The sequence below is a fragment of the Phaseolus vulgaris genome, chromosome 6, assembly GCF_000499845.2.
Source record: "Phaseolus vulgaris cultivar G19833 chromosome 6, P. vulgaris v2.0, whole genome shotgun sequence".
Taxonomy (NCBI): domain Eukaryota; kingdom Viridiplantae; phylum Streptophyta; class Magnoliopsida; order Fabales; family Fabaceae; genus Phaseolus; species Phaseolus vulgaris.
Window position 1 is genome coordinate 5,595,450 of NC_023754.2, and position 72,089 is coordinate 5,667,538.

Sequence of the window (72,089 nt, forward strand, 5' to 3'; positions counted from 1 at the left end):
ATTCGTAATATAAATGGGAAACATTATATAGAACACAAAGTTAATCAAAAGTAAACCACGATTAAGGCACTAGATATCAAGATATACATCAGCTAAAGTGTTGGAATGTTTATGATGTTCTGAAAAATGGTTAAAATCTATTCCTTTTGGTTAAAGTGTTGGAATGTTGGACTTTTATTCTAATACCAACACCTCCCTAACATAGTCGTACATAGGATATATTTCACTAATAAACGATTTTAAGATAGAATTTTGAATAATTCAAGACATCAAATTTATCCTGTTAAATTCACCTAGATAAAACCTACAACTGATGTTGAAACAAAAATCACCATATACACAATGAAATTCACCCGAATAACTGAAAGATCTAATATTGCATTTTTCAATTTTTTTGCTGTTTGTGGGACTCATTTCACCGTGTCTATGACCCTTTTTGTTTTGAAGAAATGTCGATTTCTATAATTTCCATGTAAGTGAATTTAGTAGAACAAGTATGACGTTTTGAATCAGAAAAAATTTGGTTTAAAAAATCCTATCCTAAAATTGCCAATGGTAACTATTTTAGAAAGAACAAATTGCCTCAAGTTTTAAATGATGTTTTTAAAAGATATATGACCATACTACAACTTATAAATAAGATAAAGGAGCAAAAATAAAATTTAGCCTATTTTTTAGAAGACTCATTACTATAGGAAGAAAGTGAACATGCAGAAATATGCAAACATCCGATATCAATTTAGATTATTTGTAAATGACACAAACATTTCTATGCGTACAGTGTGTTAATTATTATTTTGGGAATGGTTTTGTTCTTGTGTACAAAGCTGGAACATCTGTAGTGTGTTGTTGTAATTTAATTCTTTTAATCCTGGGTTTCTATGTGTTATAAACTCAACATCACCATAAGTCTATAATAGTTGAGAATAGGATTGATTTGAAGGAAACTTTCTTTCCCGAGATGAATTTACAATAATCAATTAGCTTGTACCTCCTACCAAATAAGCACAAAGCATATGTATTTTAACCCGAATTTATTTGAGAAAAGGAAAGTTAGATTCCTAAGCTAAATTTAAATAATAATGTTGCAGTTTCTTTAGCCTGACAGTCAGGGAATCCATTGAAATTTAAATGCACTCACCTCCTTGAAGGTGCTGCTATATGAAGTTTGCACAAATCCCTACACAAAATCCATGAGCTGAGTCAAACTTAGAAAACTTAACAACCCATGGAAGAGAGAGACACGGGAGTACATGAAATCAATCTATTGAATGATCCTATCTCTAAAATTAAAGAATATGTTGAGCAAACTTAAAAATGTTATTGTTCAAAAGCATCATTATCTCACAACCGCTCAAAAATAAGTTATATGTACAATTGTAAGAGGCAACATTCCTTCAATATAAAAGGAAAGATAAAAGAAAAAGTTGCGAACAAACCAATTTTTGGAACAGATCAAGGGATGCTCCATTTGAGTCCCCAATTTTAGTCCGAAAGATATTAATTCCTAACTTCTCGATAGCAAAGGTGATCATCATCAGAACAGACTCCTTCCCAAGTCCCTTCCTACGGCTATGCCAGCAAAGACAAAGTTGACGCAGAGGTTAGAATGAAGAGATTTAATACTTAGGACTTGTTTGGAGAACTTCTCTATAAACACTTGTTGGAGAGAAAAAAAGGAAGAAAAATATAACGAATTTCTGAACAAGCTAAAATTAACTTGTGCACAAGTTAAAAATAAAAATTTAGAGAACTTATATGAGGCAATTTCTACAAATTAACTTATGCATGTTCTTATTTTAACATATGGAGAAACTCATTTCATTTTTTCCTTTTACTTTTTTCTCCCAGAAGTGTGTATAGAAAAACTCGTCCAGACATGCCCAAGCTTCAAAAATCCAAATCATCCCAAAACCTTAGGCTGTTAGATGAAGACAGAGGAACTGTTTTTATCTCTTGTACTTGCATAATCAGGTGAATTGAAAGTCGGAGCATAGATCCCAGAGCAGGGAAGTAAAAATAACATAAACTTCAAGAAGTATGTTCGTGGTCTGAAATTATATATTCTGCTCATAACATGGAAAATTATTGAATAGAGGTATCATTCAAAATTGCAACAGAAACACCAAATTTCACCAGTAAAAAAGGATAGGCATAAGCCAAATACAATTAATTCAGAACAAATTCAAATTTTCTTCAGATGTTTGAGATGAAAATTCACAAAAAGATACGGTTCACAGAACAAAGAGATGAAAATTCAGAAAGGTGATATTCAAGTAACTTGGTTTTGAGTTTGCCTATTCCTACCCACCTTAGACTTTTGTGTAGATAGATACCTATTAAGCCATTGAACAGGGATTATACATAGATAGTGCTAGTGTACTGCTACTAAACAATCTCAACTTATTTCAATTGGCTCTGCCTATGGTCTTAATTTCTGTCTCTCTCCAACACATGTATATCAGCACCCTCATCCACTCCAAAATTTTCTCTTTTCTCAAACAAAGAAAGGAAATCCAGTTGTCATATAAGATAAACAAGTGTACTATGAAGCAGAGGCAGCAACGAGGACTAAGAAGCAGCAGCAGGTAAACCAATTATGATAACCATTATACAGTAAAGAAAAAGAGGAAGATATTGAGGGGCATATGACTATAACAATTGTGCTACATTTTACAATCAGTGGATGAAACGGAAGTCCATTTAGGTACCTCTTTGGTTCTGCTATCATTATTTCAACCTCTGCCACATGAGGATCATCCAAATCATTCATGAATAGATTCACATCACCAACCATGGCTGCAGTTAAAATTTGGTTATATAAAAAAAAAAGTGATCTGAGGAAATAGTAATAGAAAAGGGCAGTGACCTTCAAGGTGGGGTTGTCCGTGCGAGAATTGTCCAACAACCAAGTCCTTGTCCAGTACAATGAAGGTCTCCTCTGCAAGAATTGAAAATGGATGAAGTGACAGTGAAAGAGTTAGGGTTAGGGTAGTTAGATAGAGAGAGAGAGAGAGAGAGAAGTTAACTGGTAGGGTCCTGGAACCAGGAGAGCTGCATGCGGTACTCCTCTTGGAGGGTAAGAGGCTCTGAGGCAGTGGCTTGAAGGAGAGAAGGGTCCTTCATCCATTGGTGATATTTGGGGACATGGTCCTCCATGTAAGGGACCAATATCACCTTCTCTCCCTCCAAGCTCACATTCCCTTTCCCTCTGTCACTCTCCCCCATTGATTCTCAAACGCCACCTTCAATAATCAAATTCTTTATATACCTTCTACTTCTTCAAATCATATACTCCACCCACCCACATTAACAAATTTATATACAATGCTTTGCATCAAACAAATCTTTTTCTAATTGCCTGCTCATATTTTTCACACTACACACCCTAAGAAACATTCATCTAATAAATTATTATTTTAATTCTATTTAATTTATTTTTTATTCAAAATATTATTATATTGTTATAACATAAACATTCATCCTAATCCTAATCCTAATCTTATATAATTGACCTCTTATTTATATTAATAAAATCTACTTTGAATTTCGTCACAGTTTTATACTTGGAGAGTTAACATAAAAAAATATATATATTAAATTATTATTAATATTGACTTTAAATAATTTGAAACTATCTTTGTTAAAATATAAAATATTTAAAAATTATTATCATAATTTAACGTTAGAAGCTATCAGATGAAAGTGGAACATGTAGTATCATGTTTTAGATCATTTTATTAATTTTTTTTATAAAAGTTATATCATAATAGGGATGGCAAAGCGGGGCGAGCCGTGCGGGCCGGCCCGCGTCCCACAAGTAAAAAATGCGGGACGGGATGATCTTTTCAACCGGCATTAGCCCGCCCCGCATTAGCCCGCCCCGCATTAGCCCGCAACCCGCGCGAGCCAGTAGCGGGGCGGGGCGGGCTGGCCCGCAAACCCGCAAGAAAAAAATATTGGCACTTAGTAGCAGCAGGGCAACCTAAACTGGGTCATGCCAATTAAATCGATTTCAAACACGATAAAGGAGCAAGACACCACTTAGAGAAGGAGAAGTAAACAGAGGGTATTTTAGAAGTTACCCATAACCAAGCCTTCAATTGAGCCAAAAGTTATCTTATTTTTATTGTATTATTTTTATGAAAAATTAATTAATTAATTGTCATTATTTTAATATATGCAGATGACGGGGAAGATTATAATTATGAAAAAATGGATGAAGGTTCTACTAAGGTGGCATCCAATGTTATTGAAATGGAAGAATGTCAATAATGTTTATGTTTAATGTTTTTGAATTAATGTTTATGTTTAATGTTTTGGAATTAGGTATTTTTAATGTTTTGGAAGTGGAAGAATAGTGATATTTGATATTTATCTTAATGTTTTGATGTTTGACTATATTTGAAAAGGAAAGAAAAAAAATTAGGTTTGATAATAACAAATATATAGGTTTAATTTGACAATTTTTTAATAACAAAATGTAAAAAAATAAATATTTAATTTTAAAAAAAAAACGCGGGCTGGCCCGCAAACTTGTGGGCCAGCTCTTATGCGGGGCAAGTCGGAAATTCTAGCCCGCAATAACTTTGCGGGGCGGGCCAACCCGTCCCGCATTTTTGCAGGCCAAGCGCGGGGTGGGCTGGCCCGCTTTGCCATCCCTATATCATAAGTTTGTGAAAGAATTCTTTTGACTATTGTTCTTACAACAAAGACCGAGAATACTGAAACTAGGTTGACAAGACTAGGCTTTACACAAATACTTCATTCTTGGGCCGGATTCTCTTAGTTTCTTCTTGGGCTCATGTTCTGGACCCCTCTTGGGCAAATGTGTTAGGCTTCTCCCTAGGCAAGGTGCTCTCTGCTTCTCCCTCAGCAAGGTGCTCTCGGCTTCTCCCTCAGCAAGGTGCTCTAGGCTTCTCCCTCAGCAAGGTGCTCTCGGCTTCTCCCTTCACACAGGTTGGGGGTACCTGCAAGGCGCTGTGATGCCAAAGTCAGATATGATTTCAAAGTATCATCAGACAATATTCACTCTTACCTTTTTCTTACTCTGAACTTCTATTTATAGGGTTTCCTTAATGGGCTTTTCCCCTTTTCTTTTGGACTTTCTCTTTACACCTTTTTATTATTTACACACCCCTTGATGTGAATGTAACTACAAGAACACATGATTCTTGACATTCTTAGGAGCAACTTGAGCTGGATTTGAAAGGCACTTTACTTTAGAATTGGATCAATGTTCTACATTCAAGAACTCACCAAAACTTAGCACCAACCAAGACTCATATGGAAGTCCATGTATTGTCAAATTGAATCAAACACAAGGAATGAAGAACAAGAATTAAAAACTGGACAGAATTGAAAAGCTAGCTACTGAACCGAATAGAATAAATGGAAACCAAGCTGAAAACAGAAATGTAAACGGTAGAAAAATGAAGGAAAACACTAGGAAATTAAGCTACCGAATGGAAATTGAAGAAAAGGAAGAAGAACACTTATAGAAGAAGATGCTTGCTGGATTTTGAGAATTGGAAGAAGCCATTCACGCCACTTGGAACCTTGAACCAAGATAAGTGATGGAGTGCCACCACTTGAAGCTCACCATAGCTCACAAGATAAGGCAAAGAAGAGGAAGACTCAAAACTCACAAATTCTCTCCAAAATTGAGTATAGTCTCTCTACTATAAAATTCCAATCTGAATTGTACAAGCTAAGCACCTTTATTTATAGCCTAGAGGTGCTGAAAATGCAAGCTAAATGGCACACAAATGCAATGAAATTCGGTTTGGCACCCCCTAGGCTCCTATCTACACTCCCCCCTAGACTCCCTTACTACTTACACCTTTTTATTACACTCACACCCCTATTCTACAAAAGAAATAAGAAGAGCCATTTTATTATACTCTTGTCCCAAAGCTCTTGCCATGCTCCTAGTAATTCGTTGGGCTTGGGCCCCTTGTTGGGCTTGGACCCCTTGATGGGCTTGGGCCCCTTGTTGGGCTTGGGCTTCATGGCCTAGAGCATCCTCTACTTGGTTTCCATCACCCCTCATGCAGGTTTTTAATTTAATTGAGTTTCATTTTTATAATAATATTTATGTTTTGTTTTATTCTTTAACGTATATCTTTTCCGCTCTCGGTTTAAACCTCTCGGTTTTAGCCTTATCACCCCTTGGTTACTTAACATGTTGTTCTCGGCCTAAACCTCTCGGTTTTAGCCTACCAATACACTAGCCCCCAAGACAGAAATATTTTATTTAAGTTTAAACAAATATTTGTGTCTCAATATAATATAATAATTTTGACATTTAATTTGATTTGATATGGAACGCTTTGGTTTCCGTGCTTTATTTTGCTGAGTTTAAATGACTTGACATGAACTTGCTATTTTGACCGTTAGATGATATATTTTTGAATGGTTTCACATTGTTTGTAACGTTTGGAATTCTAGGGTTTACTCTGGGCTATAAATAGGTTTGTCATTGAATCTTTTATGATTTTGTGTGAGCTTTGTTGCTGTTGAGAAGGAAGTGTATTGTCGATCTTCATTCAGTTCTTGCGAAGGTAATGTCTCTTTCAAGTTCTTCTGCTACTAATGAATGTTCAAGCGCGGGTGGTGAATCAACTGGCCGAGTGGTTCGAGAAGAAGTTCATCCTGAGTCGAAGTCTTCATCTGCTACTCCATCTTGTATGAATGTTCATCTGTTGATGTTCCTCAAGAATTTGTATTTATTGAGCCCCAGAAAAACTTTCGTCCAGGTTATCAATGGGTTAATTCTAAAGTTTGAGAGTATTTCTCGAAGTATCGTTCTTTGCCTAAGCAGTTCTTTCCCATTCTCAAATTTATTATTCTGATATTGAAAATGATATCATTTCATTTCGGTGTGTTGGAGATGTTGATAATGTGTGTCATGGCCGAGAAGGTGATAGCTATGAATTTTTTTAATTTTATGCTTGCTTTTTCAGAGATCTTCATATTCGATTGCCTTTGAACAATTTTCAAATGGGCGTTCTTAATTTCCTTAATATTGCTCCTACTCAGCTTCATCCTAATGGTTGGGCTGCGATGCAAGCGTTTAGAATCAACTTTTGAACGAAAAGGTATCGGCGTTATCTTCTGCGAATGAATCTGACAAAAACACCATCAAACTTATGGATGAGGAAATTAATCAGCTAAGGACTAATGTTTTTGAAGCCGAAAGTTTTATATTTGAACAGCACAAACTTGGCTTTGAGAAGGCTCTTCAACAAGCAAAATATTTTTATAAGATTCCTATTGATGAAGGTAACTTTGATGTTAAGAAGGATTTTTATAATGGTGAACTCATTCCTGCTAATGAGATTCCGGATAATGATGCTGAAGATATTAACATCGAGAATTAGGTGGATATGGGGTTTTAACTGTTTATAGTTTCTCGGTTAACTCTGGGTTACTTGCTGAGAAGAACAATTGTTTTGGAATGCTGGGTTGTTTAATATTTGCATTCGTGATGTAATTCCTTTTTGGGAACTTCTTAATATAAATATTAAGCTTTTGTGGTTAACATCGTGATTTTATCCTTCACATTATCTTGTCCGATCAAAATTTTCTTTCGGTTATAATCATAGTGAGAATTGTTAGCTTTCGGTTTTCTTTATCTTGAAAACTTTAAGAATTTTTTTTTTTTTAAAAGGTTTCAAAAATTGTCAGTTATAATTATTTTTTATTACAATAATGGACTTTTTAATAGTTATTATGATTATTGGCCTTGTATTCATCGTTTGGTTTCGCTTAAAAGAGTTTCTTATTATTTCATATAAGAAATGTTTGAACTCACCTCTCGGTTTTAATGATCATAAATACTAGATTAAACATAACATTCGGTTTCTAGAGCATGAAAATATTGACTATGTTGTAACCTGGACCTTTCGGTTTTTTAAGCGTGATATTTTTTATTATAATCGAATAGTATTAAAGACCTTTCGGTGTTAACCGAATACTGACCCTTTGGGTTACTTATTTTGAATTTAAAACATTCATTTATTAATAGACTTGGTACCGGGTTCTTTCGATTGGGATTTAAAAAGTATAACATCACGTGACTAGCACATTGGGTTATTTGTTTTCGGTTTTATCTCACAAAAGCAGTTTTTATCTTTGAATTTATCTTTGATAATGATGAGATCAATACTGCTATGGAAAAATGATATTGATTTAAGTTGTGAAGTATAAATTTACTAATCCGAAACCTTTCATTTACTGAGGTTGACTTGTAATTGATACGTGACTGATTGGAATATGCAATTGTCGGTTTAGCAAAGTATTTTTGATGTATAAGTAGCTTTCGGTTTTTTGAATTGTAAAGTTATTGCTTTGGACCTGGCGGTTTTTAAGGTGTAAAAATCGTGCATCTTTTGATTTTGATCTTTCGGTTTTCATTTGAGATTGATAGTTATAAAGAAACATTCTGACGGGAGGGATTTCATCTGGTTTGAAAGCTTTCAAGACCGAAGGAAGTATATTTATGTTTATTTGGGAGGGATTTCACCTGAAATGAAAGCATCCAAGCCCAAAAGAGTTGTGAATATTTTTTCGGGAGGGATTTCACCTGAAGTGAAAGCATCCAAGGCCGAAAGAATCGTGTAATGTTTATTCGGGAGGGATTGCACTTGAAATGAAAGCATCCAAGCCCAAAAGAGTTATGTAAATCTGTTCTCGGGAGGGATTTCACCTTAAGTGAAAGCATCCAAGGCCGAGAAACAAAGAATGAATATGTACACAAAAGAAGATAACAAGATGAATTGTTTCTTGAGAATGCTTCTTCATTGTATGATAAGTATTTACACAAAAAGTCTTCTTTTTACATCTATTTTAACTAAAATAAAATTTTAGATGACTTGCATTCCAGGTTCTCGGTATCACTTTCTCTTCCAAAGTTTCTAATCTATAAGCTCCATTTTGTAAGTTTTCTAGTACTTCAAAAGGACCTTCCCAATTGGTTGCCAACTTTCCATGTCGTGGATCCTTTCGAGCATCAGTTCGCATTCTCCATACCAGATCACCTTCTTTAAAAGTCCTAAATTTTACTTTTGCATTAAATCTCTTCATTGCTCTTCGTTTTACTGCAGTCTCCTTTATTTTTGCTTTTTCTCTAAGTTCTTCAATAAGATCAAGATCGGTCCTCAAACACTCATTGTTGATATTCCAATCTTCCATTTGTCTTCTTAATGTTGGTTCATTGACTTCTACTGGTAACATTGCATCTGTTCCATAAGTGAGATTGAACGGTGTTTCTCCAGTTGATGTTTGTGGTGTGCAACGATATGCCCATAAAATCTCTGGTAGTTTCTCAGCCCATAATCCTTTAGCAGTCCCCAACCTCTTTTTTAATTGTCCAAGAATAACTTTGTTTGCGGCTTCGGCCTGTCCATTCGTTTGCGGATGTTCAACTGAAGTGGTTGTGGACTTGATTCCCAAATCTGCATAAAATTCCATAAGTTTTTTGTCAATGAATTGTCGGCCATTGTCACTTACAATAGTGTGTGGGATTCCGAATCGACATATTATATTTTTCCATACAAACGTTTGGACTTGCTGCGCCGTTATCTTTGTCAATGCCTCTGCTTCTATCCATTTTGTAAAGTAGTCTATAGCTACTATCATGAATTTGGTTTGGCCTCGTCCAAGTGGGAATGGACCAAGTATATCAATTCCCCATTTTGCAAATGGTCATGGAGATATAATTTCTTGCAACTCCTGTGCTGGGATATGATTTAAACTCCCAAACTCTTGACATTTTTTACACGTTTTGACATAAACTTCACAATCCTCTCGGATTGTTGGCCAATAATAACCAGCTCTGCAAACCTTTGTTGTCATTGTTCGAGCTCCGCAATGCAGTCCACAAATTCCTTCATGAAGTTCTTTGACTACATATTCTGCTTGTTCTTTGGTCAAACATTTTAACAGGGGCATAAAATATCCTCTTTTATATAACTCGTCACCTATTAGAATAAAACTAGCTACTTTCTTTGTTGTTTTTGCATCTGGCTCAACACCTTGCTCTTGGTTCTTTATGACTTCGATGTATGTTTTTATCCAGTCGTCTTTGGATGTTACAATATTGAAGCATTCGTCCAGACTAACTGTCGGATGACTGAGGGTTTGTTGTATGACTGAATTGTGTTGCACTTGCCTTTGTTGGCTTGCTAACTTAGATAATGAATCTGCTTTCATATTTAATTCTCTTGGAATATACTTCATCTCGGCTTTGTTAAAACATTGCATAATATTTAAGACTTTATGATAATATTTCATTAATAAAGGGTCTTTTACCTGATACTCCCCGTGCACTTGTCCCACCGACAGCTGTGAATCAGTTTTGCAAACAACATTTTCAACTCCCATGTCTCTGGCCAATAATAACCCTGCAACAAGAGCTTCATATTCGGCCTGGTTGTTGGATGTTTTGAACTCGAATCTTAACGCCATCTCCACTTGGAAATTATCTGGTCCTTCAAGTACTATTCCCGCTCCACTTCCTCTTTTGCTTGACGCGCCATCTACATACAAAGTCCACTGGTCTTGTTGTGCTGATGTTGGCATCTGAATGATAAAATCTGCAAGAGATTGGGCTTTAATTGGTCCTCTTGGTTCGTACTTGATTCCATACTCTGAAAGCTCCATTGACCATGTCACCATTCGACCTGCAAGTTCTAGTTTTTTTTAAATTTTAGATATTGGAAAATCTATCCTCACAATTATTTGATGATTCTGAAAATATGGTCGAAGACGCCTTGCGGCATACACTAGTGTTAGGGCAATTCTCTCAACTTTGGGATACCTGGTTTCGGCATTTTGTAGGGTTCTACTCACAAAATATATCGGTTTTTGCTCTGGGTTTTCTTGGATCAAAGCAGCTCCTATTGCTTCATTTGAAGTGGCTAAGTAAACTATGATGGGTTGAGTTGGCACAGGTTTTACTAAGATTGGGGGTTCAGCCACCATGCTTTTGATTTGAGATAAAGCTTGCTCACATTGTTCACTCCACACAAAGTTTTCAGATTTTTTCAACAGGTTTATAATCGGTTTGGTTTTTTCGGCAAATACTGGCAGAAATCTTGATAATGAATTCAACTTTCCTACCAGCCTTTGTACTTCTTTTAGGTTTTTCGGTCTTCCCATCTGCATTATTGCCTCACATTTATCAGGATTGGCCTCGATTCCTCTGTTTGTCAACATGAATCCCAAGAATTTTCCTCCTCTAACGCCGAAAACGCATTTTTCTGGATTAAGACGAATATTGTACTTTCTTATTTGAGCAAACACTTCTTCAAGATCTTCCAGATGTTTCTGTATCTCACTTGATTTAACAACCATGTCATCAACGTAAACTTCCAGGTTTTTTCCAATCTGTTCTTTAAACACTTTTCCATCAATCTTTGGTATGTTGCTCCAGCATTCTTCAAGCCGAAAGGCATGACTTTATAACAATAGTTTGCAACATCAGTGGTGAAAGCTGTTTTCGGGATATCAGGTGCATACATCTGTATTTGATTATACCCCGAATAAGCATCAAGAAAACTCATCATCTCTTGGCCAGATGCCCCATCAACTAATCGGTCTATATTAGGCAATGGATATGTGTCTTTTGGGCAGGCTTTGTTCAAATCGGTGTAATCTGTACACATTCTCCATTTTCCATTCGGTTTTTTGACAAGTACCACATTAGACAGCCACGTAGTATACTTAGCTTCTCGGATAAAACCAGCTTGTATTAATTTTTCAGTTTCTTCAATTGCTGCCTTTCGTCGTTCTTCTCCTAACTTTCTTCGTTTTTGAGATACCGGCCTTGCTTCTCGGCAAACAGATAACTTGTGACACATTACCTCTGGATGAATTCCAGGAATATCAGACGGCTGCCAGGCAAATAAATCCTTATTGTTACGCAACATTGTGATGAGTTTGCTAAGTAATTCATCAGGCATACTTCCACTTATGTAAGTGCATTGTCTATCGTCTTGGCCTAACACTACTGCTGTTGTTTCTTCTTTCGGCTCCAACCTTTCCTCATTTAACCTGGGATCCAAATCCACCATGGCTAATATTTTTTCGGTATCTCTATCCATCTTCAAATTCATCTTTAAACCTGCCGCGTAACACTCCCGAGCATCTCTTTGATTGACATAGACTGTTGCTATCTCTCCTTTTTCTGTTGGGAATTTCATGGCCAGGTACGGTGTTGATACGATTGCTCCTAACTTATTTAAGGAAGACCGTCCTAACAACACATTGTATGAAGTGGATGCATCCACCACCAGATATCGGATTTTAATTTTTTTAATTTTGCTACCTCTTCCAAATGTTGTTATCAAATCAACATACCCTTTTGTGTTAACTCTTTCACCCGAAAAGCCAATGATTTGCTCTCGGAAAGGCACTATGTCTTCTTCTCTCAAATGTAACCTTTTAAACGTATCCCAGAACAAGATATCAATCGAACTCCCTTGATCAACCAAGGTCTTCATAACAACATATTCGGCTATTTCGACTGTTATCACCATAGGATCATCATGATCTGGATCAATTTCTTGAAAGTCTTCGTCTGTGAAAAGCATTGGTGGCAAAGTTCTTCTTTTAAAAACATGATTAACAGCCCGGATACTTCTCCAATGTTGCTTTCTTGCTGACAAGGATTCCTTCCCATAGAAACCTCCCGAGATTGTATTTATAAACCCCCTAACCGGCCATCCCAAACTTCGCTCCCTGCTTCGTCTTACTGACTGGGTGTTTTGATAAATTCTATCACCTCTTTCTTCTGGTCTTCCAATCCTTCTATCATCTCTTTTTTCCACTCATTTATTTTCTCTCCTCTCAAACCTTTCCACCCTTCTTTCACCCAGCTCTCTTCCTCTCACATCTCTCTCAGGGCTCAACCATACTCTTGCGTTTCCCCCACGAACAAAATGTTTTAACTGCCCCGCATGAATCAACTCTTCTATTCTGTCTTTCAACCCAATGCATTCTTCTGTATGATGACCATGATTTTTATGATATTCACAATGTTTGGTGCGGTCTGCTCTTTCCGGTGTTCTTGCTTTTCTTGGTGATGGTATTATTTCGGCTGCCATGGCTTCCTGTAGAATTCTTGCTCTGTTTGTATTTAGAGGTGTGTATTGCTGGAATTTTCGATTCTAAACTCTTCTCGGGCTCTTCTTGCGACAGGTATGTGTTCTCTTTCTATCACCCTCTTCTCACCTCCATCAACCCTCACTTGGTTTCGAAACTCCCTTAGTTCTTCCATCTGCATAAATTTTGATGCTCGTTGCCTTAGTTCATCCAAATTGATCACGGGTTTTTTACAAAGACTATCAGCAAATGGTCCCGGTTTTAGTGCCGTTATCATGTGATGCATGGTAACCTCTGGGCTAAGATTTCGAATTCCCAAGGCAACCTTTCCAAAACGTTCCATGAACATTCTTAAAGACTCTCCTTTCTCTTGTCTTATGTTTACTAAGGCGATTGACGTTAAATGATGAGGGCGACTAGTTGCAAACTGAGCGTCGAACTTTTCCACCAATGTATCAAAACAATCTATACTCAAAGGTGGGAGGCGTGTGAACCAGCTCAATGCTGCCCCTTTCAGAGTTGTAGGAAATACTCTGCACATAACAACATCATTCCATGTATACAAGCTGATTTGAGTAGTATATATTGCAATATGTTCATCAGGGTCCGTACTTCCATCATATTTGTCAATGGTCAAGTTCTTCCAATTGTCGGGCAACGAAGTATCAACTATAACGTCATAAAACGGATGTTTCCTAGAAGATGTCCCTGCACAAACCCCAGAGTTTTCAAGCCATCTTCTTTTGGTTTGGGAACTTTCGTTGTGATATAGCCTTTCATTCACTTGTATCCCAGGCTGAACAGTTTCGAAAGATGAATTCAAAACTGTTTCCTCTTGTAACTTTCTCCTCATGTGTGCGTTTTCGGCTCTCAACATACTCAACTCTTCTTCATTATTCTTTTTTAGTGTCTCGAATTCTTTTTGTAGTTGTACTAACATTGCCATTGGCATATTAACATTATCTGCATGCTCTCCACCTTCTTCTTCTCTTAAACTCATCTTGTCTTCCACCTTTTTTCAGTTACCTCTCGGCCCCACGGTGGGCGCCAAAATGTTCTTACAACAAAGACCGAGAATACTGAAACTAGGTTGACAAGACTAGGCTTTACACAAATACTTCATTCTTGGGCCGGATTCTCTTAGTTTCTTCTTGGGCTCATGTTCTGGACCCCTCTTGGGCAAATGTGTTAGGCTTCTCCCTAGGCAAGGTGCTCTCTACTTCTCCCTCAGCAAGGTGCTCTCGGCTTCTCCCTCAGTAAGGTGCTCTCGGCTTCTCCCTCAGCAAGGTGCTCTCGGCTTCTCCCTTCACACAGGTTGGGGGGTACCTGCAAGGCGCTGCGATGCCAAAGTCAGATATGATTTCAAAGTATCATCAGACAATATTCACTCTTACCTTTTTCTTACTCTGAACTTCTATTTATAGGGTTTCCTTAATGGGCTTTTCCCCTTTTCTTTTGGACTTTCTCTTTACACCTTTTTATTATTTACACACCCCTCATGCAGGTTTTTAACTTAATTGAGTTTCATTTTTATAATAATATTTATGTTTTGTTTTATTCTTTAACGTATATCTTTTCCGCTCTCGGTTTAAACCTCTCGGTTTTAGCCTTATCACCCCTTGGTTGCTTAACATGTTGTTCTCGGCCTAAACCTCTCGGTTTTAGCCTACCAGTACAACTATTATTAGTGTTATAAATATCTTAAATTAGTAATAAGTAAACTCTGTTCATTAGACTATACAAGCTAGTTTGTTAAATATTTTTTTCATCCGATTACCTATAATGATTTTATCTTTTTCATGTTTTTCTTGATTATACCTAATAAATAACATTATAAAATCTACATTTTACGTTTTGAGATAATCTTACTTATAAAATACATATTCATATTTACATGTACATTTCATAATATATATACACAAATTAGTTACATTAAATTTAAAAATATAGTGTAGTATCCTATAAAATGAATTAACATATGTTGTAGTTAATAGAAATTGGTTTTATGATGAGAATATTAATGATTTTAAGAATGATTTATGTCCTCTAAATGTAAAATTTAGTCCAAATATTTTAATAAAATATTTTATGTGTTCATGATTCATTATAGTTCAGAAATTGTCAAATTTATTATAGTCCAGAAAATGTAAAATTTATCATTGTTGAGAATTGTGCAACAAACATGTATGTTATATATTTTTTTTTTATTCAAGCTATCTATATCATTTTCATTAAAAAAAGAAAGTAATAAATGTTCTCGTTGGTTGACTCGAACGGCAATCTCTGACCCGCTTGTCTCTGTCTGGGAATCAAACTTTCTTGGTTGAAGAATCTCTCATCTGCAAAGACATAGGGCGCCTTGACGGCCGTTTGCACTCCGACGCTCAAGTCAGTACTGAGGCAAAGAAACAATGAGTGTATAAAGTAGTTTCAATCTTAGAAACAGTGTACCTTGCTAGGGTTCTTAGTGTCCTTTATATAGGTTGAAACTAGAGTTTACCTTTATTCTGTTACCCGTGTCTAGGGTTCCTTAGAGAATGTCCTTGTGCCGCTATTACACAATCTTAGCATAATCTGGCACATAGGACTTCCCTCTACTTACTAACAATATGGCCGTCAATGTACCAACTCATGCACCAATGTTGCGAGGCCATCTGTTATATGGGTGCCCTAAGTATTCACGTGTTATGCATGCAGCTTTCCTTGGAAACCCTAACCCTAACGGATCTTAGCGCCTCCAAGGACTATTTACTCGTGTCGCGCCTGAATGCGCTATACACAACACTTGCATGGGTCCCTCGTGGCTTAGGGCTTCCTCTCATCTCTGATGTTTTAATTGGTAACTAGTATAATTTTGGGGCCCACCTTACGTGACCCAATATAGTTGTTCAGACCATCGACGTCCGATCTCTCCCTCTGTTGGCGAGGTCCGATGTCGATCCCTAACGTCGATGTCCGAGGACTGGTCGGTACAATAAACATGAGAAAAAATGAAAGAAAGTGAGAACAAATACCATATAATAATTTTATGTGACACAAATTTACAAAAGTGTACAAATCTATACAATCAAACTCACTACTCGATTCAATATAGCCAGGATAAACGAGCTTAAATGTAAGTGACCATTTAATATGAATTCAATGCAACAAATTAAAATCTCCAATGTCAATTATCCATCTACATATAATTTTAAAATTTTATTTTCTCAAACTAGAACTTACACTGTTAGTTGCAGATTCATACCTAGCCATCAAACACAAATTTGCTTATTCTTTTTCCCTTGAAGTGGAGCTAGATGATGAATCATCATTACCCTCCCATGTTATGTAGGCTCTTCTGGTTTTACCATTTTTCACTTTTCCTATCAAAGCCTTTTTCTTTGCTTGAAACATTTGGACATTTTATCATGATATGTCCTTGTTTACCATAACTAAAACAAGAAAAACTAGATGAACCCTATTCAATTTTTCAAAAGTTGTACCTCTTAGTTGGTTGAATCTTGTCTTTGTCCTTCTTTTTCAGAGATCTACTAAACTTTATGGTCAGTATATTCAGGGTTTCAGCATCACTACACTTACTAGAACCATCCTCACTATTGTCCTTTCTTTAGACTAAGGATTTCAATGCAATTTTGATATTCTGCTTAGATTTTTTGGAGGAACGCGGAAGGTTGGTGTAGGAAGTGGATCAAGGATGGCTCCAATGGAGCTATGGATTCCTTAAGGTGCATGAAGAGTATGTGTAAGAATGTATGGCTTTAAACTAGATAGGGGGTGAATGGTTTAAATAGGGTTTTCACAAACTTTTAAGTCTATAATGAAATTACTTCGAGAAAAACTTGATTAAGAAATCAGTTTGCCAAAACACAAAGCAAATTAGCACAGCACCAGAAAAACAATCGGTTGTTTATATCAGTTCACAAATACAAACTGAAATTAAAGAGTTTAAGGGATAGAGATAATGCACACAGAGGTTTATATTGGTTCACTCTTAGACCAAGAGCTACATCCAGTATTCCCAGAAACCACTAGGGAATCCACTAAGCAATCAACCCTAGATTACTTACAACACCACCAAAGAAGTGACCTTGATCCCCTCAAGACACACACTTCCTTTAGCTCAGCACAAACACCACTAAGAATGCTGATCTTGACAACCTCAAGAACACACAACACTTCTCAGCTTCACGCACAGAGTTTCTTCAAAGTACAAAGGATTAGACTTGTTATAGAAAAGATCTGAAATCAATACAAGATGAAAATCCTATATCACACTCTCTTTGATCCAAGCAATCTCAAAGCAAAATTTCAACTCTTCAAAAGCAAAATTAGTGAAAAACTCAAATCTGTTTTTCTTTGATTAAATCTCAGTTGTTGTTTGTTACATAATTTGAACAAACTATTTATTGCATTCAAAGACTATCAGTGAAAAACTCAAATCTGTTTTTCTTTGATTAAATCTCAGTTGTTGTTTGTTACATAATTTGAACAAACTATTTATTGCATTCAAAGACTGGTCAAAGCATTTAAAACTGGAGCGTATTCAATTATAAAATCATTTAATGCTCAGTCAAAGCACAAAACAGTTTTCTGTTATGGTCCCCAAACAAACAATCGGTTGAATGCTCGAATCAATCGGTTGTTTTGGTTTGACAGCAAGTCAACCATCAAAAACAGTTTTCAACCTTTCTAAGAACACCTAAGTGTAAAACAATCGGTTGTTTCGAAAAAACAACAGGTTGTTTTTCACTTAGTTTGAAAAACACTTTTCATTTAAAAGGTTTGAGAATGCTTAAGCTTTGGATTCAATCAAGAGTGGATTTACACAGATAATCTACCCCAGATCCTATCTAAAGACAACTCAGCAACAACAAACACAACCAGGCTTCCATCAACCTTCAAAGGGTTTGGATTCTTCAAAGCTTGAACACACTTGATTCAACAATCTCCCCCTATTTGATGAAGAAAAATCCCTGATTGCTTGTGTTGGATTTGATTGAATCTGAAGTAGTTCTTGCAAGACAAAGTTTAAGCAAAGCACCATATCTTTGATATAGGCTTAGAGCAACAAGCAGAAAACAGTATATCAGTAGTTTAATAACCAGTAGAAAAAGGTTTACTTAAACACTCATAAACCACATAGAGTTTAGCAGAAATAAAAGATAATGAAAGATAACACAGCATAAATTGTTGGGTTCAATAGTGTCAAAGTTCAAGACGGGGGGGGGGGGGGGGGGGGGTGAATTGACCTTTTAAAACTTTCGCACAGATTCAAATTTTATTACAGTACACAAAAATAAATCGATTTATTTAGTAATGAACAAATTTATTTTTACACAGTTTATGTATTCAAAACGTTTATATCAGCCAAGTAATTTTGGAAGTTATGCAGATTGATTTGCAAGCTATACACACATTGATTTTAAGAGAATATTATGAAAAACAAAATCAGTGACCTCCAACTTTTTAAGCAGGTGATAAAGGTTCAATTACTAGCTTGACAATCAATTGGGTAACCTATCACAATCAAACTGTTCCAGTTGTATTTAACAATTCATATATCTTCTTAACAGAACCAAACTAATTTTCCAGAAAATAAGAACAGAATGAACAAGCCCAGAAAGAACAGATTTTTAATTGAACAGATTCAATTTCTGACAGATTAACAAATAAGCAATAACCAAGTGTAAGGATGAAGAGAAATTGAACACACAACAATTATACTGGTTCACTCAAATGAGCTACATCCAATCTCACCTAATCCAAGGTGATATCCACTAAACAAACGTACCAAACACACTTACACAACCATTGTTCTTGAATCCTACAAGAACCTTGGCACACTTGCTGAAAAACACTATTTCAGCACACACACTCTTCAAGAAACACTATCAAGAAGAGTTTACAACCACACTTTACAAGAAATTAAAATATGAAACGAATACACCTGATAGAGAATGCATAAATCTGCCTTAGACCAATAGAACAGATTGCTCACACAGTGACAACACCTCTAACCAAGCCTTAGAGCCAACCAAGAACAAGCACACTTTGTGATTTGGAAAATCTTTCAAGAACACATGCTAATTCTCTGAAAATCCTTAGTTCTTTATTGTAAAACTTGTTTTCTCAATTGTATGATTCAACTTTTAAACACAGGAACATGCTCTCCTTTTATAGAAAACCATCTTATAACATATTTTCAAAAAAACAGTTAAAGCTGTTATAAAAAGAACAAATTGAAAATAAAATGAACAAATTTATTTTCAAAAGCAGTTAGAGAATCTGTTATGTGAAGGAGACTTAGTCAAACACCCTGGTGCAAGGATAAAACGAAAAATCCTTTTAAGGTAAACATGACACCAGACTAAAAAGAATTTATTCATTTACAGATGAATAGATTTATTTTCAAAACGATAACAAAAACTTCTTAACAAGTGAAACACAGTTGTTTTGATGGAATGAAGACTTAGTCAAAATACATGATGCATAAAACCTGATTTTCAAATGCACTTTATCAAAGCATCAGTTTAAGAAAAGAATCTATTCATTTAAAAAAGAATAAATTTATTTTTTATGCAGTAAGGGTGTTTTTACAAAACATGTGAAAAACAGTTTCATAAAACTTGTGCATGCTCTTATCACATGGTATGGGGTTAAGAGGTGAGGTACCTAGAAAAAAGCCTACTCTAAACAACCTCTAAACTACACCTAAGTCATTCTTAACAAAAAGTAAATACAAGTGAAATTTACTCAAATGGCTTCATCAAATACATGTCTTGAGGGGGCAGCAACCATCTTCAACAATCTCCCCCTGTTTGATGGAGACAAAACCCCATAGCTCTGTTGCTTTTAGAACCTGTACTGCACCAAATACCAAACCGAAAAGTTGAAACAATGCATAACATGTGAATCAGTTTTAAGGTGCAGAATGTAACTTCCTGTATCACCTAGCTTCACCTAGCATGGTGAGCTATTTTTCTCCCCCTTTGGATTCATCAAACAACATTTAAGCATAGAGAAAGATTAAAACAGAAAGATAATACAACCTTAACAATCCAGAAACAAATACAAATTGTTCAACATTGCATAAATATAAACTGATAAAGGAAAAGCATGGAAAACGAGATACTCCTAATCTTTGTAGTATAATTCTGCAAGCTGCAACTGAACTCCTTCAATTTGATCATCAAGATGCTAAAACCTTGCTTGAGTTGTCTCAAAGTAGACCCTCTGTTCTGCTGACATGGCATCAAGGCGATACAGAACCTTCCTCTCAAACATGGATAAGGGTTCACCTCTATATTCTGGAGTTTGATAGGCAACAATACCATTTTGATGAGTTGCAGCAGCCTCTTCATGCATTGATTGAGGAGCAGGTGAATCTCCTCTGATTTCTACAAATGGAGAACTCATCCTTTGACTTCCAGCATGATCAGCAGATGGCTCTTGCCCGTAGGAGTGATGAATTACATAGCATGAATGTTCTGCAGCTTGAACAGTGTCATCTTCCATGGGAACAACCTCATCTCCATCTTCATTGTTGAGATTTAAGGCTCCATGTTCTTCTTGAGGATTTTTGCCTTTGAGAAACACCCAGTTGTCCTCCACTTTATGAAACCCCATTTTTGTGAGAGTTGAGTTATCAATCTCACTTACAGCTTTGATGGTTTCATTTCGCTCATTAGAGGTGTCAATGCCAAAGTAATAAATCAATTTTGAAACAAGAATAGCATAAGGAAAGCGATAATTAGTTAATCTTTTGGATTTCAGCATATGCTCATTGATGATATACACCCAGTTAACCTTGATCAGATTCATGATGCAGTATAAAAGGATTAAATCCTCTTCATGTAGGAAAACATGATTTGTACCTTTAAGGATGAGCTGCCATGCAATGATGTAGGCAACTAGACGTGGAGTAAGGTTCAGATTACATGCATGGAATTTGCTTATACTCTCGGCAGGGTTTCTCATACAACTTTTGTAATATGGGATTTTTTTGAACTTCTGAATTCCACTTGTGTTCCCTTTTCCAACCTTTAGACCAGAATATTTGATACTAGCCATTGAATTCCAAACTTCACTGGTGACCTTCATCTTGATGCCTTTCACATAGGATACAATGTTCTTTCCATCCAGAGTTAGATTTGTGTAAAACACTTTAACCAAGTCAGGGTATACATTACCAATTAATTCCAACAGTTTTTTCAGTTTTTGATGATTCAGTGCAGACCTTGTTTCAGCCAATTTTTCAGATTTCAGCCAATTGAAATCCAGCACCTTGGGTATGTTGATCTGTTTTCTACTCATCTCGTGAATGTAGGCATTGATTCCTTCTTCATCTCCAGCAAACCAGCTTTCTAGAGCTCCTTGAAAGTTGCTTTGCCTTTCCTGGGTTTTCTTTTTCTGTCTTGAAGAGGAAGCCATGGTTGAACCAGATTTTTTCTTTTGATTTAAATGGTGAGCAACGAGTAAGGGCAGCCAATGTGGGTAGCAATTTCCCCGACAACAAAAACTTGATGACTTTTTACGGCAAGTGCACCGCGTTTGTCAAAAGTAATAATTGTCCTAAGGACGGATATCGATCCCACAAGGAACAGTGAATTATCGAGTACAATAATCGCTAAATATAAAAATAGAATAATTAAAAGAGTTTTGAATTAATTGTGTTGGCACTGATCAATAAGAAAACAGACAAAGAATTAGTTGTTTCAATTGGAAAAATAAGGATTAGTTTCATCTCTCTCACTCTCAAGTATTTTGATTAGCATGTCAATATTAAGTTCTTTGATTGAAATTGATGCCCGTATAAAAATCATTTATATCGATTCCTCGCATATAAAATCCTTAAGAATGTCCCCTAACTATCGATCCCTCAAATAATTATAAGAACAACTTAGAATGAAGCTCAGACGTTTAATAACAATTAACATTTCAAGTCTATTCCTAGCACTCAAATATGTTAAGTATTGAAAAATGGGTTGATGGAGCAGTTAAGAACAGATATGCACGAGGATTTTATTCTTTGAAAATGTGCAGAGAATCTTTGAAAAGGTGCAACAAATATTTGGGGTCACGATGCACACATATCACACCTTAATTGAGCAGCCAATGCATCAAATCGGTTACATAACCATGAACAAAACCGTCAAAGGTATAGTGGTTAATACCCACTAAGTCAGTCAATCAGTCAAAGATCAAACTTTCTCTTTCCTAGTCATCAAAGCATATCAGTACCAAAATAAACACATTCAATTACAAATAAACAGATTTAATTTTTCACTACGAGGCACAATTGACATTTATAATTCCCAATTCATTAAGCAGAAAATTAAGGCTATCTTTAGCCAATGGTTTTGTAAAGCAAGCTGTAAATCTGTACCAATGAACTTAATCTCACATGTTCCATTTGATATGTGTTCCCTTAGAAAGTGATGTCTAATTTCAATGTGTTTGGTTCTTGAATGCATGACAGGATTTTTGGTTAAGTTGATGGCACTTGTGTTATCACACAACGAAGGTATATGGTTAAGTAAGATACCAAAGTCATTCAATTGTTGTCTTAGCCATATGGTTTGAGCACATCAACTCCCTGCTGCAATGTACTCTGCTTCAGCAATGGAGAGAGCAACACATGCCTGTTTTTTGCATTGCCATGAGATCAAGCTTGATCCAAGCAAGTGACAGGTACCATTGGTGCTCTTCCTATCAATTTTGCAACCTGCAAAGTCTGAACCAGAATAGCCAGTCAAACTTAATGAAATGTTACCTGGATACCACAAGCCAACTTCTTTAGTTCCTTGCAAAATATTTCAGAATCCTTTTGGCAGCATTGAAGTGTGATTCTTTAGGAGCAGATTGAAACCGAGCACACATGCACACTGCAAACATTATGTCAGGCTTGCTGGCAGTGAGATACAGTAGAGATCCTATGAGTCCTCTTATTTAGTTTCATCAACAAGAATTCTAGCTTCATCATGATCCAAGTGATAGTTAGTTGAGAAGGGTGTGCTGATTGGTTTGTACTTGTCCATTTCAAATTTCCTCAGCAGATCTTTGCAATACTTGGCTTGATTTAAGAATATGCCATCCTTGAGTTGTTTGACCTGCAAGCCTAGTTTCTTTTCTTCTTTGTAATTCTTTTGTTTTTCCTCCACATGGAAGACTAAACCTTTTTGGTTGATTCCTTTGTAATTACCCATTGAGTTCTGAGGTTTTCATCAATAAAATTTTCATTTTCAATTATCTATAACAGTTGTTTTTATCTTCTAATATTCTGCAAAACTGGTTTTTGTGAGAGCTTGTACTTGAACGCATGATTGAGAGTTTTCCTTATCTTAAACTTTGGTTTCTTAGTTAGTTTTTGCATTGTTCTAATTAATTTCTTGGACATATGATTCAAGAGAGAGAAGATAAATACACATGGAACAACGTGGATACTGATTAAACCAGTAGACACATGCTTTACTAGTGAGTTTCAAGTTGAATCAAATTGACGCATGTTCGATATGGTTTAGCTCTATTTGAGTATTGAGAAATGAATAATCTTTAGAGAACTTGTGAGGAATTCATTGGTGGAAGAACTTGGGAGTTATCTTGCATTCTTTACTTTTTTAAATCATCATTTATATTTTTCTACTTAACAATCAAAACCTCTTTGTTTATTGTTATTTGCAACGACATCATTAATTTTCATCGCTGGAATCACCTTAATTTGACAACACAACGACACTTATCAAATTTGACGTCGTTGCAAGGAAATCCAATTTGAATTTGGTGATCAATTTTTTTTATTTTCTCCATATGTAACTTTGTTTTCTTCTTATTAGTGTTTATTTATTTATTATAGTCTAAAAACCGAAAATTAAAATAGAAAAATAAAGAAAATCTAATATTCAGGATATTCTTTAATCTTATTTTATTTTATTTCCTTATATTTATCTTATTTTGATTTGCCTTTGTTTGATTTATTTATATTTTTTTAATCTTATTTTAATTTACCTTTATTTTATTTTCTTGTTTCTTTTATTTTAATGATTTTTTTTATTTTATTTTTTTATATCTTTTATCTAATCTTATTTTATTTTTTATATTATTTTTCTTTTCTGTTTTTAATTATTGTTTTTGTCATTTTTTTCTATTTCTGTTTTTTATTTTGTTTTTATTTTTAATTTCTATTGTTGTTTTCAATATATATATATATATATATATATTTTTTTTTTTTTTTTTAACTTCAACTTTAGTTTTGTTTGCCTTCTAATTTTTAAGTTTCCAATTTTTTTTAAGGAAATTTGTAAAGTGATCTAGGAAAGACTAGGTACTTAAGAGTTAGGGATAGCAAAGCGGGTCAGCCCATCCCGCATAGGCTCGCCCTGCACTTGGTCCGCCCCACAAAGTGAATGTGGACTAGATTTTTCGTCCCGCCTCGCATAAGGGCTGACCCGCATTCCTTTTTCTTTTTTCTTAGAAATTGAATGATTTTTTTTTTACTTTTTCTCTTGAAAAATTGTCACAAAAAACCAAGGCATTAGGATTAATACAACAACAAACATTAATTGAATGTTACATAATCCAAATATGAACCTTCCAATATTCTTGACTTACCCACTACTTAACATATCCACTATTATTTATTTCAAATTACATGAAAAATATCATATCCAACATCCTGTATTTTCATCCCCAAAACTGGACCAAAAAGGAGTCTCAAGGAAATTATAACTCCAATGACCCTTGTAATTTTCTACTCTAAAATGAAAAAGGAAGAAAAACATAACATTTACTCCACTACTGCCACTCATTTTTTTTGCAAGCTTGCGGGCCAGCCCGCCCTGCCCCGCTGCTGGCCCGCATGGGCCGCGGTTTATGCAAGACATGCTAATGCGGGTTAGCGGGTTGAAAAGGTGAGTCTGCTTTGCCATCCCTATTAAGAGTATCCAATTGTGACACACATCTCTTTCTTGGGAGTTTACTTGGTAAACATTCAACTCTTTTTCTTAAAAAAAATATTTTATTTTTTGTTTGTTTGCATAATTTTGTTTTTTTTTTCTATATATCTAGTTTTTCATTCTATTTGTATACTCTCTTTTTTTCGCTATGATCACAACATAAAAAATATTTTCAAAATTGAGAGTCTAACCATTTTCCATTACATATCTCTCCTATTTTAAAATTCTAAAATGGAAAGAAAAATAGTTGAACAAATTTATAATTATGAGATGCAATGTGAACCATACTTTCAACAGTCTCAACATTATAATCCATATTTTTAGTAATCTTATGAGCAGCCTATGAAATAATGTGAGTCATATTTTCAGCAGCCTCAGCATTATAATCCATATTGTCAACAATCTTATAAGCAACCCCAACAACAACGATATTATCAGCAATATTATTATGATGAAAGTCAAACACCTTTTCAACCATTTTTACAAACTTATAATATTCCTCATAATCTTGAAGAGTCATCTTTAGAGGAGCTTATGAGACAATTAATGGTAAATACAATGAAATCTCAACAAAGCAGAGATGCTAGCCTATTAGAATTAGAAGAGAAAGTTGGTCAATTGACTAGAAAAGTTGAAGATATTGCTAAGCAAAGTTTTAATTCACATCATGATCTTAATTTAGATATAACAAAACTTTCAGAATTTGATACAAGCTATACTTGTTATCCTAATATGTGTGTTGAGATTTATTCTTCCATGCTTCTAGTTTCAATTTCATTTGCAGGAATAAACCCTTATCCAAACACTCCAGAAGTGCATATGACTGCTCAAGACAAGGAGGATTTAGATGATACATGTGCAACATGTGGTGAGATGAAGAAATGCATAGCGTTTGATGATATGATTTACACAACAGACGTTGGTTTTACTACACCAACACCGTCTAATAAGTCAGAGTGACCGTCTAATGAGTCCGAGTGAATAGACGCAACCATACCAATTGTTTTTTACGCTGACCAAGTTGATTCGCATGTTGTTAAGATCTGTAGACCATTACCAGCTGATGTCCAACCTCCATTGATGGAGGAAAAATCATTGCTTAATCAAGAGACATTAAACACTGTACCTCCACAACCTATTAACTTACATTTCATTCCATCTTCAATCCCAACTAGACGATATACCCAGCTAGACTTTCTAACCTTAGACGAACACCGTCTACTCTGAATAAATTTCTACCTTCCATTAATATGGTATACCAATTAACAAAAAACTCAGAAAAAAAGAAGCATAAAGAACACTAGTTCACTATAATTGGGCTTTGCATCTGAATGCGTCGCCCACAATGAAGCTGCCTAACTGTGAACCTGTGACTCTCTGATTGTGCTTGTCTCTTTTGATTAGATAATGATTAGCTAGATAAAAGGTTTTGATAGCTTTCAACATTTGTCCTTGTCCTGTGTATTTTGCTGGATTCACCTTTTCCTATGACTTTGTGACCTAGCAAAGCAATGCGGCCTGTGCAAAATGAGAATATAAAAGTTAACTGTTTGTGGGTCTCGAACGCATCAATGCCACAGGATTGAACAATATACATATTTTTATCTCTAAGCTGCTTCTATTTTCTACCTCTCTTGTTCTGTCTCTTTGCCCACAACTTTCCTTTATCTTTCACAGTACACAGAGTGCAAGTTCCACTTTTTAGATCCTTTTGTTCTCATCAATGAAGAGACTCAATAACTCAAACACTATGGCTACTTCCCTTTCCATGTGCCCATCAAAAGGTATATAGAAATTATTAAAATAATCCCTGAACCTTCTCTCTATTTGGTTCCTTCTTCTGCATTCAGATACCCTTTCTCACAACATAATTCTCATCCAACCACTTGACTTAAGCCTGATGGACCAATACCAAAAAAAGCTTTTCTTTCTTGTGCGTGACAAGTTTTCCATTTCAACAATTGTGCATGCAGGTTTGAATGAGAGGATGGAAACTCAGGGCTACAGTGAAGAGTTTAAAGCAATGTTAGATAGACTAGACCAAGAAGACAGCTATGAAGATTGTAGCTTAGTATTGGAGAAGAAAAGGAGGCTGAGTCTTGACCAGGTGAAGGCCTTAGAGAGAAACTTTGAACTGGACAACAAGCTAGAGCCAGAGCGCAAGTCCAAGCTTGCTCAACAACTAGGCCTTCAACCAAGACAAGTTGCTATTTGGTTCCAAAATCGTCGAGCTCGTTGGAAAACCAAGCAATTGGAGAGAGATTATGGCATTCTCAAGTCCAATTATGATGTTCTCAAGGTTGAGTACAATAATCTTGAGCAAGACAATGAGGCTCTCACTGTTCAGGTACAACAAATAACTTTTCATTGCATGCAATAAAGCAACATTTATAAGCTTTGTTTAGCTTTATCAAATCACTCTAATCAACTGGTTACTTTGATTACAAAACCCACTTGGATTTCACTCCTTGTTTCACTACTGTTTTGAAAAATATTTACTTTCTAAATTAATAGGTGTGATTTTTAGAAAATGATACTGTTGATCAGCACAGAAAAAGAGAAATATAGCAAAAGTTTTCAAATTGTCCCAGTATTTTGGAAACAATTTTTAAAATGTTTGAGTTTTAGATGGGAAACAGTGATTGTTATTTAATATGGAATTCTCTAAGAAAATGCTTTTGAAACAAAAAAGTGAGAAGGAATTCAAACATGTCCTTAATATGCAGATTAAAGGTATTTGGTGTGTGAACTACAGGTAAGTGAATTGAAAGAAAAGTTGTTGAGAGGTAAAGCTGAAAACAATGAGTCAATAAAAGAAGAGTCTCCCATTTCAAAGGTAAGAGACGGAGTAGCATCAGAGAGCAATTCAAATGGTGTGGTTAAGGAAGAAAACAACATTGATTCTACTTTTTGTGTGAATGGATCTTTGCCCAGCTCAAGACCAGTACTTCAATACTCTGATTCAAGAGGGTCACCAGATAAAAATTTTCAGACTCAGTTTATGAGAATGGAGGAGCAGAATTTCTTTAGTATCAATGAGTTCTGTTTCTTTTCAGTTGATCAATCCCCTACCCTGTAACACATCACATGGATAATCATTCAATAGCCTTGCCAATGCATAGAGTTCATAATTGTATCTAATTTCAAATTGGTTGGCTTCAACTAATTCCTAAATAAAATGGAATTTATCCTTTATGATCCTTAAAAAAATAGGACTTTTGTAACAGAGTAGACTTTAAAATCATAGAAGATTCATTAGATTTTATAATGTATTCCCTATTTGTATTGTGTCTACCAAAGAACTGAAACAAAGAAATTAAAAGAGTTGATTTTTTAAAACAATAATCAAAGAATGTCAAAAGATTTGAATTGATTTACCTCTCAAAAGTCCATCCATATTTGTAAATTCTATTCACTTTTGTTTTGTCTTTTTTCTCTGGGAAGATTTCTTAACATGGGGTGGGAGAAAATTTTCTTTACATAATGTTTTATTTCCTTAAAAGTATAAAACAAAATGTGCAGAGAAAAAGGAAACTGAATTACAACATGGAGACATTTTAGATGGAGAAAAGTGGCTCATAGTCATATATAGCAGACTGTCCCATTACTAACTTTTGTGCTTTCACACACATTCTTTTTCTGAGTGAAATCTCAGATGGGTGATCAAAGCATGTGGTAGGTGAATCTGGTGAAATCACCCTCACCTTTTGCAAACTAATTTCTTACACAAGTACAATAGCTTTCATTTTCCCACATGCTTTTGCTTCTTTGCTTCTTCTAACTCACATCATGCATCTTTCTCTTTTCTTCAATATCTTTTTCATGCCCCCTCAAACTTCTATCTATGCTTTATTTTACAAAGAGGAGAGAAATATGTAATATGGAAATAAGATAGAAGAACAGAAATAGTTTTTTTTTCTTCTTAAAATTATGTAATTTCATTTTATATTCTGAGAAGTCCTTGTGAAATTTTGTAGGGACTATTAGAAAAGTAAATAAAATTTAAGGTTGCTGCTTGAAGTAAAAATGAAAACGATAATTAAAATTATGCTTTAATTTATAGAAAATAGAATATCCTTTAATGGTAATTGTCAAATTCATCATTGAAATTAATAAAAATAAATCTCCAAATTATATATTATTAATCAATTTAGTTCTCAAAATTACAAGAAAAGAAATTAAATTAATCTTTAAAATAAATAAAATAACAAAATATCCTTAAAAACTTAATTTTTTTTTAATTCACTATAGACATGTAAACATATTCCATTTTACAATATTATACCTATTAGAAATTAGGATATCTCATAATATATCTTTTTACGAACTGGTTTTGTAAATATGATTTAAACTTAAATTCGACTTCCTAATATTAAAGTTATTTAAAGTCTATGTTAATGATAATATATTAAACTTATCAGGAAAAAAATATAAATATATAATCTCATACACAAATTGATATGTCTTGACTCGAGCGATATAGGTTAGATATCGCATCATCTAGAGATAAAAATAAAAATATTTTATAAAATATAAGCAGGTAAGATTGAGTTATGTTTAATTCCACTTCCTAATAATTTTAAAACTAAAATTAATTGTTAATTTATAATTTTAAGCACTATCTCATCATTTTATTTATTTGAGGGTGAAGTGTTTATTTTTAATTTTAAATGCCAAAATTTCATTAAGATACACAATTATTAAAAAAAAACAATTCCACGAGTAAATTATACTAACATAATAATTATTTTAGAAAATCAAAACACTTTAAGTGTGAATAGTTGATTAGGGTTGGAGTTGGGAAGGTTTAGCAAGATGATAGAATTAGAGTAGCTAGGAGAGGAAAATAGGAAGGACATGGAAGGAAAATGAAGAAATGGAAGTGTGAGGAAGAAAAAGATGAAATGGAGAGGAGAAAGAGGAGCAGGTGTTGAAGTCCAAGTGATGGAGGTGATTTGAGAGGTCATTGTCCCACTTTTGTGCATGTTAGTGGGAAAGAGAGAGTCTATAAAGATGGCTATCACACCATACCTATTCCTCAATGTTTAGGTTTTGTCAGAAGTAGGACCCTTCTTTTCTGCCATGTTTGACTCTAACCATCTTCCCCACTAATTAACCTATATACAAATAAATGTATTTTGGTTCTTCTTCCCTTGTCTTGAGGAAATAAATGCACAATTTTTTACCAATAAGGGCACCCTTTGTGGGCATGGCAGGGTTAGAATGTAGTTTAAGAAGCTGAAATTGGGACTTGTTTTCTCCTGGCCTCTTCAAGAATTTACCCATTGGAAAACTAAATTCTCATATCATTTTTCTTCGGAAAACACAACATAAAAAGAAGAAACATCGGAGAATATTTTGTTTGATAAATCGTACATAAAATATTAGATATTAATTAAGAGTTAAGAGACATAATTATTTTTTATTAAAATCAATAAAAAATTAATTGTTATTGATATAAATAATTAAAATACATCTTAAACTGGCTGACTTGATATTAGAATACGTGAGTAACGTTGAAATCTGTTTTTGAGTAAAGTGATTCATGAAGTATCTTATTATTCTAAATTTGAAAGAGACGTCAACATTTATTTTGGTGACTTTTATTTAGTTATTGTAATTTAACACTTGTGTAACCTTAGTCGAGGTATATATGTGTTAGAGTATCATTTTCTTGACTTAAAAGTAGATGTATCTTATGATGTAACAATTAAAACTTTAATAAGAGGTAGCTCTAGAAAATAGAACTCTAAACTATTCTTAACAAACAAAAATAAAAAATAGTAAAATAACTTTATATTGGTTCATTAAAACTTTCCAACTACATTGTTTGACTTATCAAACTTATTATGACAAGTACAAAAATAGTTCATATTTATCTCACCTCAATCTTTCCTTCAAATTAAGACATTATCAAAACATGTGAATAAAAAAACTCTCAAATAAAGGTAAGTTTAAATTCATAGGACAATTTCACAAAGTAAAGAATATAAAAGGTTTTTAGCTCTCCCGCTAAACTTTGAATTCTTAATAGCTTATAAATACTAGAAATATGAGTATTGCTCTTGTGTTCTTCGTTTACAAAGCATTTATATTGCATGTAAATTATTGTTATTGTGTTTGAATACATTGTAGTCAAGCATTCTCATTCTTGTTAGGGTTGGCAAAACGGGGCGGGCCGCGCGGGCCGGCTTGCAGCTCGCACGAAAAAACGCGGGGCGGGTTCCCTTGTTTAACCCGCGAACCCACTTAAGCCCGTCCCGCATAACTCGCGGCCCGTGCGGGCTTACGACGGGGCGGGACGGGCTAACCCGCCAGCCCACAAGTGAAAAATCATTCATGTGTGATGTGTTGGCCTGGTGCGTGTGTTTCTCTTCTTTCTCAACATTTCAAATTTCATCTTCAATCCCTAAAATTTCTCCACCACTGTGAACCCTAAAATTCCAATCCCTAAACTGTGCCTTTATTCTCCTCCAGCGAGATTCGTCCAGCAACACTTCAATTTCATCCTCCACCGCGAACCACCACCGCAACGTGACCTCCACCACGACGCGTCCTCCACCGCGACGCGACCTCCACCGTCGTCTTCCTCAAGGTTCTTTATCCCTTCCTCCTTAACCTTCCACCATTTGCTACTGCAACTGTCCCTTTTACTCATGAGATTTTTTTTTTCCATTACTTTTTTTTTGCAGATTTGTGGAGCAACAATTTTAGGGTTTGTAAAAGTTATGCGGGCCAACCTGCATGCGGGGCGGGTCATGAAAACCAGCTCGCATTATGTATGCGGGCAGGTCAACCCGGCCCGCATTTTGCGGGCCTATGCGGGACGGGCCAACCAGAATGAGCATTGCTTTCTTGTGGAAGGATTGGATTCTCTTTGATTTTGCATTCCTTAAAAGGAAAACATTTCAAATGCAATAAAAGCATGATACAATTGATTACTCATTGCATGTTTCTTTTGTTTTATTTTTTAAGGTTCTAATATGAACATTCTGAAATATAAATTTTCTATATATGTTATGTTTTGTGCTTGATCATTTAAGGCTCTTATAATCATGCAAACTTACCAATTTTAGTTTCATCTTAATTATAGGTAATACTTGTGATTACCATTGTATTAGATGTTCATGTTAACCATTAAATACATGAACTAGCGCCTAACATATGATATTGACCATTGGACGCTCTAGTGAGCTACAACTTGCTCTAAACACATTAGTGAATTAATATAATATAGTACATAACACATTCATAATTTGTTGTCATCAAAACTCTTCCTAAAGATTAGATTCTTTAGGATTCAACAACTATTGTTGGACAATGATAAGGTTAATTGGTTAAAAATATTAACTTTTATGAATAATTCATTTTGTTAAATTTTAATCAATTGAAATTATGATTCAAAGATTGTATATATCAATAAAATCAAGTAGAAAATAGTATTTCTCAATTTCAACTTATTCATTTTGAAATCAATTAACGGAATCAAAGACAAAAATAATTGTTGGAGGACTTTAGTCATTTCAACCAATTGATTTTCAAATTAACTAATTGAAAAAGTGAGAAAAACATGTATTGAAAAAATAGTTAAAAACATGAAACAATTGAATTAGTTTCAAATTAATTGATTTGCACCATAGTTACAAAGAGAAACCTTGAATATCATAAACAAAGAGTTATTACTTTTTAAAACAACATCAGATGTTGCTATTAATGGACCTTTCATTACTTTTTACATAATTGAAAATATGCAAGTTCTAAAAGAGTTTTCCACTTGGAGCACAAAAGAGAATGAAATAGTTCAATAGAATGTTAGAGTAAAGAACACCATATTCTCATCCATATTTTACAATACACATATTTTGAATATGGTAAGACGGGTCATGTAAATTTGATTATTTTTGTTCAATTTTTAAGCAACAGGTGGAGGAAAAAGATTCAAGAACCCTATGAATAACAAAAAGACATATATGGCATGAGGAGAGTATGTCTCAAGCTCACAAAGTAGCTCAAAAAATAATGATGAGGAAGACAACATATGTTTCATGGATGATCTTGAATCAACAGAAATCAAAGTAAGTAATTTAGATTTTGTTGATGAGTCAAATTATGATCAAATTCTTGATGTCTTCAATTAATTGCATGATTAAGCAAAAAAAAAACCCACCTAATAAATAATAAACTCAAGAATGTGGATAAATAGTTGGAAAATAGGTTGAAACAATTGGAGGAAGGAAATCTGAAAGTTAAAACTGACTTGGATGTTTTTGGAATAATTTATAAATTTTTTAGTTATAATTATGCTTCAAGTTCACAAGTCGGAATTATTGATTGAGAAAACTACAGTGTTCATCAAAGTAAAGTTAAGTATCTTGAAAGCACCCTTGCAAAGTTTATAATGGAAAAATCTAACTTTTATGTCTTTCCAAATTATTACAAGTGTGTGATGAATAAGATTGGAATTGACTACACATATCAAAGAAAACAAAAACCTTTTTTTAAAAAAAATAAAATTAGAAAATCATCTTGCACACCACTTATCACTTATTTATTTTTTATGAGGAAGTAACATGCTTTAAATTATGGTTATAAGAGAAAAGTTGGTGTTCCTAATCGGAAGTGAACTTGGATTCCAAAAGAAAACATCAAAGGTACTAACCCCAAATGTAAGTTGGATACCTAAATGATTTTCCATTTGTTTTGTAGGGAGTCTCAAGAGCCTATAAATCCTAATGGTACCTTGATAATGACCATTTGAGACATATGATAGGGGAAAGAATTAAAAGAGAGTGTATATATCACATATGGAGATAATATTCAAGGAAAAATCATTGGTGTTGGAGATGTTGGAAACACATCCTTTATTAAAATTCAAAATGTGTTGTTGGTTGAAGAGCTAAAACATAACCTTTTGAGCATAAGCCATGATGTGACAAGAGTTTTAAGATAACAGTTAAGTAAATCATTGCCTCGTTCATCATGAAAATTAAAAAAAAATTGGATTGATAGGTAAAAGGCATCATAACATCTACATGCTAGATATAGACTGTGGAAAACAGGAAAAACATGAAAAATGAGTGTTGAATTATGTTTTAATTAATTTTTAAAAATATTTTGAAAGTTCCATCGATTGTGTAATGTTCAAACAATAGTTTTGCTTATCAAGTGGTCAAACTATAAATTTTGCATTCAATGGATAACAACAAACGCAATGGGAAACTTCCATTGAAACACTTGAGTAAGACGTTGTTAAAACATTTCTTCACAATAACTGATGTGAGTTGATTTTATGATTGTTCATTTAGGTGACACTTTAGATTTATGGTTGAGATTGTTAAAAAATTAATAGTGAAAACCTAAGGAAAATCCCCACTGAACATTAACTTAACCAAATGGTTAAGTAGATGTGAAGGTTCATTTCACAAAGGCAAAAGGAAAAAAGACAATTATAATGTGATGATAATGACAATATATGGTGCAGAATTAAACATGGATAGCAATTATAAAGACAATGACCAAATGAATAAAAGGAAACCAAAAGAAGAACATATTTATAAATTGAATGGAATGCAAATGGAAGGAAAAGATGAAGGAAAAGGATGCTTATGAGAAATGGAGTTTGAGATGATGAGCACGCCACTTGGATGATGAAATGACTCCAAGATAAGTGTTGGAAGCCGCCACTTGAGAACTCTCAAATTCTCACAAGATAAGACTAAAGACTAAGAGGAACAAGCCTCACTAGCATCTTGCACAAAACGTGCAGAGTAACTTTTCTCTATTTCATTCAACTTAGCAATACAATGAGGGAGGTCTCCTATTTATAGGATGAGGAGCCTTGGAGAACAAGTTGCGAGGGTAGGAGGGGAAAGGGAAAAAAGTGGTGCAGTTTTAGGGTTAGACTTTGGTCAAAGCCGCACCACACATAACATTCTAGAAGTTAGTGTTTCCTTCCTACCCTAATGGACATCTCATAGACCCATTATTATAACTTCACCTCTTATTTATGCTATATAGACTTACTCTACGAAAATTACAAAAAGGGAAACCAATTGATGCTCAACACCCACAGTTTGTGCTCTGCTCCTAGTAATCCCCTAAGGTATGGTGGGTGTTGAGGTTATGGGTTGGGCTTGGGTAGTAGGCGCCTTCTCTCCTTGGTCCTCATCAATAACTATCCTTCTCAGGTTAGTGTAAATGATAATAACATGTAATGTAAAGGAGTTAGGGAATAAAGAAATATAATAAATATTTTTTATTGGTATGTTAGTTGTAACAAATTACATCCAGTTCTCAATCAGTAGACCAAGTTTCACTAGACAAACTAATTTTGCAAAGTACACTTCAAGTACTCTTTAGGTTAGTAGCCACTCCCAGCCAATCCCTTTGAGTAATAGATGAAGGGGAGGAGAAGATGAAGGAAAGGTAAGATACAAGAGAAAGAGAGAGGAGAGAGAGGGGGAATTTGGAGCAAAGGAATCTAAGAAATTTTAAATATTCTGAAAGCTCTAATTCTAGTGTGTCTGATGGCAGAGGACTCAGCTCAGGACCAACCACTACAACTATGGAAAACAGGAAACAAGAAGATTGTGACTCTACTGCTAATGGCAAATACATTCTTTTATACATTTTTAAAAATGTCATAACCTAGTGTAAATTTCTATAGTAGGATTTTAATTTTCTTGCTTTAAGTAAGGTAAGAAATTTACTTGTAATTTTACTTTAAGTAAATTAGGGTTAGGCTTTTAAAACCTACCTAGGGTATAATTGGGCTTAATTGTAGCCCACGTTAAACCATAGGTCAGTCATTAGACCTAATTAGGTCACATGGTGCACACTTGATCATGCTTGCCTTGTGACTTCATTTAGGTGCCTATTTTCAAATCGAATTGCATTTGAATTTTCCATCATTTTTGCTTGTAAATGGCCAACCCTTAAACCTATTAATTGGGGTGCTTGGCTCATATTTTAGTAGATCCAATATATAAGTGTTATGCTGCCAATTTGCAAGCCTAAGCACCTACTCTAAACCTTCCTATGATAAATATCTTTGGTTTCCTTTTTCACCTCTCCAAGTGATATGGCCGAACCAATCACTCCCCAGACTTCTTGATGGAGATCAAGCCCAAGAGAACATGGAGGCCACTCATCAAGCTCAAGAAGAGGTGGAGGCACAAAGGGAGGACGCCCATGGAGGTCAAAGTCCACCTCAAAGGATTACAAGAAGCATGTTCAAAGCCTTGGGAGCTAGAGGACATTTATTTTCTCTTTTTGTAGTGTCTTTAGTTGAAGGTGCTTAGAGGGAAACCTTAGAAACCTCTTTTGTTATAGCATCTTTTAGGTTTTAGTTAGGAGCTTTAGGGGGGTGTATTAGTAGATAGGTGTAGGAGTAGAATAGGGGGTGCCAAAGTGAAGGAAAGGATCACACCTTCCTTGCCTTGCTTTTGAGCGCCGGTTCTAGCTTGTTTTGGAGGGAATTTTGATTTGTTTTAGCTTTCAATTTTCAGCACCTTAGGCTATAAATAGAGGTGCCTTCCTTGTAAATTTCAGATTTGAATTCATCTAAAGAAACTATACTCAAAATTGGAGTGAGCATTTGGAGAGCTTTTGAGCTTCTACTCTAGTCTTATCTTGAAGGACCATGGTTTCCTCAAGTGGCGGCTTCCACACTCATCTAGGAGCATCCATACTTCTAGTGGCGTGATCATCCAACCTATCTTCCATCTTCATGAGCATTCTCTTCTCCTTCCTTTCTTCTCTTTCAATTACTCTTGTTGTCTTGTGTTCTTGAGCATTTTTTGGTTCGGCTGTCCTTAATTTTCCAGCACCTATGTTTTGGTTTTCTAAATTCTGTTCGGTACATTTGTTTGTGTTTTAATTCTGTTCGGTCTTCTCTTTTATAATTCCTTTGTTGATTCAATTTGACAATATTTGGTTCATCCAAATGAGTTTGGGATTTGGTGCTTGTTATTGGTGAGTTCTTGATTTTAGAACCATGATCCAACTTCTAAGAAAGTGCCTCTATATTTTCCAGCTCAAGGTGATTCCTCAAAGTGTCAAGAATCTTGTTCTATGTGGCTATTGGAATCACATCACTTCTCATGGCAACTCCAAGGAATCCATAACTCCAATGGAGCCATCCTTGACACCCTACTTCCATTAGCTTCTGCCAATCTCCTTCAAATATCAAGAAAAACTCAAATCGGATGAGAGGATGCTATCAGTGTCACTCCAATCAAAGGTAAGGGGGAGTGAGGTTAATATATTTTTATATTAATCTTAATAAACTTATGTACATTTTATTAACATTTTATGTATTTTGAATTATAAACATTACTTTACTTTGTTTGTTTGTTTTTAGTGTTTATAGTGGATCATCAAAAGTGTAATATGGATCCATATGATTGATAAAGTGAGATTGAGTCTTATGGTTGTAGGTCAGGTCATAGATTCACATTGTTTGTATTGTATGTTAAGTTTATTGAGATTGAAATTTAAGGCCTTCAAATACCTCACTCATTTTTGTGTTTTTCTTTCATATATACTTGTCGTACGAGTAGAAGTAGAACATGCTCAGTAAGAGTTGTTCAAGAAAATTTTCGAAGATTTTCTCTAGAATGTTGACTCATGGGGAATTTAGTTTTAATATCTTTAGGATATATATATATATATAGTTATAGTTATAGTTATAGTTATCTACTCTGATGTAGAACTTTTATTATTATGCAAAACTTATATGGTTTTGTAATATATTATGAATAATTATAAAGATGTAAAATATTAATGTACAATTATATCTATGTGGTTATGTTATGATTAATCTTCTCTTTAAGAAATTAAAAAAAAAAATCTACTCCCTAGTTCTAATCAAATAATAATTATTTATATAATAGTTGGGGTGTTAAGATTTAGCTGAGTATTTTTTTTTTCGTAAGCCACTCCAGGCTCAATAATTATTTTGAATCGCATCTTCACCTGGTTGACCTTATTAAAGAGCATTCTTTCGCAAGCCATTATGGGCTCAACCAAGTATTATTTACCAAGCCACTCCTGACTAAATGAGTATTCTTTACCAAGTCACTCTAGTTAAACGAGTATTCTTTGAGCACCTAGTTACTCTTGGTTACTTCCTTGAGTATTTTTTACCAAGCCACTTTGGATTTAAAGAATATTGTTTGCCAAACAGTTAGTCCTGGCTAAGGTAAAAAGGTCATGTATTTGTATGATCAACAAATCATTGCGTCTACATATTAGAGAGTGTTTGCGTCGTATGACAAATACAATATTTAAAGGTTATTTCCTATTTCAAATCATTATTTCATATCTCTAAGGAATGATTATGTCTTTCAACAAATACAAAACTAAAGTGTTCTCTCATAGTTAGCTACATGAACACTCAAAGTGTTCGCCATGAAGCTTCTTTGGATCCAGAGATTTGGCAAGGATTATGCTCTATGCACAAGGATCTCTATTTTCTATTTTTGAAGACTTTGAGGGGCACTCAACATTTGAGAAACATTTTAGCATAGTACAACAACAATTTTCTCTATATTCTTCTTGATGAAGGACTTTATACAAGTACTGGAAGAAGATATCCATTGAGAGATTATTTTTAGTCGTTGAGTAGTTTCAAATTTTATGTATATCATTTTATGTTTGACAAGCTTGAATATGGATGTTGTATTAAATTCACTCCATGCATCTTTAAATGCTTTTCTACTTTATGCAACATCCTTGATTGCTAGCAATAGTAATCTTCCTATGTAGCATAGCACTTTGAACCATTTCATGGTAAAAGTGCACACCGTACATGGCAGACAACTGAGCCTAAGTTTAAATGCTCTTTTTGTTTGGAAGTTGGCAAAGAAGGTAGCTTTAGCTCATGCCATAAGAAATCTTGATGTTGACTTGTACTTATAATTAAATGAATCTCTTTGGTCAAACAGAAGCAACGAATATTTCCTGCAATAATATAACAAGCGTACAAATGTTCAAGTAATAGAGGGTTAGCTTAATTTGTGCACATATTGTTTGAGCATCAACTATGTTTATCAGAGTAAGGAAAATAATACATACTTTTGCATCATCTTTTAAGAAAAACACTTGCGTCTTGCAAATCCATTATTTAAACAAAGTATTCGCCTTATAGATGATGCAAGATTATGTTTTATGTTTTGTTGTATTTAAGCACCTAATCAAAATCTTAGAGTATTAGATTTTTTCTTAACACAAATCATGCATCATTTTGTAACATATCTTATTTATTATCCAATAAAGCGGATCCATGGTTGTGGCATAGAAGAGTAATTCATTTTCACATGCTCATCTATGTAAGCTCATATCAAAAGAGCTAGTTATTGTTTTCCAAAATTCACTTGAAAACACAAAATGTGTGTTGCATGTTATGATGGAAATTCATCCAACCACAACATCCACAAAATAAAGAGGTAAAATACCTTGAGCCCTGACCCAAAGCATACAAGCATATTAGGCCTGATTCAACCTCCACCATCCTTATTGGGCCCAAGATCTCATTGAAGAGGTCAATTATATGGTATAATAATATGTACAAAGAAAATGAAGGAAGATCCCTAACCAAGGGACCAACAACTAGAGCTATGGCTTGAAGAATTTAGGAAGATTTGGGTCTTAATTGACTCAACACACCCGATCTAGTGTCATGGCCAAGTCTTATTCTTTGATATATTGTACAAAGAGGAATAAGATATTGTGGTCCTTGTATAGGGCCAAGTAGTCTAGGATATTTAGGCCAAGTAGTCTAGAACATTTGGGTCAAGTACTATAGGATTTTGAACTTGTATTTGGGCCTTGAGTAGAATAGGGTTGAAGTAGTCTAGCTAGGGTTTCAATTGGACTCACTTTAGCCTAAGAGAAACCCTAGGACATCCAAGTTAAGGTTAGAGGTGCATGCATGCTTATTGAATTAGAGCACATGCTCAAATGTAGAAAGCATGAGTGCACAAGTACCACTTGATCCACTTTAGCGAATAGAATCAAAGAAATTAAAATTTTGCACCTCACTTGTTCCAAAAATCTCCTTAGGATAGAATCCTAAACAAGGCTATTCCAATCCTTCTTCCTAGAGAGTTGGTCTCACCTCTGTTTTGGGGATTTCTCTCCTTGTTCCACTTCAAACATTGAAATACATACCTCATTTCATAACTTCTACAACACTCCAATCATCCTCAACCATTCATCATACAAGAACAAGGAGTAATGTTATCATGTAAAAGCCCAAATAAACAAAAAAAATTAAATCAAAGAAAGTGCTATCCACACAAAAACCTTTTGAACCCATTCACACAACTTTGTCTGGTACCTTTAAAACAAAGAATTTTCGTAGCAAGTTTTATACTCTTGTGCTCGTGGATGATTACTTTATACACACAAAGACTCTCTTTCTTGCATCTAAAAGTGATGATTTTAAAGCTTTTAGAAAATTTGTCAAGGTTACTCAAAATAAAAATATTGGAAATAAAATACTTGAGGACTGAGCATGGTGGTGAATTTTAAAAAGATTTTTTTTATCATGTCTTTGGTGAAGAAAATGGTATATCACATAATTTTTCAACTCCTAGAACACCATAACAAAATGGTATAATTGAAAGTAAAAATAGGTCTTTAGAAGAACTTGGTAGAACCATGCTTAATGAGCAATTTAACAAAGTATTTTGATTTGATGTCATTAATACAATAATATGTGCTAAACCGGATTTTGATTGGGCCCATTTTGAAAATTACTCCATATGAATTATTTAAGAGGAGAAAGTCAACTATAACACATTTGTGAGTTTTTAGATGTAAATGTTGTTGAACCAAGTGGTGTTCAAGCTTTGAAGAATCCAAACCCTTTGAAGGATGATGAAGGCTGGCTGTGCTTGTTGTTGATGAGTTGTCCTTTAGATAGGATCTGGGGTAGATTTAATATGTAATCCACTCTTGATTGAATCCAAAGCATAAGCACTCTCAATCCTTTTAAAAGAAAAGTGTTTTTCAAGCTAAGTGAAAAACAACCTGTTGTTTCGTCAAAACAACCGATTGTTTTATACTTAGGTGTTTTTAGAAAAGGTTGAAAATTGTTTTTATGGTTGACTTGCTGTCAAAACCAAAACAACCGATTGATTCGTGGAAACAACCGATTGTTTGTTTTGGTACCATAACAGAAAATTGTTTTGTGCTTTAAATGTTTTTCCAACTGTTTACGCTCCAGTTTTTAATGTTTTGACAAATCTTTAAATGCAATTAATAGTTTGTTAAGATTTGATAACAAACAACAACTTTTTTTTACAAATAGAAAAACATATTTGAGTTTTTCATAGATTTTGAGATTGAACAGATTTTGAAAGAGTTGAGATTGCTTAGAGATTGAGTTTGATCAAAGTGTGTGAGATAGGATTTTCTCTTGTATTGATTTCAGATTTTATTCTATAACAAGTGTAATCCTTGTATCTGTTGAAAGAAACCTTGTGTGTTTGCTGAGAAGTGTTGTGTGTTCTTGAGGGGATCAAGATAAGCATTCTTAGTGTTGGTGTGTTGACCAAGAGGAGTGTGTGTCTTGAGGGGATCAAGGTCACTTCTTTGGTTGTGGTGTAAGTGATCTAGGTTTGATTGCTTAGTGGAATTTCTCAGTGGTTTCTGAGAAGACTGGATGTAGCTCTGGGTTTAGAGTGAACCAGTATAAACATCTGTGTGCATTCTCTCTATCCTTAATCTCTTTAAATTCAGTTTTAATATTTGTAAACTGGTATAAACAACCGATTGTTTTTGCGAAACAACCGATTGTTTTTCTGGTGTTGTTGTTTTTGCTTTGTGTTTTGGAAAACTGAATTTCTTATCATTTGTTTCTCGAAGTAATTTCATTCTTGGCTTAAAAATTTGCGAAAACTCTCTTTAAACAATTCACCCCCCCCCCCCTCTAGTTTAAAGCCATCCATTCTAACAAATGTATCTTTTTTTTTATTAAACAATGGAAAAGATAATATCAGTAAATTTTATTTTAAAGCAAATGAAGCTACATTTTTAGGTTATGCATATTTTGAGCAAAGAATATAAAGTCTTTAATAAAATAACTTTACATATAGAAGAATCCATTCATGTTTCCTTTGATGAAACCATGGACCATAAGGAAACACCTTATGAGTCAAAAAAACTCTTTAGAAGATGAAGATGCATGTCAAAAGGAAGAAGTTGAAGAAACTTTGCATAAAATATTTGAAAAGCTACTTGTTGGTGTAAGTCCACAATTAAAGATTGAGTGTCATAGGGAATGGATAACTACTAGAAACTTGTTCACATATAATGTAAGAATTGATGGATTAAATAAGATGGGGGGTGAATTGTTTATCAAAGATTGAATCAGAATGAACCTTTATAAAAAAATCACAAATAAGCAATTAAAGAAAGCAATCAAACAATGATACATAAACTATTATCAGAATTTTAATCGGTTAAAAATACGTTTTAACCGGTTGTTTATATCAGCGGCAAAAGCAGAATTAAAACAAACAATTATAAAGAGTGAGAGAGAGAGAGAGAGAGAGAGAAAGAGAGAGAGAGAGAGAGAGAGAGAAAGAGAGAGAGATTTACACAACCAATTTTATATTGGTTCACTCAACCTTGAGCTACATCCAGTTCCCAGAACAACCATTGGGTTCCACTAGTAATCACTTACATATTACAACAACACAACCACAAAGAGGTGACCTTGAAAACCACAAAACCTACTCACCCATTTTGCAACCACACACCTCAAGTCAAAACATCCTCTGACTTTGCAGGATTTCACACACACTTACAAGTTTATGAAAGTACAATTACAAGAATAATGAAAGGAATAGAAAACACCTGAGATTACAGAAACCATGAAGTCCTATGATCAGATCTTGTACCATGCAAAGCTAAACAACAATCTTGCAAACTTTCAAAAACTTCTTTCAAAACTAATCTCAATCTCACTTTGATTTCAAACTGTGTAAAAACTTGTGTATTTTGTTTTGAAAGAAAGGCTATATTTATAGCACTTAAAAACTAGCCGTTCAAGGCAACATTTAAGAGCCAAAACGGTTTTGATTACACCCAAAACAGATTAACAAGTTTTCAAAAAACTGTTAGAAAATGTCACAATCAACCGGTTGACAAGTCGTTTTAACCGGTTGAATTGGTTAGGCAGTTACATAACCAAGTCAAAAACAGGTTTAAAACCTTTAAACAAGTCAAGTGACAAACAACCAATTATTTCGATAATTCAACCGGTTGTTTTTCTCTTTGCTTAGAAAAACACTTTTCTTTTTAAAACAGATTGGGCAAGCTTTGTGCAAGAACTAATCTTTACATAAATTTTAAACACTCTAATCTAATCCCAAACCAAAAGCAGCACAACTTCAAGGTTCATCATGGATTTGAAACATCAAAGCTCCCATACTCTACAGATAACACCATTGGAGACGTACTAAAAGGAGTCAACACAAGAGGAAAGATGAATAAATTGTTCATGAGTGTGACATTTGTATCCCAAATCGAACCAAAGTTTGTAGAAGAGACAATGGTAGATGATCATTGGTTCCTTAACATGTAAGATAAGCTAAATCAATTTTGAAAAAAAAAATAGGTATGAGACCTTGTACCTAAAACTAACTTTTAACAGGTTGTTGGTGCCAAATGGGTTTTTAGGAATATGTTTGATGAAGATGAAGTGATAGTAGAAAACAAGACAAGGTTAGATGCAAAAGGATAAAACTAAGAATAAAGCATATATAATAAGGACATATATACTCATGTTTATTTATGCTTCTCTCATGGACTTGAAGTTTTTAGATGTGGATGTGAAGAGTGTTTTTTTAAATGGACACATAAAAGAAAATGTGTATGTCTACTTCTAAGTTTTTTTACTATGAGTTTCTCAATCATGTTTACAAGTTAAAGAAGCTCTTTATGGACTCAAACAAATTCTCATATATTTATGAAAGGTTAAGTAATTTTCTCATTAAAAAAAAATACTTTAGAAGAGATAAAATTGATTATACCTTATTTATAAAGAAATATGAAAATAACATATTGATTGTCTAAAATTTATGTCAATGAGATCAATATTGATTTAACTAATCTAGTTTTTTTAAAAAAAACTTAATAGTCTAATGCAGATTGAGTTTGGAATATCAATGATGATGAGATAGTTAAAACATAATTTTTATGTGGCATAGCAATTGAAATTTAAAAATTTCATAATTTAAAATAATAAAAAGCATAAAAAAAACTATATAATCAATACATAACATTCACATTCTCAATTCAACAATGTGGTAAATCAGACACCTCAATTCAACAATGTGGTAAATCAGACACCTCCATACTCAATCCAATTGGCCCAGCTTATATACCACATTAACTTAAATTTTTCAAATTTAAATACTATTTCTTAAGATTTGAATATCAATAAATACATTTATTTTGAAAACACAACAGTAAAGTAGAAAACAAAATTTCCTACCTATTAGTTTTATACAAATAAAACAAAATTGGAACACCTACAAATTTTTTTTTCTATATTTCAGGTAATTTTTGAACTTAACTTCAACTTTTCATATGTAATGAACTCATTCTTTTAACTTAAGTTTAAAAAATAAGTACTACATTGTCGTTTATTGTAATAGGGAATTGCTTATAAAGTTTTCAAAATTTAAATAATGAGAGATAACTCCCCAAATCTGAAGAAAGCTTTTTATCACATTAGAATGAAAAAGAGAATTCATCAGAATATTTCTCCTATTAAAATTAAACAACAAATACAATTACTATTATAAAATTTAAAAGAAATAAAAGCAAATTTAAAATTAACAAACTTAATCCAAACTAATGAAATTTAAGACTATCTAGGAATATGAAAAAAAAATCTTAAGAAAAGGAAAAGAGATGAAAATTTACTTTGTTGCTTTTTTTTTAAAAAAATATATAGAAAAAATAGCAAGGTGAACTTTTACTTATAGACAACTCAAGACATTAAAGATAAAACTAGTTTTACTCAAATAGTAATTCTAATTACTTTAAGATTAACATAAGGTCAAAAATTAATAAAGAGAAGATAAGGAGCTATCAATCAATCTTAGGTTAATTTTTCATGAATCAGATCAATTGTGACATATACTCAACATCTTTTTTAAAATTCTAAATTGTCCTTGTCACTTTTATTTAAAAAAAAACACATGCAAAGGAGTTTGTTTGTTGTGATGGAGACGTTTTGAGTGAAGGTGGTGGTGTAGTTTTTTGCTGGGAATGAGTTATGAATGTAAATATCCAGTAGCATTTAGTGTAGATTCTAGATATTCGCATTCAGAAGGTAAAAAAAAGGTCTTCAATCTCTACATCCAGAAGTCGCTTATCAGTTCCGAATAAATAAATTCAGAAATACATTATTTATGTTGTAGACATGGATATGTAGAATATTAAGGGTAAAATAGTCTATTCTTCTGCAAATTTTGAATGCAGGTGATATGGTACAGAGGGAATTAGTCTCAATTTTAAGTTAATCTTTACATTAAAGTTTGGCTGTTTCTTCCTGCACCCCCACTTTTTTCTTCCTGCACCTCCACATTCTTATACAAAGACGAAATCACCCTTATTAGTTTTTAAAATTCCAAACATATCCCTAATAAAAAAACCCTAAATTGAAGGCAACGTTGATGTTCTGATAACGCAGGCAATTTTCTTCCTCTTCCATTGCAGCGGCGACACCTCCACATTCCTCTTCCTCTTCTCCTTTGAATCTCACACAATCCTTTTTGGTGAGGCTTCTTCTTCCTTCTCTTGGCAAAGGTAAGTAAATTTTTCTCTTTTCGGATTTAGACATCCATTTTTTCCATGGATTTATGTTTCCGTAATGATTTTTTCACATTCTGAACTGATGCATTCGATAGAATCCCGAATTTATGATTTTGGGAATGTTCCGGATTTTGGGATCCGGTAAGCTTCTGAATTTATGGATCCGGTAAGCTTCCGAATTTATGGATCTGGTAAACTGTCGAATTTTTGGATCCGGTATTGTACCAGATTGATGTGTCCGGAATAATGAGTTGCTGTTTGTGTTTGTGTTACTCGAATTACTAAACAACAATTGTATTGGGTCAAGGTTTTGTAGTGTTTTGCTTGGTATTATATAGTATTGTACTCTCACTTGAGTGGGTTTGGCTATATTTATGATTAATTTTGTATGCTAGTTAATTTTATTATTGGTTTCATGTTGATTATGAAACCTAACCTTGTGTAAATTAAAGAATATGACTGAATATCGTAGTTTTCTCCAAACTAAGTCTTAGTAAATCTTTGGATAATGTGTGCAAACATACTTTTGAAAGTCAGCATCATGCAACTAGGGGTGAATATTGGTGACTAAATGAATATTGGTGACTTTGAATGGTGTAATTGAACAGAAATGGTGAAGACTAGGGGTGGAGGTTCACAAAGTGATCGTCTACGTCCCACAACCTCTGTTAGAAGAAGAAGAAGACATGTGAATGAAGATGAAGAACATGTTGGACATGAAGATGCAGAACATGTTGAACCTGAAGAAGCTGAACCCCAAATGGAAGTGGAGGATGAAGACACACCTGAAGTAGAAGATGAAGGTTATCCCGGAGGTCCACGGGAGGGGACACTGTTGACAGGTTATGAAGCCCATGTGGCCATGCAATTATGGAATGGTGTGGTAAGTAAATATGTTGTAATATGATACTTGTTCCCTGTTAATTTGATATGATTTGCGTTGATTAAATTGTATATTTTATATGATTTTGGTTGGTTAAATTATGATCGAGGAGTGTTAAAATTGGTGTCTCATGGCTGAAAAATGAATAAGATGGGTGCTCCTCATCCTCGGATACTATATACAATGGAGTTGTCAGGTTTAGTTGCACTTGTTGGGACAAGCTATGACACGATAGACAAAGGACTGTTGTGTGCCTTTGTAGAAAGGTGGCACCCCGAGACAAATTCATTTCAGGGCGGGAATGGTACTATCTCTGAGCATCCCGCAGTGGTAAGAACTTATTACTTGCTTATTTAAATAATACATGCTCAATTGCAATTAATGTAATTTGTTTATAATTGTAGGGTCTTTGTAGAAGAATAGCATCCACCTTGCACTTGATTATAGATGATGGTCATCTAACCGAGGACTCACCTGCATGGGAAGGGACACAAACAGCCTTGATGCTAACCCGATCAGCCACTGAGGACATGTCTGTGTATGTCCGCAGACGACGACACGGGCGATGATGATGATGTTATGTTTTGTAATTTCGTGAACAAAGACTTAGTTTACAATTATTTCTGAATTTGATGAATGAACACTTTGGTTATGAAATTAAACAATTCTTCTTCCGCATTTATAATAGTCAGAATGTTATATCTGTTGGTGACATAATTAGACAACTATAAATGTCGTCTAGTGGACATAATTTGTGTAAACATTTGCATCAGACTAGTATAACATGAACACCATGTTTTGGCAATTGAATAACAATGAGTAGACCATAAAATACCTGTTGGTGGAATCGGACAACCTTCTTGCAACTGAACCTCTTAAAAATTGTAAGCAATGTCATTAATTATGTTTTTCTATGATTCCTAAAATTCATTAATAATGAAGTTTAACAAACCTAAACAAAATGATTTCTATGAACATGTCCAATACAGATGATGCGGTGATGATTAAAATCTGTTGGAGGTTGGGATCTTAATGGAAAAATAGTCAATGATTGTTTAAGAGATAAACACACAACAATCACATTATATCAATTTGCAATAACGTATCCCATATCTGGTATTGTCATCCACTCATCTGTACTTATCTGCAAACAGAAGAAAATGTAACAAGTTAATCCACTTATCTGCAAACAGAAGAAAATGTAACATCATTCATAATGAATACAATTACCATGTGGTCAACTAGAAGTGAATTTTTCAAAAATTCATATCGTTCATCCCCGCCGAACAAATCAATATATTCTTGACGCCATTAACAAAGTTCTTTATGCAATTTCATGCGTACAATAGCCCAGGACTCCTCTCCCATACCCAATAATGCACCAACCGCACGATAGCCACAATGACCGTCAGCCTTAACATCAACAATATCAACAATGTAAGGATGAATTCCCACCGGAAATTGTTGTAGCATTGGTATTGATTTGGTCGGAGGAGTCTCCGAAATAAATCCCTTGCTACATTTCAAATTAGATGAACTATCATGTTGTGAAAGAATGGCATCAACATGTTCAAAGTAAGAAGGAATTCGCTTCGTTGATCTACCAAATTTACTCTGACGCCCTTTTAGTGCACCTTTTGTTTTGACTTTCTCCCTTGGTGGACATAAAGATGTTTTATCTGGATAGGCAATCTCACGTAATTTGGCTTTGATGTTAATCTTACCAGCCATGTCAACCTCATTGAACCGATTCATGATGACAGCCCACTCTTGTAGGATGGACAACTCTGCTGAAGTATCATCACTTGAAATATCTAAAAAGCTTAATCGTGTCCAAATGACATGCACTGACTGCAATGGTATGCTACCCACACCAAAGGAAGCCAATTCACAAGCACAAGGAAGGTCATGAGTAGATCTAATGGTGCACCCACAACGAGATTTGTCTAAACCAACATATTCAACTCGATCACTCTCTTTTGCAATATACTGCAAGACATATTTCGATACGAAGCCAAGCAATTTCTTATATCTTGTTACATTGAAGACATGACTCACTACATGCAAACTCTTTTCAAATGAAGATTTAATTGCATTATGTTGCAAGATGATCATCTTATTAATGGATTCCCAACAAAAGCATAAGTCCCCCATTGACGTCTCAAGGATCCTCTTTAAACTCCAATGTGCAGCCTCAACCCTGTTACTTGTCGTGTTGCCTAAGTGCATGACTTTATTCGTCCAAGCCTTAACAAACTTTTCTTTATGTAGATTTAACCAAGTACTAATCACACATTCAGTAAATATAGGCCATGGTGAACAAACAACATTAAATGCCTCAACACGATGTTCACAGGACTCTACATTTTCACAATCAACAATTGCTCCCCAAGATTCCATCACTTGATCCCATGCCTCTTTTGGATGAACAATCATTTTACATTTAGCTTTAACATTTTTATCAATGTGAAAACGACATAACAAATTAGCAGCTTTGGGAAACACAACATTTATTGCATTCATTAGAGCAATATCTCTATCACTAACCACAACCTTCGGGTATGAATCAAATCTCAAAAACAAACCTTTCAGCTTCTCAAGGGCCCATACAAAGTTATGATGACGTTCTGATGCGAGTAACATAAATGCAGCACTGAAGGTCAATCCCGTTGAGGTTACACCAACAACTTCAAACAAGGGCATCCTATACCTATTAGTTTTATAGGTACTGTCCATCATCAATACAATGTTAAAGGCATTCAATAGCTTCACTGAATCAGGGTGTGTCCAAAATAAATCTTGCACAACATTCGTCCCTTCTTCAAACCTAGACCAATGGACATACATATCACGCTCAAGTAACATCATCAATTGTTGCATTTCTGTTCTATCACCTCGTACTGATTTTTTGTACATATATCGTGCATTATAAACTTGCTTTATTGTGCTCACATTTTTCTCATTATGCTCTTTCATTGTCAGCAAAATATTTTTAGGCTTCACCGAACTGTTTGTCATGTCCATAAGCATTGACTTCTCATTACATGTGAACCTACCAGCATATGGATGACCAACCAATGTATTTGCCAACTCATGATTATGAGACCCACAAATTAATTTCAATATCCACCCTTCAGCACTTTTTACTGGATACCCTCGTAATCTAAAAGGACAACCACATTTCCTAGTTCCACTCTCAGTAACCTGTAAATCCTTCTTATATCGTTTGTATTGACCTCCTCTCTCACAACATAATAATACAAATGTTTTCCTTCCTCGTTGGCCAATTGAAGTATCCGATCTCAATATCACAATACAAAAACCAATGTCAAACGCAACTTTTCTAACCCACTTTAGGAGCTCATCCCGAGTACGAAATACCTACAAAAGTTATTATAACAAATTATTTACTAATTAACAAACAACTTAAACATACTTTACAAACTTAACTTTACCTCATCTGTAGTAAACGCATTTGTACATTCATATCCCTTCCATTTAGATAATGACTTCTCAATATCATCATCATCCCACACATTCACACCATCATATAATTCTTGTTCAAATTCTTCACTACTGTCCATGCTTCTACAAATAAAAAAAATGAAAGAAAATTATTGCATTCCGGATCCATGAATCCATAAGTTAAAAAAATCATTCCGGATCCAACAATCCATAATTCAAAAAGACTATTCAGGATTCAGGAATCCATAACACAAAAAAACAATTCCGGATTCATAAATCCATAATGCAAGTGATGCATTCTGGATTCATGAATCCATAACACAAAATACAATTTCGGATTCATAAATCCATAATGCAAGTGATGCATTCTGGATTCATGAATCCGGAGAACAACATATTATGACATTTTACCTTCCGGAACACCCCCTCATCCAGAACACATAATTTAATTAATTCCAGATTCATGAATCCAGAATATATTACCGGATCCCGATATCCGGTAATTCCGAAATTTCCATAACCATCGTGCTCCTTAAAAAAAACCTTAATTCTCACCTCTATAACCCAAACAACACTTCGACAACGTTGTGTACTCCTCCGCCTTGCTCCTAACAATTATGAAGAACCTCCACAACAGTTGATACCCAAGGATAAAGATGAGCAGTGACGGTGGAAGTGCTGAACGTTGCCCTTTTCAAATTATTGCTCAAGGTTAATGTTGGAATATTTAAAATTGTGGGGGTGCAAGAAGAAAAACGTGGGTGTGCAGGAAGAAGAAGCCTTAAAGTTTTGGCAAATGAACAGTAATTGGTCAAAAAAAATCTAGGCAAATGCTCCCTGCACCCAACATAATTTCAAAAAATTCCGAAAATACCCTTTATTCCGGAAATAAAAATCCAAAATTGAAAATAATGCATTCCGGAAAAAAAAATCCATAAGGGGTTTTTGTGTTTTGGATATAAAAATCCAGAAAAAAAAATCAAAATTTCATTCCGGATAAAAAAATCCGGAACTAAAAATAATATATTCCAGAAAAAATTATCCGGAAGAGATTATTGTGTTCCAGAAAAGGTGGTCCGGAATGTAATTTTATATGTACCCCATTTTCTTAAGGGTATTTTCGGTATTTCCCCTGTGATTGGGTGTAATGATATGGTGCAGGAAGCAATTGCCAAAAATCTATTTATGTTGGGTTGTTTAATAAAGAATGGCCCAAATATCTAGAACAATTGTGCTTAGTCCATATTTTTTATTTTGCTAATCATAGAAGGTTTTTTCTTACTGTACCCCAATTTTTGTCCCATAATTTTGGAAATACCTGTTTTGCTCCTTTGAGTTTTATTTGAAACGGTAAACTAACTCTTGGAAGAGATTGTGTTCTTCTCCTGTTTTAAGTTTGGAAGAGAAGAATTCCAACAAGAGGTGGTGGTGTTTAGAAAACATTTAGGTTAAGGTTTGTTGGTTGCACTGATGAAGGTTCGTTGACTGAAATTTCAAATCCAAAAATAAATTTCTAAAACACGAAATCTAAGAGGTGTTTTAGTGTATGAATTCAAGTTTCTAGAATGCATTAATAATATTTCGGAAAACACATTTTAAAATGGTGTAAGGAAGTGAGAATTATATTTGAATTTTTTTTCTAAAAATAAATTTTGTATATTCTACAAAACACATCTTGTAAGTATGGTAAAAAATTCCAAGAATATAAAATCTTCCATATTTTCAAAATAAAGATTCTAGAAAGTTTTGTTAAGAAACTATTCTAAAAAGTACATCCCAAATAGGAAAGCTAACCTTCTAAGATAGTATTTTTACATTATATAAAGGTTAGTCCAAAATTATAAATTTACATTCTGTAATATTTTTTTCAAAATAATAATTATACATCCTAAACGGTATTTCAAAATACAAATTTAGAATTATGGGAATTAGAATTCTCCATGACCTTTCCAATAAGATAGGATATATTTTGAATTTTGAATTGTGCATTTTGTGTTTTTTTAGTAGTCATTTTTATTTTAAGAATTAGAATGCAGAAATTTTACCAAATTTGTTAAAGAAAAATAATATTTTAAAATTTAAATTATAAAAATCAACTTAATTTTTAAGTTTTAGAGATTAGAAACATTATTAATAATCTTTTTCTGAAATAAACTTTTGGCGTGTAGACGCATCCACAAAGCTTCGAAACCGTTGGATCTGAAATCAACTGCTGTTATTTGTCTAAATGACGTGTCCTCTGTAAGAAAATAAACATACAAATACTGAAAGAAGAAAGGAGGGAAGTGAAGAAAAAGTGCTGTTTGGCCTTGACTAAGCTTTCTCTAAATGGAACGAACACTCTGCCTCCCTCTTCTCCTCCTCTTCACGGCGGCGGTAGCGGCAGCGAATGGCGGCGCTGAAATAAATCTTACTTCAGGCGGGATGTTATGGTCTCCTGCCACGGAGGAGTCTGATCTTCCCCCGGCGGCTGATGACTCCGACTCCGACGGCGGGTTTTCCTCACTGGACGGCATGTTGCAGTGGGCTATAAGTAAGTACTTAAAACTAGGTTTAGTTATTTAATTTTAATTCATTTATTTATTTGGTCATATTAAAAAAGGTTAATTCAAGTTCTTTCATCTGCTGTGGCGCATAATATAATCAATGGCAACAATTTAATTAGATTAACTATTATATTCCTCAATGAAGTGTAAAACATCAAAATTCCATTTGGAAGAGTACCTTAATTCCATTGAATATGAGTTCAATTTTCAGTCTAGAACTTGTTAACCAATTATAAAACATCATTTATGTGACTTTTAAAATGGGTTGTTTGTCTTGTTTTTCTATTGATTCTTGGCCTGAAAAGTACATGTTGTGTAGATAAAAGATAATTAAGCAACTCTCCTTGTGTAAGAAAAGTTATGTCAAATGCTCCAATGACAAATATTGTTAAGGAGTGTCTTATTTGTAAGCAACCACGTTCTAGACACTCTTAAGTATACACAATAATTTATGGTTTGGTTACAGTTATTAGTCTGTTTTTCTTAAATTCATTACTATAAATAATCATATTTAAACATCTTTGCGAAGGTCATTCTGATCCCGAAAAGCTAAAGGATTCGGCAGAAGCTCAGCAACAGCTTTCACCAAGGGAGCTAGAAAAACGTTCAATGGAAATTAAGGTGCACAGCACTTGCACTTGAACTAATTCAACTAATTTTTCTTCTGTGCGTGTGTGTGATACTTTGTTTATTATTCACTTACCTTATGCATTATGGTGGCGATTAAATAGGAAATAATGGAGAAAATAAAGATGCCTTCTGATGCTGAATTGATGAAGATCGCTATAAGAGACTTGAATAATGTGTCTACATCCCTGGAAGATAGGCACCGTGCTTTACAAGAGCTCCTTGAGCTTGTTGAGTCGATAGATAATGCAAATGGTAGGTGTATATGAATTTATTTCAAATACCATACCGCTTACCCATGAATACAAATGGAAGACATCATTGGCTGTGTTTTGATGTGGTGATGCAGTTAAGGGGACCTCCAAGCCATGGTATTACAGCTGCAAATTGCAGTCCAATAAGTGTTCCGGTCATTTTGGTTGAATTGGATGCTAGTATGTTGTAGGAGTTTTGTTTCTTATAATTCTGAAGGACTTGAAGCATGCAATAGAACAATTATTTTTAGTTATCTCCAAATAAAGAATGTATTAACACTCTTTCTGACACACTCTTTTATTTGGGTGAAATTCATGTGGAATTCCATAAATAGGTGGGTCTTGTGCACCAAATTCATATAATTCATGTGTCCCTTCCTCAAACTAAACTAGTGAAATTCAGTTCAACTTCAACCAATAAGACAGACTATTGGAAAGAGTGTTAGTGAATAGAGAGTGTGTTGCTCGTGTTAGTTATCTCCAAATAGATTCTTTGTAATTTAGAAGCCTCAAAATCCCCCTTTATCATTCAATACACACTATCCCTGGAATCTTGTTGACATGATTTCCTCTTTGATATTGTTTTGTGGAACTTTGAAAAGAAATCAGGTCATAAATTTAGAACAACAAATACAGCAAAAGTGCAAGATTTTAACTTTATATGTGTGTTTATATCAATTGGTTGATATGTCAAGATCGGACAGTAGCATGTCTTCTTTGTTATTATACATGGTGAAGTTCTTTATATATGGTCAAAAGGGCATTAGTTAAGAGTTTTCTTGTATTTTTTTTTTCACCTCTTAAAATTGTCCTTTCTATGTAGTGGAGTATTTCTGATAGATGTTCCCATTCTGTCAGATATAAACAAACTTGGGGGACTTGTTGCGGTAACAAAAGAACTTAATCACTCTGATCCAGTTATAAGGACACTTGCTGCATGGGTTCTCGGGAAAGCTAGTCAAAACAATCCAATTGTTCAGCAGCAGGTTTTTTTTAATGTTAATGGAATTTCATTAGCTCTTAGGCATTTACAGTCCTAAACAATATATTAATGCTGACAAATTTTTTACTGTCCCAGATCATGGAACTTAGAGTTCTCTCAAGGCTGATGAAAATGATAAACTCTAATTCCCTAGAAGAAGCCAATAAAGCATTATATGCTGTTTCAGCTTTGATTCGGAATAATTTGACTAGTCAGGAGTTGTTCTATGCTGAAGCTGGAGGATGGATGCTTCAGGTGGACTACCTAAGGTTTATTATTATGTTAATTTTATTTTGAAACAACTTTTCAGAATTGACAAATACGACTGATGAATTTTTAGGATATTCTGAACAATGCAAGTCTCGATATCAAACTACGAAGGAAAGCTGTACTTCTATTGGCTGATCTAGCAGGGTATCAATTAGAAAATGCAGATAAAGTCGAACCACCATTTTTCAATGACAAGAATCTGTTGAAATCTGTGGTTGATTTAACTGCATCAACCGACCTTGATATCCAGGAAAAGGTGATTCTTGACACTGCAACTGTAGTTAAACCGTGTTCAAAAGACCTGTTTTATTTTGTGACTAACCTTATCTGTGCAATGCCTATGTCGTAAAATCTCATTTGAACCACTCTTTTGTAACATTTTTTCATTATAGTATGTCGTATAAAATTGATAATGAGGTTCTTCGATACCTTTTCTGTCTTCCAACCTATGCCCTCTCAATTCACCCACAATGTTTTGCATTTCTGGTGGTGGTGATATGTTTGAGGAAATAATTAGAAAATAATTGTTCAGATTTATATTTCAAACAAGGTAGTATGTTCAGTGGAATAAGAGTGAGAGATTGATTAAAACTGGTTGTGTACAGTTCTTTATTTGAATTAAACACTTATATAGAAGAGGAAAATAAAAGGCAAAATCAGTCAACTTTCTTGATAAATTAGAATCTAGTTATGCATCTCAACTTTTTAGAGAACATAGATGAAAGCTTGTATAAAAGTTAAAATGCACAAGTTATTGGTAACTTGTGGAGAAATTTAGTTCGTTTTACCTTATTATTTTTCCTATAAATAAACACTCAGAAAAGTTTATCCAAATAAAATGTCGTCAAATCTTGTATTGGCAGATTGGCCCTTTTGGTGGTTCATGTTAAGCTTCCGGTTTGACTTTTGCTATTGTTTGTGGGATGTATTAAGCAGGCCCTTGTTGCGATCAAGAGTCTCTTGCAACTAAGAACCACTGATGCTACGGTTTTCAAGGACTTTTGTGCTTTAGGTGATGCACTGAACAAAATGAGGAAGTTGTTGCATGATTTGATGGAGAATGAGTATAAGAGAGACTATGCAATAGATGTTGAGAGCCTTCGTATTGAAGTGGAACACATTTTCGAGAGAAAGCTGGTAAAGCAATGATATCAGTTGACATCTCATTAATGTTTTGGAGTAGATCTTGTATCCTATAGTTTCTAGAGTTTTCTCACAATTTTGATGCTTACGAGTGCATGTTAAACTAAGGTATTAATATAAATTGGTTTAAATATAAATTGGTTTAAATATATTTTTAGTCTTTCAAATTGGAGGCACTATTTCCTTTGGTCATTCAATTAAATGTTTTCATTTTTTAGCCTTCCAATTTTTGCAAAATGCTATTTTTTGCCATAGGAAATAGATGATTGTCACTCTAGCATTTTATGTTCTTGATAAGATTGAATTGGCTAATGCCTAATTGTTTAGGAGTATTGGACAAGTTTTCTATTGATGATAATAAATATGATTAAGTATTGAATTGATGGATTAAAGGGTAGAGGATGCATAGAACACACCATCTTTATGATGAGTTCTCAAAGGATAACTGTAGGTAGATTTGTTACTTGATAAAGTTTCTGAAGATAAGAAAGCGAAAGTTGAAAACTCTTAATATTTTCAAAGTGAACTCAGAAGAAGAATTTCATTCAATCTTCAAAAGTCAATTTAATTCAAAAGTGAATTTACATGTGAGAGAGGCCTCCTTTTTATAGAGGCAAGGTTCAACTAAGGGAGAAAGAAGAGACGACTTGGAACTCTTAAGATCACCTACTATATTTAGTTAACTCCTAATCTATTCCTAGAAATTAAGAAAAGAAAAGCACATGGGTTTTCTTAAATCAAAGAAGAACTCATGATTACCTATCCTAAAGTTAGTTTAAGACACGTGTGAAGAAGTTAAAATTAATCGTTAAATGAAAGTGACATGTGTTCTGTTTTTTCTACTTTAAAAATTGTCTAGTTATCTACTTTTATGACTCTTGAATTGTAAAATATTCAAGAGAATCAAGAAATATTCTATGATCCAAGAGTTTTACAATTGTGAGAGATGTATAATTTATTCTTTCAAAGCTTTGAGTTTACCTTCTTGTAAATCTTTCTTAGAATCTTATGGTTTCTTCTTCTTTATTCTTCTTTATCATGCTTCTTGTTTTTATTCCTTTGTACTCCTCTTCTCTATATTCAACAAGTTCTTCCTCATTTCTATTTACATCAAACAGTAGCAATTATGGATTCCATTCAAACCACACTTAGAGATGCCACCCAAGAGCAACGAGCACAAACTCAAGCACAACTTTTAGAGTTCGAACTACGCCAAAACGCTTGTGTCAACTTTCATGCATCTACTCTTTATACTCCAACTCCAATCATCCATGGTAGAGATCCACCACCACTACAAAATTGATGAAAAAACCTTTCAATCGCCAAAACGTTCGTATCAACTTTATTGCATCTACTCTTTCTACCCAACTTCAACCATCCATGGTAGAGATCCACCACTACAAAATTGATGGAACAACCTTTCAAACCCTTTGTTATTGATGACAAGAGGAAGAGAAAGATATGTTTTGAATATCTGTATAAGGCGCTTATTTACATGCATAATACATTTTTTTATGTGTAATTCATTCTTACTCTGATACATCTTTTTCGTGTCTAATATGTTCTATATTCACTCTGATACTCATATATGATGCTTGTTACTTGCTCATATATGTGCTTATATAATCAATTAAAAAAATATATTGTTTGTCATAATGAAAAAAATGAGAGATGATATAATCTAGTTTAAGGGCATAAGTTTATCCCTTAATAGAATTTTTTATGCTAACAAATTTAACTTAAGTATTGAACTAATTATCTTACATTGACTTATATCATCTAATGTTTTTACAGTGTTGAATTGATAAAAAACTTACATGCTTTCGTAGAACGGCACACTTAAAACATCATATTAGATAGTCTAAACGTTTAAAGAATAAAAAAATCATAACAAAACGATGTCCAAATATTTATATATATATATATATATATATATATATAAATTATATTTGATAAAGAGTTAAACAACTTAATAGATTTCAACGCGCTCATACTTTCTGTATGAAGAACCTAATAAACTCTGCAATAGTTACATATGTTCTACATAAAAAGAATTTTCACAAAATCAATTCAAGCTTTACAGTGACTAAAATAAAAGGAAACAAACAATAATATTTGATATATATATATATATATATATATTAAATTTGTTTCCACGTTTAGATCGTTCATGTCCAAAAAGGAAATGCAACCTTTTATAAAAAGACACAAACTCAATGAGCAAAATAATATGATTTTGCACAAATCCTGAAGATATATCACAAGAAATATATTAAGAGAAAATTGTTCAAGCAACAATAATATATTTTAGTAAGCTATAAATACGAAGATATTCTCGCCATGAGACTTATCAAAAGTCTTACATGTTGTTTACATTTTTTTTATGTATATTGACTTTTGATTCATGTTTACAAGTTTATAAGTAGGACTGTAATGTCTTTTTGTACTTTTCATGTTGTAAAATAACACACCTGTGAGATAGTTCAAATTGTGTATCCTCTCTAAAAGAATAAGATTCCCACTATAGGTTTGTGATAAGAAGTGTCAACAAATAATACTTGATTTCATATTTTGGGGAGATTGAGAAGGATAACTAAAAATAGTTTTCGTATTTGATGTAACTAAGTGTGGTTAATGTATTCATATGTAATTACTTTTGTTGATTAATGGAACATTCTAAGAGTTATTGAAGGAGAACTAGGTGTAGTCCAAGAGTTGAGGTTGAATCAATATAAAAATTCTGTGTTATTCTCAATTGCTAAACATTTTTATATATAATCTAGTCTGTAACGATTTTTTTTAAGGCTTTATTTGACCCCTTTCCACCTTTTAAAGCATGCTTGTACCATCAATTGGGTCAATGGTATGCAAGAGGAGCTTAACCAATTCCAAAAGAATAACATTTGAAAGCTTGTGGAGCTGCCAAAGGACAAGAAGCAGTTGGTGCAAAATGGGTCTTCAATAATAAACTAGACAAGCAAGGTAATGTTGTGAGGAGGAACAAAGTTAAATTAATGACCAAAGGATACTCATAACAAGAAGCCATAAACTATGTAGAGTCATATGCACCAATCACTTGAGGCAATCCACATCTTATTGTCATTTGCAGCTCATAGTAATATGCTATGAGCTTTATCAAATGGATGTAAAGAGTGTGTTCCTTAATGACAACATTAGGAAAGAAATCTACATGGAATAACCCCCTTGGGTTTAGTACAACTCGTCCTCGCCATGTTTTGAAGTTGAAGAAAGCTTTTTAAGGTTTAAACAAACTTCTAGAGTATGGTATGAGAAACTTAGTTCATTTCTTTTGGAAAATGGTTTCTTAAGAGGAAAGATTGATACCATTATTGTTAGAATTAATGGCTTAAACAGTGGGTGAATTGTTTAATGGAATATTTTCGCAAATAATGGAGTGGAATGAAGATTAATGAATAAGTACAGACAAAAACAATCAGATCAGTCAAGAAACAAAACTATTTTAAAGGAGAGAGGGAGAGAGAGAGAGAGAGAGAGCAATTATACTGGTTCACTCCTTACCAGAGCTACATCCAGTTCTCAGAAACCCTATGAGATTTCACTATGTAACCAACAAGAGATTACAAACACACACCAACAAAGAGGTGATCTTGACCTCTCAAGAACACTCACTCTCTTTGATAAACCACACACATAAAGTAAGAACACCCTCTGACCTCACAATACCAACAATTTATAGATTTACAAACTTGGAAACAATTACAAAAGAAAGTAGGAAAGATTACACATAATTCAAGGAATTACAGCTAAACCTACTCCACTCTTAAACCAATGCAAAGCCAAAGCAATCTTGCAATCTTGAATCCAATTTTTCACAAAAGTGTTTCTGAATCTCTCTTTCTTTGTATTTGAAATAGGGAAGTAATCCCAATTTCATAGCTTTCAAAAATAGTCGTTTAAGGTAGTTAATCATGAGCTAAAACAGATTGAAATCACAGAAATCAGTTTTAACAGTTTTAAGAAAAGCTGTTAAAGATTTTCAAATATCAACCGGTTGAATTGTCAAATCAACCGATTGAATATGTTTGACAGTTAAGTCAACCAAGATCAAACCAGTTTTAAAAACCTTTCAAACACATTAATAGAAAAACAACCGATTAAAATGATAAATCAACAGGTTGTTTTTCACTTACTTTGAAAAATAATTGTTCTTTTAAGGAACAAGATTGATTTAGATTTGAATTGACTAAGAGTGGATTTAACAAATTCTAAACTACCCATAACCCATGACCATACATAACAACACAATTTTCATGCAATCTTCATAGATTTGGAGACATCAAAACTTCATTTTCAACAATTATGTTTCACAATGACTTTAAGTTTGAGTTCTTAATCGTTTAAATATATGTTGATGATATCACTTTTGCTTCTACTAACCAACATTTGAGTGAGGAATTTGTTGAGACTATGTAGAGATCGTTTTGAAATAAGTATAATGGAGGAGCTTATGTTTTTATTAGGACTTTGGATTAAGCAGACAAAAAAATGCATTAGCATACATAAAACCAAGTACATGAAGGAATTCTTGAAGAACTTCAAATTGGATTATGTTAAACAAATGAAGATGTTTATGCATCTAACCATGTCTCTAGAAGTAGATGAGAAGTTTTAAAAAGTGGGAAATATTTTCTATTATCAAATGATCGGTTCACCTTTGTACTTCACTACATTTAGACCATACATAGTGTTTATTGTAAGTTTATGTGCATGTTTTCTGGTTAGACACTAGAGAGGTTCACTTAATTATTGTTAAGAGAATTTTTCACTATCTTATTGAAACATCTAATTTTGGTCTTAGTTATAATTGTTGTGAAATTTTGAAGCTAGAAAGCTACTTTAACACAAATTATATTGAAGATAAGGTAGAAGGGAATAATACAAGTGAAGGATGATACTTCATGGGAGGAAACCACATATCATAAGCAAGCAAGAAGTAATGGACAATAACTTTTTCAACAGTAAAAGTAGCATATATCAATCGCAATTAGTTGCTCTCAACTTTTGGGGATCAAAATGTTAGAATTATAGTTTCCTTATTCCACTTACTACTTTTTAAATGTAGATTTCATATCAATGTCGAGTATACATGCCAAATAAGCTCTATTAAATATATTTTCAAGTATGTACATAAAGGAAATGACATGGTTACTACAACGCTATTTAAAGACAATAATGTTAATGAGAGGTTGTTTGATATTATGTATAAAGATCTTGATGAAATATAAATTTTTTTGGATAGAGAATTTTACAACACTTCAATGTTCCAGCTTAATAATGAGAAGCATTATTCACATGTCTTTCTCGTTAGTCTATACACGTTTCATGTGAGTTAGTTGTAACGATATTTCAATATAAATAGGAACTTTGTATTATCATAGGTGATTTACATTTGAGTTGTGCTTGATTGAGAGTTTGAGCATGAGTTTACTTGAAAGAAAAACTATGAATTGTAATATTTGATTATAGTGAATTATTTCGTGAACGTAGATTTTAGTTCATTTAACACTTTAATTGAACCACATTATTTTTGTGTACGATTCTTTATTATTCTTCCTCTTACATTTACCTTATACCTATTATGTTTATGGGTTTCTCTATTATTGTTCTTTGTTTGTGTGGTACAAGCATCTGCAATGAGTTAATCCACAACCATCTGTGAGGGAAAATTGTTGGAAAAAGTTGTTTGATGATATTCTTCATAAATAAAGAAGAATTTTCAAATATCATTTTTTTTATTGAAGTTCTTTTCATGTGATTTTTACTATTTTACATTAACCTTTTGAATCTGATAATATTCTTCATAAACAAAGAAGAATTATGTCCAAAATTGTCTTTTGATTGAAAAACTTTCGCGTGAATTTTACTATTTTGCATTAATCTTTTTGAATCTTATTTTAACTTTTTTATTTTGCAAATTAATGTTAAATGATGGAGATATCAAAGACCTTTTTCTGGCAGAAATAGAAGAAATTCTTCAATACAATGGGAAGAGTTTGAATGATTATCCACCAATGACATTTTTCTTAATTGATTTTGTCACAAACTTTCAGTCAAGGCTCATTACAGAAAAGTTGAATTTTGAATGCTTTTATTTATCTCAATCTGATAGGAGTAAAGCACTAAAAGAGATGAGAAAAAAAAAACAACATAAGAACTTAATATGGCTCGACACACAATGTGCAAACATACATTTGTGACTACACTAGGAAGCATATGATTTTGGTTCATTCAAAATATTTACAATGTGTTTCTTAAATAACAATATAAAAAGTAATATTTGTCAATGTTTATGATGTCTAACTAAAATTAAACTCCACAATACTAAGAATCATTTCACTTGGAGTTTGATTTTCATCATCAATTATCCTCGAAGACCAATTGAGACAATACAAAAGCTTAAATTATCTGTTATGGCAATCTCAGTCCACATATTAGTTGGATTCTTTGATCTTGAGATCTTCAACAATGAAAAATCTCCATCACTTATCAAGTCTTTGATAAAATGATACTTTAATTCAATATGCTTGCATATAAAATGAAGGATTGGATTTTTTTAGCATGGCATATAACACTTTATCACTAACTAATGGAGTATCAGCTTACTCCCTCCCTAATTCTTTGAGAAGGTTCTTCATCCATATCATCTACTTTGTTGCTTTTAAGATGTCTATGTACTCAACTTTAGTGGTTGAGAGGGAAAATTTGTTTTGGAGTTTAGACTTCCAAATGACAAGAATACCACCCAATGAAAAATGTAACTTCTTGTGGTCTTTCTACTGTCAAAATCTCCTCCCAAATCTACATCAGAAAACCATTGTAAAGTGATATTGCTTCTTCTAAAAGATAAATGCATCCATGAAGCACACTTTGGATTTCTTAATATCCACTTCACACCCTGATGATTTTTTTTATGACAAGTGTACCAAATCAGAAGTTATAATTTCTCTCTAAGGACGAATATCGAACCCACAAAGAATAATTGTTTAAAATTCTAATAGTAGCATTCACTAAGTATAAGAATATGTACAATAATTTGATTTGAAGATATTGACATAAGTTTGCATGAAAGTTAAATAAAAACAAAATAAATGAGTAAAATAATTCAATTAAGAAAATTGGGAATGAGGTTAATCCTTCTTACTCGTTTGTAGTTTTAAACATATAACATTCCATCTTGTTTGAAATTAATGCACATATAAAAATCATTCATATTGATTCCTTGCATACAAAATTATTAAGAGAGTCTACTGAATATCAATTTCTTGCATATTTATAAAAATTCCTTATGACAAACAAATGTTATAAAGAATTAACATTTCAAATTTATTTCTAGCATTCAAATATGTTAAGCATTAGCATTTAGGTTAAAGGCTTAGAAGTACTTTCCAGTCAAATCTAAGGATCAAAATCATCAATAATTTCAAGCTTTGCGAATAAAATGATAATACTAATCATCAATGAAGAATTGAATATTATAGATAAATATCACCTCAATACATAAGAGTTTGAACAGATTACTCTGAATCCCAAAAAAAATAATTAGTTACTCATGCACTAGTGCAGAAAAGGCATTTTACAACGACTATCTAGGCCGATTAAACAAGAACCGGTGTAAACAAAAATGTGATGACATTTTTGTAAATTTTTGGTACATATTACACAGGTTGGATAGCCCAACCAGTGTAATATACTGGTGTAATACTTAAATTTTTTTAAAACTTTTTTGTTAGCATGGTATATTATACCGGTTGGGCTATCCAACGATGTAATATATTCTTCCAAAACTTAAATATTTTAAAAGAATTTTTTTTTTTCTAGCAAGTGTATTTTAAACTGGTTAGATAGCCCAACTGATGTAATATACCATGCTCACACTTAAATTTTTTTAAACCTTTTTTTGTTGTAAGTATGGTATATTACACTAGTTGGGTTATTCAACTGGTGTAATATATGCTACCTAGAGCAAAAAAAAAAAAATCAACAATTTAACTCTGGGCATCATATATTACAATGGTTGGATAGGCTAACCGGTGTAATATGTAGTGCTCTAGGGAGAAAAAAATATTTAAAAGTTTTATAAAAGGTATATAACACCAATTGCAGTATACAAACGATGTTATACCGTTCTAAGTAAAAAAAAAATATATTACATCGGTTATTACTAAGAACTGGTGTAATATAACTTTTTTAACCTATTTTCAAGCTCGCGCCTCACTGTTCATTCACGCTACTATGCTCTTTCTGCTCCTTTCTGTTGCTTTGTCTTCCACCGCCGCTGCTCATTCACACTACTTTTTTCCTTCATTTTCATTGAGCCTCAATTTTTCTTCCTCCACCGTTGCCCCCAATTTCGTTTCTTTCCTCTCTGTTGCCCCCACCCATTCAAAATTTCCTTCTTATTCGTGGTCACTGGTCCTTCAATACGTTCACGGTCACCACTCTTCCTCTTCAATGTCATCATTCTTCCTCTTTGGTGCCACCGTTCTTCCTCTTCGTTGCCACCAATCCTTCTATCGGTGCAGCTCTGTAATCGCACAACATTACACTTGTTTCGGCCATAGCTCCTCCGTTCATGCTCCAAGGTGAGTTTTTTATTTTGAAATATTGTAATTTTATTTTTAATTTTAATTTTAATTTTAGTTTTAATTTTAGTTTTAATTTTAATTTTAATTTTAATTTTAAATTTAATTTTAGGTTTAGGTTTAGTTTTAATTTTAATTATTAATTTACTTTTAATTATATATATAGATAATTTTGTTGCTGCCACATTGGTTTCACTACCGCCGCCACAACTAATCAATTCACGCTCTAGGTTAGTTTTTTTTTTATTTTCAAACACATTAATTTTAAATTTAATTATTAATTTAGTTCACAATTATTTATATAGATGATTAGTTTTATTTGTATTTAAAACATACTGGATTATGTTGAACGTCTTGGTATTGAGTCCGGGGGTGATCAATCCTCGTCAATTTGTAATGTGTTTTATAATGTATTATGTTTGGAATATAGTCTTGTTTTAATTTTTATATGTTGAACGGTTTGGTATTGGGTTCAGGGATGATCGACCCTCGACAATTTGTATTTTGTTTACATCAACTAAAAAATAGTTGATATTGATAGATTAGTTTTTCTATTACATAGTCATGAATCAGAGTTGGATAAATGAGAGTCGTATCAGTGATGTGTATGAAAATGGCGTCGAAGAATTTCTAAAATTTGCTCAACGGAATGTAGAAGTTGTAAATGGAAGATACTTTTGTCCATGTGTTAATTGTGTGAATGGAAGATGATTAGAAATTAGGTTGATAAGAGAATATGTTCTCTGTGATGGTTTCTTGAAGAATTATATAAAGTGGATATGGCATGGGGATTTTGTAGACGTGACACACTACAAAAAATCGTGTATGTAGTGACGGTTTTAATATGGTGGTTATTAATAACCGTCATAAGTATTTGTATGATACAACATCTTAATAACCGCCACAATTATCCTTCTGTCACAATTCTCCTTCAAAATATACACTCTCCCGCGTTTTCCTTCCTCCATACCATTCCTCATGTTAATTTTTTTTTTCGAAACCTCATCAATTTAACTCTTCGGAACCCTCTTCACTCACAAAACCTCTCACTCTCTAGAAACCCTCAAACCCTTCAGTCTTCACTCACGACACCCTCAAACCCTTCGGTCTTCACTCTTCACTCTTTTCGCAAAACCTTTCACTCTCACCGCAAACACTCTCGCACACTTTCATCGTCACTCTTCTCGCAAAACCCTCATTCTCGCGCCCTCTCACTCTTATGCAAACACTCGGACTCCGCAAACCCTATCATCGCAAAACCTAACATTCCTTCACAAAAAACCATTGTCGTTGTTTGTTCTATCTGCCATCGTCGCTGGCTTGAAGGACGCCCTCCTTGCAATGATTCCAAACATTCTTGATGTGAGTTGATTTTTAGATGTTTTCATTTATGGTGACACTTTTACTTAAGATTGGGATTTTAGCAATTAAAGATGAGGACCCAAGGAAGATTCCCATTGTACACGAACTTAACCAAGTGGTTAAGTAAGTGTGAAAGTTCACTTCACAAAGGCAAAGATGAAAAACAAGATATGGTGAGAATGAGATGCAATTGCGGAATTGAAAAGGGCACAAGGTTAACATCAATGGTGGTCATGGCCTCCCAAATGATGCACCATACTCATGATTATGAGCGAAACCCAAGAGCAACAAAGAATAGAAACTAAGAGACAAACATATAAAATGGAATGGAGAAATGGAATGAGAAAACTTATGATGGTGGGTGAGAAATGCACACCACTTGGAATGTGATGTGCTCCAAGATGAGTGTGTTGGCCGCCACTTGAGAGCTTCCGAAAACCACTAAAGATAAGACCTCAAACCTAAGAGGACATAAGCCTTACTAAGAGCTCACACAATTTGTGTAGAGTTTCTTTACTTCATTCAAATTCAACTTGTAAAATACAATGGGTAGGCCTCTTATTTATAGATGAAGGAGCCTTGGAAAACAAGCAAGAGGGGTAGGATGAGAAAAGGGAAAAAATGGACAGCCTTAGGGTTTGACTAAGTCAAACCCGCACCCTAGGCTTGTCTTTCTAGAAACTAGGTTAATTTGCCTTCCTAAAGGGCTAGGAACAACCTAAAATTATACTTACACCCCTTATTATGCTAAAGGCACCTTATTCTAGCCTATCTTTGCTATTTGCACCCCTAAAGTGAGCCCAAAATTATTTACAACATATTTTATCTCTTAAGAAGATCAAAAGGAGGAACAATTGGTGCTCTGGTTTATGCCCATCTCCTCTGGTCGGGTCCATGAGATCCTTGGTGGGGTCTTGAATTTTTTGCTAAGATGACTACTCGCCATGTGCTTTGTCTTTTGCTTCCTTGGTCATCTTCACAGCTACTTGGTTTGTATCATTTTGTGATGTTGACCTCCAAAAACTCAAGAAACTCATCCCACAACAACCCATAGATAGTTATCCTGACGACTTTCAGGGTCTCTTGAGTCATCAACCGATGCCTCCTCTCCTTCTCTAAGTTGACCCCCAAGACCTCTACATGGCTGCCCTCGGTTTGTCCTCCTTCAGCTATCTTGGGCGACATCAATGTCTCCTGAAATACTAACCTCTGTCGACCTCCCTTCCCTAAACTAGCCAACTTAGATAGCAGGTATGCTCGAGAGTTCTGCTTTCTGGGAACATGAACGAGGTCGAACAAAGAAAAGGTTGCTTTCAGGATCATTACATACATGAGATATGAGGCTAGATACGGATCTTTGGCCTGATACTCACCTGTGACTTGCTTAGTGACAAGCAATGAGTCACTCTTCACCAACAAACTCCGAGCTCCCAACTCCTTGACTAACAACATACCTGCTATCAAGGCCTCATACTCAGCTTGATTATTACTCGCCTTGAACACGAACCTCAAGGCTTGCTCGATCCACAACCCACTTGGTCCCTCCAAAATGACCCCATCCCCACCCCCTGCTGATTGGAGGATCAATCCACTAAAAGAATCCACTAGAAATCATTGAGATCGGGCTAGGTGTTCTAAGATTAAAGTTATACCATGAATTTAACGTATACCTGACCCTTGATCGACCCTCTAGGTTCATACTATATGTCAAACTCAGATAATCCACCGCCCAATGGACCATCCGACCTGTTATATCGGGCTTTTGAAGAACCTTACGAATGGGCAGATCAGTCATCACAATCACGGTGAAATTGAAAGTAGTGGCAAACTCGTCGACCTGTAAATACCGCGGCTAAGACAACTTTCTCGATAGCTTGATACCGAGTTTCGGTCCCTGCAGTACCTTTCTCACAAAGTAGACTGGATTTTGGACCTTATCTTGATCTTGCAAGATGACCAAGCTAATTTCCCGATCTATAATTGTAAATTAAAGACGAACAGGGGTACCTGGGATTGGCTTACCAAGAACAGGGATACTGGCCAAGTACTCTTTCAACTTGGTGAAGGCTTCCTTGAATTCTTTGGTCCATACAAAAACGGATGTTATTCTTGAGGCATTGGAAATAAGGATACCTCTTATCACCACTGGCTAACAGGAAGCGAGACAGGGCGACCATGCGCCTAGTTAATTGTTGCACCTCTTTCATATTGGTCAGGCTTCTCATTCCTATGATTGTAGCACATTTGCCAGGGTTTGCCTTTATGCCCCTTTCAGTTAGCAAGAAACCAAGGAACTTCCCAGCTTCCACCCCAAATACGCATTTATCTGGATTAAGATTCAAATTGTACTTTGCTATTATTTTAAATAGCTCTTCCAGGTCAACAATATGTTGGTCCTTCTCTTCTGACGTGACAATCATGTCATCTACATACGCCATATGTTTCGCCCAAGCATCGGGGCGAGGATCCGGTCCATCAGTCTCTGATAGGTAGCGCCAGCATTTTTAAGGCCAAAGGGAATGACCTTGTAGCAATAGCTGGTAAACTCGGCCATAACGGTTGTCTTGATTTCATCCTTCGGGTGCATACGAATCTAGTTATACCCCAAGAACGCATCCAGAAAACATAACAATCGAAAACCTGAGGCATTGTCCACCAAGGAGTCTATGCTCAACAGGGGGTACGAATCCTTCGGACACGCCTTGTTTAGATCAGTGAAATCAACACACATTCTCCACTTCCCATTGGCCTTCTTTACCAACACAATATTTTCCAGCCGCTCAGGGTATTGGATCTCCCTCACATGGTTAGCATCCAACAGTTGTCGAGTCTCTTCTCGAATGACGAGGCGCTTATCCTCATTGAACTTCCTTCTCCTTTAGACCACGGCCTTGACTCTCTCTTCCATGGTAAGTTGATGACATAACAAGTTTGGGTTTATCCCAGGCATGTCTACGGATGACCATCCGAAAGCACCCATGTTCTCTGATATTACATGAGTTATCTTATCTTTGAGCTCTTTTCCCAACAAGGTGTTGAGCTTAAAGTTCTTCCCTTTTATCTCCCTTTCTTGAACCTCTCTAGCAGGAACAAGTCGCCTCATTTTGACAACTTCTGCCCCTACAATCCATTCTGGCTCTTCTGCATGAACAGTGATTGCGTAAGTTCCTCTTCTATTCTTTAGGCTACTCTCGTAACACTTTCGCACTGTTTTCTGGTTGGATTTAATGGTAATCACTCCTCCCTCAGAAGAGGGCAACTTCATTTTCATATGGTTTATTGAGGCCATCGTACCCAATATGTTCAGGGAAGGTCGCCCTAAAAGCAAATTGTAAGCGGAGGACGCGTTAATAATGATGTATCTGACGATGATCATCCTGATCGCAATGTCGTTGGAGAAGGTTGTCCTTAGCTCAATCTACCCTCGCATTTCTACCTGGTCTCCCGCGAAGCCGACCAAGCACCCATCGTATGGCCTCAGCAGGTCAGGGAACAACTGTAGGCTAGTGAATGTTCCCCAGAACATCACATCAGCCGAGCTCCCTTGATCAATCAAGACTTTATGCGCCTTCCTTCCTATGGTGACAACAAATATCACCACCGGATCAGTCTCGTGAGGAACCACATCTTCCAGGTCATCTCACGAAGCAGAGAGTGGGTTCTGGGGGATGATCAGGTCTCCTTGCCTTAAGGGACATCACTTCTCGCGAATATCACTTACGTTTGGAAGCAGAGTTTCCTCCTCCTAAAAATCCTCTTGATATAGTGTTGAGCTCTCCATCAATCGATATCTCATGTGCTTGGTCCCTGAGAGCGACCTCTCCTTTTGGCTCTTCCTGGTCAGCCTCAAGAAACGTCTTCAGGAACCCTTCCTTCACCAAGCTAGCCAGCTGGTGGCCCAAAGCTATGCATCACTCCACATTATACCCAAATGTTGAAGATGGGAAGCTTTGATGTTTCAAATCCTCTTGGACCTGAAACTGTGTTATGTTTTAGGTTTAGGTTTTGTTATGGGGTTTAAAATCCTTGAAAGATCAATCTTGATTCTCACACAAAGCTTGTTTCAATATGTTTTAAAGAACTAAGTGTTTTTCCATGCAAAGGGAAAATCAACCGATTAAAGTTTCGAAACAATCAGTTGTTTGTCACTTAGTTGGCAAAGGAGTTTTGAAACTGTTTTTTGAATCAGTTGTATAACTACTAAAACAATTCAACCGTTTAAATCGTAGTTTCAACCGATTAAATGTGTGTTTTCATAACAGTTTTTTAAAAATCTATTTTAACTGTTTCAGTTGTTTAAATTTGCCTTAAACGGTAGCTTTTCAAGTGTTATAAATATAGTCTTCTTTTAAATGTTTAAAAGATTGATGAAAGAGAGAAGTTTTACACTCTGATTTGAGATCAAAAAGAGAGATTACCAACTGTTTGTGAAAAGGTATTTTTCCAAGTTTAGCAAGATTGCCTTTGGGCTTTGTTGTGATTCAAGAACTGATCAATAGGGTTCTGGTGTATTGTAATTCCAGGTGTTTTCTACCCTTTCTTAGTTTCTTGTAATTGTTCAATTTACACTATGAAAAATTGTTTGTAAAATCTTGTAAAGTCAGTGTGATTCTGGCTTGAGGTGTTTGCTGTGTGCAAAGAAGGTGAGTAGGCTTTGTGGGATTCAAAGTCACCTCTTTGTGGTGTGTGTTTGTAATCTGTGATTGGCTACATAGTGGAATACTCAGTGGTTTGACTGAGGATTAGATATAGCTCAGGGATTGAGTGAACCAGTATAAACCTTGTGTATAAATCTCTTTATCTCTTTTCTCCATAACTGTTTGATATTTTCGCTGTCATAAACAACTAGTTAAATCGTGCTTTTAACCGATTGAATTTTTTATATCAGTTTTTGTTTGACTATTTGATTGGCTTTCTGAATTACTTATCTGGTGATTGTTAAAGATTCATTCTAAAGAAAGTATTTGCGAAAATCTTCTATAAACAATTCACCCCCCTCTTGTTTTAGTCATCAATCCTAACAATTGGCATCAAGAGTTAGGTTCTTAAAAGTTACTCAAGTCTTTGTTTTTTGAAAATCTTTTGATGGCTGGTAAAATGCCCTTTGGGGAAGGTGCATCAATAAACAGGCCACCACTGTTTTGTGGAGTTAATTACCAATTTTGGAAAGTGAGAATGAAAAGTTTTATACACTCAACTCATAAAGCCATTTGGGAGTCAATTGAAAATGGTCCTTTTGTACCTCAAGTTAAGAAAGATGATGTTTTAGTTGATAAACCTTCAACGAGTGGACTGGGGCAAAAAGTAAGAAAGTTAAATTTGATTGGATAGCCAAAAATATTATAACATCTGTTCTAAGCTGTGATGAGTTTTTCAGGGTTTCACAATGTAGTTATGCTAAAGAAATGTGGGACATCTTGGAGGTCACACATGAAGGCACAACAGATGTAAAAAGAGCTAGGAAGCATGCTTTGATTCAAGAGTATGAACTCTTTAGAATGCAAAAGGGAGAATCCATATGTGATGTGCATAAAAAGTTTTTCTCATATTGTGAATCATATTATGAGTCTTGGTAAGAAGTTTGATGAAGAAGAGCTTAACATCAAGGTAATCAAGTGTCTTGATAGAACATGGCAGCCAAAGGTTACTGCCATTTCTGAATCAAAGGATCTCACCTCAATGACTGTGGCATCTCTTTTCGGAAAACTAAGAGAGCATGAAATTGAGATTCAAAGGCTTGTTGTTCAAGAAAGTGAAGACAAGCATAACAAGAGCATAACACTTAAAGCTAGCAAACAACAACCAGTTTCCAGTGAAAGTGAAGAAGAGAACACAAGTTTGCTATCAAGAAAATTCAGCAAATTCTTGAGAAAGAGACAAGCTTCTAAAAGGTATGATTCAAAGAAACCTAGTGAATTCAATTCTAATAAGTATACTTGTTATGGTTGTGGTGAACAGGATCATATCAAGTCTGAATGCCAAACAATGAAGTTAAAGAAAAGGGAGGTTTCAAAAGGGAGAAAAAGGGAAAAGCTAAGAA

At 34.3% G+C, this 72,089-nt stretch overlaps 4 protein-coding genes across 7 annotated transcripts in view; 2 read left to right on the forward strand and 2 right to left on the reverse strand.

Annotated features, from left to right (window-relative positions):
• LOC137830994 (GCN5-related N-acetyltransferase 9) overlaps positions 1–3,390 on the reverse strand; it is a 3,728-nt gene extending 338 nt beyond the window's left edge. The window contains exons 1-5 of the mRNA XM_068638458.1: positions 3,030–3,390; positions 2,870–2,941; positions 2,712–2,799; positions 1,440–1,572; positions 1,142–1,180 (exon numbers count right to left, since the gene is read on the reverse strand). Coding sequence (XP_068494559.1) covers positions 1,142–1,180; positions 1,440–1,572; positions 2,712–2,799; positions 2,870–2,941; positions 3,030–3,228 — 531 coding nt within the window. The 5' untranslated portion in view covers positions 3,229–3,390. The remainder of the gene's footprint in view (positions 1–1,141; positions 1,181–1,439; positions 1,573–2,711; positions 2,800–2,869; positions 2,942–3,029) is intronic.
• A 23,116-nt stretch (positions 3,391–26,506) lies between these two features.
• Positions 26,507–28,321, forward strand: LOC137830993 (homeobox-leucine zipper protein ATHB-6-like). Of its 2 annotated transcripts, XM_068638457.1 has the most exons (3): positions 26,507–26,842; positions 27,032–27,405; positions 27,814–28,321. In XM_068638457.1, exons 1-3 carry the CDS (start codon positions 26,782–26,784, stop codon positions 28,135–28,137), a joined length of 759 nt encoding a protein of 252 aa, XP_068494558.1. In that variant the 5' UTR covers positions 26,507–26,781; the 3' UTR covers positions 28,138–28,321. The 2 variants fall into 2 exon arrangements, with proteins under 2 accessions (XP_068494558.1, XP_068494557.1); XM_068638456.1 differs by lacking the exon at positions 26,507–26,842 and having other exon boundaries at positions 26,860–27,405.
• A 19,542-nt stretch (positions 28,322–47,863) lies between these two features.
• On the reverse strand, positions 47,864–50,765 carry LOC137833276 (uncharacterized). Its single transcript, XM_068641636.1, has 4 exons — positions 50,725–50,765; positions 50,232–50,364; positions 48,121–50,157; positions 47,864–47,959 (listed from the first exon to the last, which is right to left on the reverse strand). The coding sequence occupies exons 1-4, from the start codon at positions 50,763–50,765 to the stop codon at positions 47,864–47,866; spliced, it is 2,307 nt and encodes a 768-aa protein (XP_068497737.1).
• Positions 50,766–52,501: 1,736 nt separating this feature from the next.
• LOC137830996 (hsp70 nucleotide exchange factor FES1) lies at positions 52,502–57,621 on the forward strand. 3 transcript variants are annotated; one of them, XM_068638460.1, is made up of 8 exons: positions 52,506–52,774; positions 53,317–53,408; positions 53,519–53,669; positions 54,527–54,654; positions 54,747–54,905; positions 54,991–55,176; positions 55,857–56,057; positions 57,182–57,621. In XM_068638460.1, the coding sequence occupies exons 1-8, from the start codon at positions 52,570–52,572 to the stop codon at positions 57,182–57,184; spliced, it is 1,125 nt and encodes a 374-aa protein (XP_068494561.1). In that variant the 5' UTR covers positions 52,506–52,569; the 3' UTR covers positions 57,185–57,621. The 3 variants fall into 3 exon arrangements, with proteins under 3 accessions (XP_068494560.1, XP_068494561.1, XP_068494562.1); XM_068638459.1 differs by lacking the exon at positions 57,182–57,621 and having other exon boundaries at positions 52,502–52,774; positions 55,857–56,230; XM_068638461.1 differs by lacking the exon at positions 57,182–57,621 and having other exon boundaries at positions 52,511–52,774; positions 55,784–56,230.
• Positions 57,622–72,089: the final 14,468 nt, after the last annotated feature.

Bases quoted from the DNA above. Each gene is read 5' to 3' on its own strand.
- LOC137830993 (XM_068638456.1), top strand. From the start codon at position 26,959: ATGGACCAATACCAAAAAAAGCTTTTCTTTCTTGTGCGTGACAAGTTT. The intron at 27,406-27,813 runs GTACAACAAATA...TGTGAACTACAG, and splicing joins ATGAGGCTCTCACTGTTCAG to GTAAGTGAATTGAAAGAAAA.
- LOC137830996 (XM_068638459.1), top strand. From the start codon at position 52,570: ATGGAACGAACACTCTGCCTCCCTCTTCTCCTCCTCTTCACGGCGGCG. The intron at 53,409-53,518 runs GTGCACAGCACT...GCGATTAAATAG, and splicing joins AACGTTCAATGGAAATTAAG to GAAATAATGGAGAAAATAAA. The intron at 55,177-55,856 runs GTGATTCTTGAC...TGTATTAAGCAG, and splicing joins ACCTTGATATCCAGGAAAAG to GCCCTTGTTGCGATCAAGAG.
- LOC137833276 (XM_068641636.1), bottom strand. From the start codon at position 50,765: ATGGTTATGGAAATTTCGGAATTACCGGATATCGGGATCCG. The intron at 50,158-50,231 runs GTAAAGTTAAGT...TAACTTTTGTAG, and splicing joins ATGCGTTTACTACAGATGAG to GTATTTCGTACTCGGGATGA. The intron at 47,960-48,120 runs GTACGCATGAAA...TTCTGTTTGCAG, and splicing joins GAGAGGAGTCCTGGGCTATT to ATAAGTGGATTAACTTGTTA.